This window comes from Lolium perenne, chromosome 1 (assembly GCF_019359855.2).
Source record: "Lolium perenne isolate Kyuss_39 chromosome 1, Kyuss_2.0, whole genome shotgun sequence".
NCBI classification, from domain to species: Eukaryota; Viridiplantae; Streptophyta; class Magnoliopsida; order Poales; family Poaceae; genus Lolium; species Lolium perenne.
In genome coordinates this window covers 188,195,409-188,267,497 of record NC_067244.2, presented here as the reverse complement: position 1 = coordinate 188,267,497, position 72,089 = coordinate 188,195,409, and the positions used below count along the sequence as shown (strand labels likewise).

The 72,089-nt window shown below is 44.7% G+C and overlaps 1 long non-coding RNA gene and 1 pseudogene across 1 annotated transcript; one reads left to right on the top strand and one right to left on the bottom strand.

The window, feature by feature from the left end:
• Positions 1-38,257: 38,257 nt before the first annotated feature.
• On the bottom strand, positions 38,258-39,095 carry LOC127307812 (uncharacterized). The gene is made up of 3 exons (XR_007855878.2): positions 38,962-39,095; positions 38,590-38,861; positions 38,258-38,445 (listed from the first exon to the last, which is right to left on the bottom strand). It is a non-coding gene; the product is annotated as an uncharacterized lncRNA (long non-coding RNA).
• Positions 39,096-41,539: 2,444 nt separating this feature from the next.
• On the top strand, positions 41,540-44,192 carry LOC127307735 (protein FAR1-RELATED SEQUENCE 5-like; annotated as a pseudogene).
• The last annotated feature ends 27,897 nt before the right edge of the window (positions 44,193-72,089 follow it).

Below are 72,089 nucleotides of genomic sequence, written 5' to 3'. Positions count from 1 at the left end.
ATGTCATGAATGCTAAATGACGGTATCGATCGAATTGGCATGACACATGCAGAAAAGGGTCCGCAAAATGCTACAGTTGCAGCACAAGATCTTTGCAATTGGAATAGGTCCACAAAATGCTACACAAAGAAGAGGATTATCAAGAAAATGAAAGAAAACTCCTAGCCCAGACTATGTTTATTTGTTGCTAACAGCAGACCATCTGGATGCTTCTAGCAAACATTGAGCTAAATCATCGAAAATGCATAACTGAACCCGGACACAGATGGTCCTGTTTTCTGATTGGTCGTATGCTATTGTACAATACATCGTATGGCATTTTTGTTTATTGAGCCGACTGCTATGACGCCATTGACTCCATCCTCCGTCGGCCACAATAGCTGGTACAATACCTTTCCACAGAATGGACCGCCACGAGGAGAATCTGATGCAGCCCGATCTTCGGTCTTCGCCACATCATATGCATCGACGCCGACACGTCACACAAAGGTGAATCTTCTCCTTTATACATTCCTATAATTGCCTATGTGAAATGGTATGCTACTTCATCCTCCGTCATATCTTGATGATAGGAACTCGACGACAAGTACGGAGGGAAGAGAGGATGCCATGGAGACCCGAGGATGCAAGGTCGATATCACGGAGGCATGGAAGAGAAGAAGGAAGAGGAAGGGCTGGACGCTCCAGGCCGGCACTGCCGCTGCCCCATGGCCGACACTGCCGCCCCCTCTGGCACTGCCGCTGCACCAAGGCCGGCACTGCCGCCCGGCACACCCCGGCACTGCCGGCCTCCCTACGTCGGCACTACCGCCCTCGTCCACTAGCTCGACGCCGTGCCGGCACTGCCGGCCTCCCCACGCCAGCACTGCCGCCCCAACAAGTCAACAACGAATATGGGCCGTTCATCTGCCCATCTGTGGCCATGTCTGTTTGTACCCAATTACCAGACTACCCCTGCTTAGTGGTTCCCTATAAATAGGCACCCACCCCCACCTTCATTAGGTTAGATATGAATTGGGAGAACTTGGCTTATGCCTCTGATACGTCTCAAACGTATCTATAATTTCTTATGTTCCATGCTAGTTTTATGACAATACTCACATATTTTATATACAATGTATATCATTTTTATGCATTTTCCGGCACTAACCTATTAACAAGATGCCGAAGCGCCAGTTCCTGTTTTCTGCTGTTTTTGGTTTCAGAAATCCTACACAGGAAATATTCTCGGAATTGGACGAATCAAAAGCCCACGGTCTTATTTTTCACGGAGTCTTCCAGAACACCGAAGAGGAGACAAAGAGGGGCCACGAGGCGGCCACACCATAGGTGGGAGCGACCCCACCAGGGCCGCGCCGCCATATGGGGTGGGCCCCTCGGGCGTCCCCCGACTCTGCCCCTTCGCCTATATAATCCTTCCGTCGCGAAAACCCTAGTACCGAGAGCCACGATACAGGAAAAGTTACTGAGACGCCGCCGCCGTCAACCCCATCTCGGGGGGTTCTGAAGATCGCCTCTAGCACCCTGCCGGAGAGGGGAATCATCACCGGAGGGCTCTACATCACCATGCCCTCCTCCGGACTGATGCGTGAGTAGTTCATCCTTGGACTATGGGTCCATAGCAGTAGCTAGATGGTTGTCTTCTCATCTTGTGCTATCATGTTCCGATCTTGTGAGCTGTAATCATGATCAAGATCATCTATTTGTAATGCTACATGTTGTGTTTGTTGGGATCCGATAAATATGGAATACTATGTCAAGTTGATTATCGATCTATCATATATGTGTTGTTTATGATCTTGCATGCTCTCCGTTGCTAGTAGAGGCTCTGGCCAAGTTGATACTTGTAACTCTAAGAGGGGGTATTTATGCTCGATAGTGGGTTCATGCCTCCATTGAATCTGGGACAGTGACAGAAAGTTCTAAGGTTATGGATGTGCTGTTGCCACTAGGGATAAAACATCAATGCTTTGTCTAAGGATATTTGTATTGTTTACATTACGCATAATACTTAATGCAATTGTCTGTTATTTGCAACTTAATACTGGAAGGGGTGCGGATGCTAACCCGAAGGTGGACTTTTTAGGCATAGATGCATGCTGGATAGCGGTCTATGTTCTTTGTCGTAATGCCCTAAGTAAATCTCATAGTAGTCATCATGATATGTATGTGCATTGTTATGCCCTCTCTATTTGTCAATGGCCCAACTGTAATTTGTTCACCCAACATGTTATTTATCTTATTGGAGAGACACCACTGGTGAACTGTGGACCCCGGTCCATTCTTTTACATCTGAAATACAACCTACTGCAATCATTGTTCTCTGTTGTTCTTTGCAAGCAAACATCATTCTCCATACCATACGTTTAATCCTTTGTTTACAGCAAGCCGGTGAGATTGACAACCTCATTGTTAAGTTGGGGCAAAGTATTTTGATTGTGTTGTGCAGGTTCCACGTTGGCGCCGGAATCCCTGGTGTTGCACCGCACTACACTCCTTCACCAACAACCTTCACGTGGCCTTCATCTCCTACTGGTTCGATAAACTTGGTTTCTTACTGAGGGAAAACTTGCTGCTGTACGCATCACACCTTCCTCTTGGGGTTCCCAACGGATGTGTGCTTCACGCGTCATCAAGCTATTTTTCTGGCACCGTTGCCGAGGAGATCAAGACACGCTGCAAGGGGAGTCTCTCACACCCAATCTCTTTACTTTGTTTATTGTCTTGCTTTATTTTATTTTCTGTCTTGTTTGCTTTCTTTATATCAAAAACACAAAAAAATTAGTTACTTGTTTTACTTTACTTAATTCGGTTTGCTTTACTTATTTTTATTATTGTTAAAATGAATACTCCTAAGAACACTAAGTTGTGTGATTTCACTAGCACCAATAATAATGATTTCATATGCACACCTATTGCTCCACCTGCTACTACAGCAGAATTTTATGAAATTAAACCTGCTTTACTAAATCTTGTTATGAGAGAGCAATTTCCTGGTGTTAATACTGATGATGCTGCTGCCCATCTTAATAATTTTGTTGAATTTTGTGAAATGCAAAAGTATAAGGATGTAGATGGGGACATTATAAAACTGAATTTTTTTCCTTTCTCCTTAAGAGGAAGAGCTAAAGATTGGTTGCTATCTTTGGCTAAGAATAGTATTGATTCATGGACTAAATGTAAAGATGCTTTTATTGGAAGATATTATCCTCCTGCTAAAATTATATCTTTGAGAAGTAGCATTATGAATTTTAAGCAATTGGATAATGAACATGTTGCCCAAGCATGGAAAAGAATGAAATCTTTGGTAAAGAATTGCCCTACCCATGGACTAACTACTTGGATGATCATCCAAACCTATTATGCAGGATTAAAATTTTCTTCAAGGAACCTATTGGATTCAACTGCTGGAGGTACTTTTATGTCCATCACTTTGGGTGCTGCAACAAAGCTTCTTGATGATATGATGATCAACTACTCTGAATGGCACACTGAAAGGACTCCTCAAGGTAAGAAGGTAAATTCTGTTGAAGAAACCTCCTCCTTTAGTGATAAGATTGATGTTATTATGTCTATGCTTGTTAATGGTAGATCTCATGTTGATCCTAATAATGTTCCTTTAGCTTCATTGGTTGCTCAAGAAGAGCATGTTGATGTGAACTTCATTAAAAATAGTAATTTCAACAACAATGCTTATAGGAATAATTTTGGTAACAACAACTATAGGCCATATCCTTCTAATAATGGTAATGGTTATGGTAATTCTTATGGTAATTTTTACAAAAATAGTATGAGTGTACCCTCTGGTCTTGAAGTCATGCTTAAAGAATTTATTAGTACACAAGCTGCTTTTAACAAATCTGTTGAGGAAAAGCTTGGTTAAATTGATGTTCTTGCTTCTAAGGTTGATAGTCTTGCTGCTGATGTTGATCTTTTAAAACTGAAAGTTATGCCTAATGAAACTAAAGATATTAAGTCATTTTCTACAGCAAATGCTATCCAAGTTCGAATTAATGACAATATTAGAATGATGGCTGAATTGCATGCTAGGTGGGAAAGAGAAGAAAAACTTGCTAAAGAGAATAATGTAGCTAAAGTTTGGACTATTACTACCACTAGTAATGTTGATGCTTAACATGTTGCTAAACCTCCTACTATCAATGGTAAAATAATTGGTGTTGGCAATGTTTCTACTTCTAATACAAAGCATGCAAAATTGCCTGAAACTGCTGAAACTGTTTGTGATAAAAGTGCTGAAATTTTTCAGAGTATTGGGGACAATGATCCCATTGCTTTAGATCATAATGGTTTTGATTTTGATAATTGTCATATCTCTGAAGTTATTAAGTTCTTGCAAAAACTTGCTAGAACTCCTAATGCTAGTGCTATAAACTTGGCCTTTACAAAACATATTACAAATGCTCTCATTAAAGTTAGAGAAGAGGAATTAAAACTTGAAGCTTCTATTCCTAGGAAGTTAGAAGATGGTTGGGAGCCCATCATTAAAATGAAGGTCAATGATTTTGATTGTAATGCTTTATGTGATCTTGGTACAAGTATTTCTGTTATGCCTAAGAAACTCTATGATATGCTTGACTTGCCACCTTTGAAATATTGTTATTTGGATGTTAATCTTGTTGATAATTCTATAAAGAAACCTTTGGGGAGGATTGACAATGTTCACATTACGGTTAATAATAACCTTGTCCCCGTTAATTTTGTTGTTTTGGATATTGAATGCAATGCATCTTGTCCTATTATTTTGGGAAGACCCTTTCTTCGAACTGTTGGTGCTATTATTGATATGAAAGAAGGAAATATTAAATATCAATTCCCTCTTAAGAAAGGTATGGAACACTTCCCTAGAAAGAGAATGAAGTTGCCTTTTGATTCTATTATTAGAACAAATTATGATGTTGATGTTTCTTCTCTTGATGTTACTTGGTTTACACTTTCTACGCCTAGGTGAAAGGCGTTAAAGAAAAGCGCTTATGGGAGACAACCCATTATTTTATTTCTGCAATTTTTGTTTTATATTTGAGTCAAGGTGCTTGTTACTACTGTAGCAATACCTTTGTATCTTTACTTTATTGCATTGTTGTGCCAAGTAAAGTCTTTGATAGAGGGTTGATACTAGATTTGGATTTCTGCGCAGAAACAGATTTTTAGCTGTCACGAATTTGAGCTATTCTCTCTGTAGGAGAATCTAAAAATTCTGTAAAATTCATGAGTAATCCTCAGATATGTACGCAACTTTCATTCAATTTGAGCTTCTTAATCTGAGCATGTTAAGTGCCTCGAAAAAATTCATCTTTAAGTACTGTTCTGTTTTGACAGATTCTGCCTTTTATTTCACATTGCCTCCTTTGCTGTGTTTGAGTGGATTTCTTTGCTCCATTAAATTTCAGTAGCCTTGGGTAATGTCCAGAAGTGTTGGGATTGATTGTGTCCTTGCTGAACATGTGAATTTTTGATTATGCACTAACCCTCTAATGAGATTGTTTTGAGTTTGGTGTGAAGGAAGTTTTCAAGGATCAAGAGATGAGGATGATATAATATGATCAAGAAGAGTGAAAAGTCTAAGCTTGGGGATGCCCCCGTGGTTCATCCCTGCATATTTCAAGAAGACTCAAGCATCTAAGCTTGGGGATGCCTTGCCCAAGGCATCCCCTTCTTCATCAACCACTTATCAGGTCACCTCTAGTGAAACTATATTTTTATTCCGTCACATCTTATGTGCTTTACTTGGAGCGTCTGTGTGCTTTTATTTTTGTTTATATTTGAATAAATTCGGATCCTGGCATTCCTTGTGTGGGAGAGAGACACACTCCGCTTTTTCATATTGAACACTGGTGTTCTTAGTTTTACTTTTAATGTTCATGGCGAAAGTTGAAAGCCGTTTCATTTATTGCTATTTGGTTAGAAACAGAAAATGCTTCATGTGGTAATTGGTATGTTGTCTTGAATAATTTGATACTTGGCAATTGTTTTGAGCTCTCAAGTAGATCATGTTTAAGCTCTTGCATCATGTGGTTTAAACCTATTGGTGGAGAACTACCGTAGAGCTTGTTGAAATTTGGTTTGCATGATTGGTCTCTCTAAAGTCTAGATATTTTCTGGTAAAAGTGTTTGAGCAACAAGGAAGACAGTGTAGAGTCTTATAATGCTTGCAATTTGTTCTTATGTAAGTTTTGCTGTACCGGTTCATACTTGTGTTTGCTTCAAACAACCTTGCTAGCCAAAGCCTTGTACTGAGAGGGAATGCTTCTCGTGCATCCAAAACCTTGAGCCAAAACTTATGCCATTTGTGTCTGATACGTCTCCGACGTATCGATAATTTCTTATGTTCCATGCCACATTATTGATGTTATCTACATGTTTTATGCACACTTTATGTCATATTCGTGTATTTTCTGGAACTAACCTATTAACAAGATGCCGAAGTGCCAGTTCCTGTTTTCTGCTGTTTTTGGTTTCAGAAATCCTAGTAACGAAATATTCTCGGAATTGGACGAAATCAACGCCCAGGTTCCTATTTTGCCCGGAAGCATCCAGAACACCCGAGAGCCACCAGGGAGGGGGCACAGGCCCACCAAACCCTAGGCCGGCGCGGCCAGGGGGGGCCCGCGCCACCCTATGGTGTGGGCACCCCTTCGACCCTCTGGCGCCGCCTCTTCGCCTATTTAAAGCCTCCGTCGCGAAAACCCTGATAAGTTCGACGAAACCCACAGAAACCTTCCAGAGCCGCCGCCATCGCGAAGCCAAGATCTGGGGGACAGGAGTCTCTGTTCCGGCACGCCGCCGGAATGGGGAAGTGCCCCCGGAAGGCTTCTCCATCGACACCGCTGCCATCTCCACCGCCATCTTCATCACCGCTGCTGCTCCCATGAGGAGGGAGTAGTTCTCCATCGAGGCTCGGGGCTGTACCGGTAGCTATGTGGTTCATCTCTCTCCTATGTACTTCAATACAATAATCTCATGAGCTGCATTACATGATTGAGATTCATATGATGATGCTTGTAATCTAGATGTCGTTATGCTAGTCAAGTGAATTTTACTTATGTGATCTCCGGAGACTCCTTATCCCACGTGTGTAAAGGTGACAGTGTGTGCACCGTGTGGGTCTCTTAGGCTATATTTCACAGAATACTTATTCACTGATGAATGGCATAGTGAGGTGCTTATTTATATCTCTTTATGATTGCAATGTATTCGTATCACAATTTATCTATATGCTACTCTAGCAATGTTATTAAAGTAGTTTTATTCCTCCTACACGGTGTAATGGTGACAGTGTGTGCATCCGTGTTAGTACTTGGTTTATGCTATGATCATGATCTCTTGTAGATTGCGAAGTTAACTATTGCTATGATAGTATTGATGTGATCTATTCCTCCTACATATGCATGAAGGTGACAGTGTGCATGCTATGTTAGTACTTGGTTTAGTCGAATTGGTCTATCTTACACTCTAAGGTTACTTAAATATGAACATTGAATTGTGGAGCTTGTTAACTCCGGCATTGAGGGTTCGTGTAATCCTACGCAATGTGTTCATCATCCAACAAGAGTGTAGAGTATGCATTTATCTATTCTGTTATGTGATCAATGTTGAGAGTGTCCACTAGTGAAAGTGTAATCCCTAGGCCTTGTTCCTAAATACTGCTATCGCTGCTTGTTTACTGTTTTACTGCGTTACTACTGCTGCAATACTACCACCATCAACTACACGCCAGCAAGCTATTTTCTGGCACCGTTGCTACTGCTCATATATATTCATACCACCTGTATTTCACTATCTCTTCGCCGAACTAGTGCACCTATTAGGTGTGTTGGGGACACAAGAGACTTCTTGCTTTGTGGTTGCAGGGTTGCATGAGAGGGATATCTTTGACCTCTTCCTCCCTGAGTTCGATAAACCTTGGGTGATCCACTTAAGGGAAAACTTGTTGCTGTTCTACAAACCTCTGCTCTTGGAGGCCCAACACTGTCTACAGGAAAAGGAGGGGGAGACATCAAGCTATTTTCTGGCGCCGTTGCCGGGGAGGAAAGGTAAAAGGTACTCACACTCCGGACCTCGGCTACCAAGCTATTTTCTGCCGTTGTAAGTACTCGAAGCTATTTCCTTTAGATCCTGCAATTGCATCTTTTTGTTTCTTGTTTACACTAGTTTGGCATAATGGACAAGAATGAGCTTCTTATGCTATTTCCTGATTTAAAACATTGATTGTTTGATGCGAAAATTAAAAAAACCTATGGAATCTTATTTGCATGCTGGTAGTAATATTAGTATGAACGCTTTGAACACCATTGTTGATAATGATATAGAAAGTTCTAAGCTTGGGGAAGCTGGTTTTCATGATCTTTTTAGTCCCCCAAGCATTGAGGAGAAAATTTTCTTTGATGATACTTTGCCTCCCATATATGATGATTATAATGATAGTGGTCTTTTGGTGCCACCTACTATGGAGAGTAAATTTTGTTGTGATTATACTATGCCTCCAACACTTGATGAGAATAATAATGATAGCTACTTTGTTGAATTTGCTCCCACTACAACTAATAAAATTGATTATGCTTATGTGGAGAGTAATAATTTTATGCATGAGACTCATGAGAAGAATGCTTTATGTGATAGTTATATTGTTGAGTTTGCTCATGATGCTACTGAAAGTTATTATGAGAGAGGAAATATGGTTGTAGAAATTTTCATGTTACTAAAACACCTCTCTATGTGCTGAAATTTTTGAAGCTATACTTGTTTTATCTTCCTATGCTTGTTACTTTGCTCTTCATGAACTTGTTTATTTACAAGATTCCTATGCATAGGAAGCATGTTAGACTTAAATGTGTTTTGGATTTGCCTCTTGATGCTCTCTTTTGCTTCAAATACTATTTCTTGCGAGTGCATCATTAAAACTGCTGAGCCCATCTTAATGGCTATAAAGAAAAGAACTTCTTGGGAGATAACCCATGTGTTATTTTGCTACAGTACTTTATTTTATATTTGTGTCTTGGAAGTTGTTTACTACTGTAGCAACCTCTCCTTATCTTAGTTTTGTGTTTTGTTGTGCCAAGTGAAGCCTCTAATCGAAGGTTGATACTAGATTTGGATTTCTGCGCAGAAACAGATTTCTATCTGTCACGAATCTAGGCTGTTTTCTCTGTACAAAAATCAGAAAAATATGCCAATTTACGTGCGTATTCCTCAGATATGTACGCAACTTTCATTAGTTTTGAGTTTTCTGATCTGAGCAACGGAAGTATTTATTAAAAATTCGTCTTTACGGACTGTTCTGTTTTGACAGATTCTGCCTTTTATTTCGCATTGCTTCTTTCGCTATGTTGGGTGGATTTCTTTGTTCCATTACCTTCCAGTAGCTTTGAGAAATGTCCAGAAGTGTTAAGAATGATTGTGTCACCTCTGAACATGTGAGTTTTTGATTATGTACTAACCCCTCTAATGAAGTTTATGAGAAGTTTGGTGTGAAGGAAGTTTTCAAGGGTCAAGAGAGGAGGATGATATACTACGATCAAGAAGAGTGAAAGCTCTAAGCTTGGGGATGCCCCGGTGGTTCACCCCTGCATATATCAAGAAGACTCAAGCGTCTAAGCTTGGGGATGCCCAAGGCATCCCCTTCTTCATCGACAACTTATCAGGTTCCTCCCCTGAAACTATATTTTTATTCCGTCACATCTTATGTGCTTTGCTTGGAGCGTCTGTGTGCTTTTGTTTTTGTTTTTGTTTGAATAAATGCTTTTGTGGGAGAGAGACACGCTCCGCTGGTTCATATGAACACATGTGTTCTTAGCTTTTAATTTTCATGGCGAAGTTTCTTCTTCGATAAATTGTTATATGGTTGGAATTGGAAAATCATACATGTAGTAATTGCTATTAATGTCTTGGGTAATGTGATACTTGGCAATTGTTGTGCTCATATTTAAGCTCTTGCATCATATACTTTGCAGCCATTAATGAAGAAATATATAGAGCATGCTAAAATTTGGTTTGCATATTTGGTCTCTCTAAGGTCTAGATAATTTCTAGTATTGAGTTTGAACAACAAGGAAGACGGTGTAGAGTCTTATAATGTTTTCAATATGTCTTTTATGTGAGTTTTGCTGCACTAGTTCATCCTTGTGTTTGTTTCAAATAGCCTTGCTAGCCTAAACCTTGTATCGAGAGGGAATACCTCTCATGCATCCAAAATACTTGAGCCAACCACTATGCCATTTGTGTCCACCATACCTACCTACTACATGGTATTTTCCGCCATTCCAAAGTAAATTGCTTGAGTGCTACCTTTAAAATTCCATCATTCACCTTTGCAATATATAGCTCATGGGACAAATAGCTTAAAAACTATTGTGGTATTGAATATGTACTTATGCACTTTATCTCTTATTAAGTTGCTTGTTGTGCGATAACCATGTTTCTGGGGACGCCATCAACTATTCTTTGTTGAATATCATGTGAGTTGCTATGCATGTTCGTCTTGTCTGAAGTAAGAGAGATCTACCACCTTATGGTTAAGCATGCATATTGTTAGAGAAGAACATTGGGCCGCTAACTAAAGCCATGATCCATGGTGGAAGTTTCAGTTTTGGACAATATCCTCAATCTCATATGAGAATAATAATTGTTGTTACATGCTTATGCATAAAAGAGGAGTCCATTATCTGTTGTCTATGTTGTCCCGGTATGGATGTCTAAGTTGAGAATAATCAATAGCGAGAAATCCAATGCGAGCTTTCTCCTTAGACCTTTGTACAGGCGGCATAGAGGTACCCCTTTGTGACACTTGGTTAAAACATGTGCATTGCGATGATCCGGTAGTCCAAGCTAATTAGGACAAGGTGCGGGCACTATTAGTATACTATGCATGAGGCTTGCAACTTGTAAGATATAATTTACATGATACATATGCTTTATTACTACCGTTGACAAAATTGTTTCATGTTTTCAAAATCAAAGCTCTAGCACAAATATAGCAATCGATGCTTTCCCCTTTGAAGGACCATTCTTTTACTTTCATTGTTGAGTCAGTTCACCTATTTCTCTCCACCTCAAGAAGCAAACACTTGTGTGAACTGTGCATTGATTCCTACATACTTGCATATTGCACTTATTATATTACTCTATGTTGACAATATCCATGAGATATACATGTTACAAGTTGAAAGCAACCGCTGAAACTTAATCTTCCTTTGTGTTGCTTCAATACCTTTACTTTGATTTATTGCTTTATGAGTTAACTCTTATGCAAGACTTATTGATGCTTGTCTTGAAGTACTATTCATGAAAAGTCTTTGCTATATGATTCACTTGTTTACTCATATCATATACATTTTTTTGATCGCTGCATTCACTACATATGCTTTACAAATAGTATGATCAAGGTTATGATGGCATGTCACTCCAGAAATTATCTTTGTTTATCGTTTACCTGCTCGGGACGAGCAGAAACTAAGCTTGGGGATGCTGATACGTCTCCGACGTATCGATAATTTCTTATGTTCCATGCCACATTATTGATGTTATCTACATGTTTTATGCACACTTTATGTCATATTCGTGCATTTTCTGGAACTAACCTATTAACAAGATGCCGAAGTGCCAGTTCCTGTTTTCTGCTGTTTTTGGTTTCAGAAATCCTAGTAACGAAATGTTCTCGGAATTGGACGAAATCAACGCCCAGGTTCCTATTTTGCCCGGAAGCATCCAGAACACCCGAGAGCCACCAGGGAGGGGGCACAGGCCCACCAAACCCTAGGCCGGCACGGCCAGGGGGGCCCGCACCACCCTATGGTGTGGGCACCCCTTCGACCCTCTGGCGCCGCCTCTTCGCCTATTTAAAGCCTCCGTCGCGAAAACCCTGATAAGTTCGACGAAACCCACAGAAACCTTCCAGAGCCGCCGCCATCGCGAAGCCAAGATCTGGGGGACAGGAGTCTCTGTTCTCCGCACGCCGCCGGAACGGGGAAGTGCCCCCGTAAGGCTTCTCCATCGACACCGCTGCCATCTCCACCGCCATCTTCATCACCGCTTTGCTACCATGAGGAGGGAGTAGTTCTCCATCGAGGCTCGGGGCTGTACCGGTAGCTATGTGGTTCATCTCTCTCCTATGTACTTCAATACAATAATCTCATGAGCTGCATTACATGATTGAGATTCATATGATGATGCTTGTAATCTAGATGTCGTTATGCTAGTCAAGTGAATTTTACTTATGTGATCTCCGGAGACTCCTTGTCCCACGTGTGTAAAGGTGACAGTGTGTGCACCGTGTGGGTCTCTTAGGCTATATTTCACAGAATACTTATTCACTGATGAATGGCATAGTGAGGTGCTTATTTATATCTCTTTATGATTGCAATGTATTCGTATCACAATTTATCTATATGCTACTCTAGCAATGTTATTAAAGTAGTTTTATTCCTCCTACACGGTGTAATGGTGACAGTGTGTGCATCCGTGTTAGTACTTGGTTTATGCTATGATCATGATCTCTTGTAGATTGCGAAGTTAACTATTGCTATGATAGTATTGATGTGATCTATTCCTCCTACATATGCATGAAGGTGACAGTGTGCATGCTATGTTAGTACTTGGTTTAGTCGAATTGGTCTATCTTACACTCTAAGGTTACTTAAATATGAACATTGAATTGTGGAGCTTGTTAACTCCGGCATTGAGGGTTCGTGTAATCCTACGCAATGTGTTCATCATCCAACAAGAGTGTAGAGTATGCATTTATCTATTCTGTTATGTGATCAATGTTGAGAGTGTCCACTAGTGAAAGTGTAATCCCTAGGCCTTGTTCCTAAATACTGCTATCGCTGCTTGTTTACTGTTTTACTGCGTTACTACTGCTGCAATACTACCACCATCAACTACACGCCAGCAAGCTATTTTCTGGCACCGTTGCTACTGCTCATATATATTCATACCACCTGTATTTCACTATCTCTTCGCCGAACTAGTGCACCTATTAGGTGTGTTGGGGACACAAGAGACTTCTTGCTTTGTGGTTGCAGGGTTGCATGAGAGGGATATCTTTGACCTCTTCCTCCCTGAGTTCGATAAACCTTGGGTGATCCACTTAAGGGAAAACTTGCTGCTGTTCTACAAACCTCTGCTCTTGGAGGCCCAACACTGTCTACAGGAAAAGGAGGGGGAAGTAGACATCAGTGTCCACCATAACTACCTACTATGTGGTATTTTTATGCCATTCCAAAGTAAATTGCTTGCATGCTACCTTTAAAAAAATTCATTCCTTGTCTTTGCAATACATAGCTCATGGGAAAGTAGCCTAAAAAACTATTGTAGTAAAGAATATGTCGCTTATGTATCTTAGTTCTTATAAGTTCTTGTTGAGCGGTAACCATGTTATCTGGGGACGCCATCAACCTGTCACACCTTTGTTGAATATCATGTGAGTTGCTATGCATGTTCGTCTTGTCTGAAGTAAGGGAGATTTGCCATGAGTTAAATGGTTTGAGTATGGATATTGTTAGAGAAGAACTTTGGGCCGCCAACCAAAGCCATGTATCATGGTGGAAGTTTCAGCTTGGACATTAATCCTCAAATCTCTTATGAGAATATTATCTGTTGTTGAATGCTTAAAGCATAAAAGAGGAGTCCATTATCTGTTTTCTATGTTGTCCCGGTATGGATGTCCTCAAGTTGAGATCTATCAAAATTGAGAGATCAAATGCGATCTATCTCCTTGGACCTTTGTACAGGTGGCATATAGGTACCCCTTTGTGACACTTGGTTGAAACATATGTAATGCAATGATAATCCATGGAAATCCAAGCTAATTAGGACAAGGAGGGGGCACTATTAGTATTTGATGCATGAGGCTTGCAACTTATAGGAGGTTTTATGCATAACACATATGAATTATTACTACCGTTGACAAAATTGTTTCCATGTTTTCAAAATAAAAAGCTCTAGCACATGAGTAATCCCTGCTTCCCTCTGCGAAGGGCCTTTCTTTTACTTTATGTTGAGTCAGTTTACCTACTTCTTTCTATCTTAGAAGCAAACACTTGTGTCAATTGTGTGCATTGATTCTTACATACTTGCTTATTTGCACTCATCATATTACTTTGTGTTGACAATTATCCATGAGATATACATGTTGAAAGTTGAAAGCAACTGCTGAAACTTAAATCTTCCTTTGTGTTGCTTCAAACCCTTCTATTAAGAATCTATTGCTTTATGAGTTAACTCTTATGCAAGACTTGTTGATGCTTGTCTTGAAAGTACTATTCATGAAAAGTCTTTGCTATATGATTCAGTTGTTTAGTCATTATATATTTGTTAACAAACTATAGACCATTGCTTTGAATCACTTCATTCATCTCATATGCTTTACAATAGTATTGATCAAGATTATGATGGTAGCATGTCACTTCAGAAATTATCCTTTTTATCATTTACCTACTCGAGGGCGAGTAGGAACTAAGCTTGGGGATGCTTGATACGTCTCAAACGTATCGATAATTTCTTATGTTCCATGCTAGTTTTATGACAATACTCACATGTTTTATATACACTGTATATCACTTTTATGCATTTTTATGCATTTTCCACGGAGTCTTCCAGAACACCGAAGAGGAGACGAAGAGGGGCCACGAGGCGGCCACACCATAGGTGGGCACGGCCCCACCCCTGGCCGCGCCGCCATATGCGGCCCCACCCCTGGCCCCTCGGGCGTCCCCCGACTCTGCCCCTTCGCCTATATAATCCTTCCGTCGCGAAAACCCTAGTACCGAGAGCCACGATACGAGAAAAGTTACTGAGACGCCGCCGCCGTCAACCCCATCTCGGGGGTTCTGAAGATCGCCTCCGGCACCCTGCCGGAGAGGGGAATCCTCACCGGAGGGCTCTACATCACCATGCCCGCCTCCGGACTGATGCGTGAGTAGTTCATCCTTAGACTATGGGTCCATAGCAGTAGCTAGATGGTTGTCTTCTCCTCTTGTGCTATAATGTTTAGATCTTGTGAGCTGCCTATTGCTGCTTGTGACGGTAAAGCACACGTCCGTTGGGAACCCCAAGAGGAAGGTATGATGCGTACATCGGCAAGTTTTTCCCTCAGTAAGAAACCAAGGTTATCGAACCAGTAGGAGTCAAGAAGCACGTTGAAGGTTGATGGCGGCGGAGTGTAGTGCGGCGCAACACCAGGGATTCCGGCGCCAACGTGGAACCTGCACAACACAACCAAGATACTTTGCCCCAACTTAACAGTGAGGTTGTCAATCTCACCGGCTTGCTGTAACAAAGGATTAGATGTATAGTGTGGATGATGATGTTTGCGTAAAACAAGAGAACGAGTATTGCAGTAGATTGTATTCGATGTAAAAGAATGGACCGGGGTCCACAGTTCACTAGTGGTGTCTCTCCCATAAGATAAATAGCATGTTGGGTGAACAAATTACAGTTGGGCAATTGACAAATAAAGATGACATGACAATGCACATACATGTTATGATGAGTAGTGTGAAGTTCAATTGGGCATTACGACAAAGTACATAGACCGCTATCCAGCATGCATCTATGCCTAAAAAGTCCACCTTCAGGTTATCATCCGAACCCCCTCCAGTATTAAGTTGCAAACAACAGGCAATTGCATTAAGTATGGTGCGTAATGTAATCAACAAATACATCCTTAGACATAGCATTGATGTTTTATCCCTAGTGGCAACAGCACATCCACAACCTTAGAACTTTCTGTCACACGGTCCTGCATTTAATGGAGGCATGAACCCACTATCGAGCATAAATACTCCCTCTTGGAGTTACAAGTAACGACTTGGCCAGAGCCTCTACTAATAACGGAGAGCATGCAAGATCAAAAACAACACATAGATGATAGATTGATAATCAACATAACATAGCATTCATTATTCATCGGATCCCAACAAACGCAACATGTAGCATTACAGATAGATGATCTTGATTATGTTAGGCAGCTCACAAGATCCAACAATGATAGCATAATTAGGAGAAGACGACCATCTAGCTACTGCTATGGACCCATAGTCCAGGGGTGAACTACTCACACATCACTCTGGAGGCGACCATGGCGGTGAAGAGTCCTCCGGGAGATGATTCCCCTCTCCGGCAGGGTGCCGAAAGCGATCTCCTGAATCCCCCGAGATGGGATTGGCGGCGGCGGCGTCTCTGGAAGGTTTTCCGTATCGTGGCTCTCGGTACTAGAACTATTATCGACGAAGGCTTATGTAGGCGGAAGGGTAGGTCAGGGGGTGCCACGAGGGCCCCACATGCTAGGGCCGCGCGGCCCAAGCCCTGGCCGCGCCGCCCTGTTGTGTGGGCGCCTCGTCGCCCCACTTTGTTTCCCTTTCGGACTTCTGGAAGCTTCGTGGAAAAATAAGATCCTGGGCGTTGATTTCGTCCAATTTCGAGAATATTTCCTTACTAGGATTTCTGAAACCAAAAACAGCAGAAAACAACAACTGGCTCTTCGGCATCTCGTTAATAGGTTAGTGCCGGAAAATGCATAAATATGACATAAAGTATGTATAAAACATGTAGGTATCATCAATAAAGTAGCATGGAACATAAGAAATTATAGATACGTTTGAGACGTATCAAGCAACCCCAAGCTTAGTTCCTACTACTCGTCCCGAGTAGGTCAACGATAACAAAGATAATTTCTGAAGTGACATGCTATCATAATCTTGATCAATACTATTGTAAGCACATGTAATGAATGCAGCGATTCGAAGCAATGGTAAATACAATGAGTAAAGAACTGAATCATATAGCAAAGACTTTTCATGAATAGTACTTTCAAGACAAGCATCAATAAGTCTTGCATAAGAGTTAACTCATAAAGCAATAAATTCAAAGTAAAGGCATTGAAGCAACACAAAGGAAGATTTAAGTTTCAGCGGTTGCTTTCAACTTATAACATGTATATCTCATGGATATTGTCAACATAAAGTAATATAATAAGTGCAATAAGCAAGTATGTAGGAATCAATGCACAGTTAACACAAGTGTTTGCTTCTTGAGATAGAAAGAAGTAGGTAAACTGACTCAACATAAAAGTAGAAGAATGGCCCTTCGCAGAGGGAAGCATGGATTGCTATATTTGTGCTAGAGCTTTTATTTTGAAAACAAGAAACAATTTTGTCAACGGTAGTAATAAAGCATATGCATTATGTAAATTATATCCTACAAGTTGCAAGCCTCATGCATAGATTACCAATAGTGCCTGCACCTTGTCCTAATTAGCTTGGATTTACACGGATTATCATCACAATACATATGTTTTAACCAAGTATCACAAAGGGGTACCTCTATGCCGCCTGTACAAAGGTATAAGGAGAAAGCTCGCATTGGATTTCTCGCTTTTGATTATTCTCAACTTAGACATCCATACCGGGACAACATAGACAACAGATAATGGACTCCTCTTTAATGCATAAGCATTCAACAACAAATAATATTCTCATAAGAGATTGAGGATGGTTGTCCAAAACTGAAACTTCCACCATGGATCATGGCTTTAGTTAGCGGCCCAATGTTCTTCTCTAACAATATGCATACTCAAACCATTCAACTCATGATAAATCACCCTTACTTCAGACAAGACGAACATGCATAGAAACTCACATGATATTCAACAAAGGGTAGTTGATGGCGTCCCCAGGAACATGGTTATCGCACAACAAGCAACTTAATAAGAAATAAGATACATAAGTACATATTCAATACCACAACAGTTTTTAGGCTATTTGTCCCATGAGCTATATATTGCAAAGACAAAGGATAGAAATTTAAAGGTAGCACTCAAGCAATTTACTTTGGAATGGCAGAGAAATACCATGTAGTAGGTAGGTATGGTGGACACAAGTGGCATAGTTGTTGGCTCAAGGATTTGGATGCACGAGAAGTATTCCCTCTCAATACAAGGCTTAGGCTAGCAAGGTTATTTGAAGCAAACACAAGTATGAACCGGTACAGCAAAACTCACATAAAAACATATTGCAAGCATTATAAGACTCTACACTATCTTCCTTGTTGTTCAAACCCTTACTAAAAAATATCTAGACCTTAGAGAGACAAATCATGCAAACCAAATTTTAGCAAGCTCTATGTATTTCTTAACTAATAGGTGCAAAGTATATGATGCAAGAGCTTAAACATGATCCTTATGAGCACAACAATTGCCAAGTATCAAATTATTCAAGACATTCTACCAATTACCACATGTAGCATTTCCCGTTTCCAACCATATAACAGTTAACGAAGCAGTTTCAACCTTCGCCATGAACATTATGAGTAAAGCCTAAGGACATATTTGTCCATATGCAAAAGCAGAGCGTGTCTCTCTCCCACACAATGAATTCTAGGATCCAACTTTATTCAAACAAAACAAAAACAAGAACATACAGACGCTCCAAGTAAAGTACATAAGATGTGACGGAATAAAAATATAGTTTCACTAGAGGAACCTGATAATGTTGTCGATGAAGAAGGGGATGCCTTGGGCATCCCCAAGCTTAGATGCTTGAGTATTCTTGAAATATGCAGGGATGAACCACCGGGGCATCCCCAAGCTTAGAGCTTTCACTCTCCTTGATCATATTGTATCATCCTCCTCTCTTGATCCTTGAAAACTTCCTCCACACCAAACTCAAAACAACTCATTAGAGGGTTAGTGCATAATCAAAATTCACATGTTCAGAGGTGACATAATCATTCTTAACACTTCTGGACATTGCACAAAGCTACTGAAAGTTAATGGAATAAAGAAATCCATCAAGCATAGCAAAACAGGCAATGCGAAATAAAAGGCAGAATTTGTCAAAACAGAACAGTCCGTAAAGAAGAATTTTTTAGGTGCACCAGACTTGCTCAAATGAAAATTCTCAAATTGAATGAAATTTGCGTACATATCTGAGGATCACTCACGTAAATTGGCAGATTTTTCTGAGTTATCTACAGAGACTACTGCTCAAATTTGTGACAGCAAGAAATCTGTTTCTGCGCAGTTATCCAAATCTAGTATGAACCTTACTATCAAAGACTTTACTTGGCACAACTATGCAACAAAATTAAGATAAGGAGAGGTTGCTACAGTAGTAAAAACTTCCAAGACTCAAATATAAAACAAAGGTGCAGAAGTAAAATCATGGGTTGTCTCCCATAAGCGCTTTTCTTTAACGCCTTTCAGCTAGGCGCAGAAAGTGTGTATCAAGTAACATCAAGAGATGAAGCATCAATATCATAATTTGTTCTAATGATAGAATCAAAAGGTAACTTCATTCTCTTTCTAGGGAAGTGTTCCATACCTTTCTTGAGAGGAAATTGATATTTAATATTACCTTCCTTCATATCAATAATAGCACCAACAAATTCAAGAAAAGGTCTTCCCAATATAATGGGACAAGATGCATTGCATTCAATATCCAAGACAACAAAATCAACGGGGACAAGGTTATTGTTAACCGTAATGCGAACATTATCAACCCTCCCCAAAGGTTTCTTTGTAGAGTTATCAGCAAGATTAACATCCAAATAACAATTTTTCAGTGGTGGCAAGTCAAGCATATTATAGATTTTCCTAGGCATAACAGAAATACTTGCACCAAGATCACATAAAGCATTACAATCAAAGTCATTGACCTTCATCTTAATGATAGGCTCCCAACCATCCTCCAACTTCCTAGGAATAGAAGTTTCACGATTTAGTTTCTCTTCTCTAGCTTTTATGAGAGCATTTGTAATATGTTTCGTAAAGGCCTAATTTATAGCACTAGCATTAGGACTTTTAGCAAGTTTTTGTAAGAACTTTATAACTTCAGAGATGTGACAATCATCAAAATCTAAACCATTATGATCTAAAGCAATGGGATCATTGTCCCCAACATTAGAAAAAAATTCAGCAGTTTTATCACAGGCAGTTTCAGCAGTTTTAACAGTTTCAGGCAGTTTTTCACGCTTTGCATTAGAAGTGGAAACATTTCTAACACCAATTATTTTACCATTGATAGTAGGAGGTGTAGCAACATGTGAAGCATTAGCATTACTAGTGGTGGTAATAGTCCAAACTTTAGCTACATTGTTATCTTTAGCATTTTCTTCTTTTTCCCACCTAGCACCCAATTCGGCCATCAATCTTATATTCTCATTAATTATAACTTGGATGGCGTTTGCTGTAGAAAATGACTTAATATCTTTATTTTCATTAGGCATAACTTTCTATTTCAAAAGATCAACATCAGCAGCAAGACTATCGACTTTAGAAGCAAGTATATCAACAATGGTAGCACAATTAGGAGAAGACGACCATCTAGCTACTGCTATGGACCCATAGTCCAGGGGTGAACTACTCACACATCACTCCGGAGGCGACTATGGCGGTGAAGAGTCCTCCGGGAGATGATTCCCCTCTCCGGCAGGGTGCCGGAGGCGATCTCCTGAATCCCCCGAGATGGGATTGGTGGCGGCGTCTCTGGAAGGTTTTCCGTATCGTGGCTCTCGGTACTGGAACTATTATCGACGAAGGCTTATGTAGGCGGAAGGGTAGGTCAGGGGGTGCCACGAGGGCTCCACACGCTAGGGCCGCGCGGCCCAAGCCCTGGCCGCGCCGCTCTGTTGTGTGGGCGCCTCGTCGCCCCACTTCGTTTCCCTTTCGGACTTCTGGAAGCTTCGTGGAAAAATAAGATCCTGGGCGTTGATTTCGTCCAATTCCGAGAATATTTCCTTACTAGGATTTCTGAAACCAAAAACAGCAGAAAACAGGAACTGGCTCTTCGGCATCTCGTTAATAGGTTAGTGCCGGAAAATGCATAAATATGACATAAAGTATGTATAAAACATGTAGGTATCATCAATAAAGTAGCATGGAACATAAGAAATTATAGATAGGTTTGAGACGTATCACCTATCATGATCAAGATCATCTATTTGTAATGCTACATGTTGTGTTTGTTGGGATCCGATGAATATGGAATACTATGTCAAGTTGATTATCGATCTATCATATATGTGTTGTTTATGATCTTGCATGCTCTCCGTTGCTAGTAGAGGCTCTGGCCAAGTTGATACTTGTAACTCCAAGAGGGGATATTTATGCTCGATAGTGGGTTCATGCCTCCATTGAATCTGGGACAGTGAGAGAAAGTTCTAAGGTTATGGATGTGTTGTTGCCACTAGGGATAAAACATCAATGCTTTGTCTAAGGATATTTGTATTGTTTATATTACGCACAGTACTTAATGCAATTGTCTGTTATTTGCAACTTAATACTGGAAGGGGTGCGGATGCTAACCCGAAGGTGGACTTTGTAGGCATAGATGCATGCTGGATAGTGGTCTATGTTCTTTGTCGTAATGCCCTAAGTAAATATCATAGTAGTCATCATGTTGTGTATGTGCATTGTTATGCCCTCTCTATTTGTCAATTGCCCAACTATAATTTGTTCACCCAACATGTTATTTATCTTATTGGAGAGACACCACTAGTGAACTGTGGACCCCGGTCCATTCTTTTACATCTGAAATACAACCTACTGCAATCATTGTTCTCTGTTGTTCTTTGCAAGCAAACATCATTCTCCACACCATACGTTTAATCCTTTGTTTAGAGCAAGCCAGTGAGATTGACAACCTCACTGTTAAGTTGGGGCAAAGTATTTTGATTGTGTTGTGCAGGTTCCACGTTGGCGCCGGAATCCCTGGTGTTGCGCCGCACTACACTCCTTCACCAACAACCTTCACGTGGCCTTCATCTCCTACTAGTTCGATAACCTTGGTTTCTTACTGAGGGAAAACTTGCTGCTGTACGCATCACACCTTCCTCTTGGGGTTCCCAACGGACGTGTGCTTCACTCGTCATCAGCCTCCGCCATCCCTTTGGGATTAGGGAGACCCCCTCCTTATATTACGATCTATTGTATCTCCGTATCGAATTCTTGTGATCTCTTTGGTGACTTCTATCAATTGTTGATCTTTTGCTTGCACTTCTACCTTTGGGTCTTTTGCTTGCACTTCTACCAACCTTGATCTTTTCACCCTTCTAGATTTCCTGGATTCGACTCACCGATTTTTCTCTCGGGACTTCTACCTTGTGTCTTTTCCTTGAGAGCTTCTATCGGGAATGTGGTTCGGGCCTTCGAGAACAAACCGGATTGTATCGGGTTATTTGTGCGTGTGTTCATCGTGTTCTCGTGTTCATCCCTCACCCCCTCGTGTTCTTGGTCGAATTCGTGAGATCGGGCAACCCACACGGGCTCAGCCCCCATCATATGGTGTTAGAGCAAAGGTTGCCACGAATTTGACCATCCAATTTCACCAATTTCGCCCAAAAAAATTCCCAAATTTTTTTTGCCCCAAAAAATAGCTCGAATTTGGATCTCAGGATTTGTTGAGTTTTTTGTGGTTTTGATCCACAGATCTGTTGTCTCTAGTGTTGATCTACATCCCTGCAAATTTCCGTGGTCAAATTCCTTGTATATCTCCGTAAATCGACGGATATTTTATCCAATTTCCGCTCACTTCATGGAGCTGTTCATCGAGTTCGTGCTCGACCGGCACTGCCGGGCAGTGCACAACGGCACTGCCGCTCGACCGGCACTGCCGCCGCTGGCCTTCCTCTGCTCCGCTCGCTGCACGCACCCCTGGTTTGGCCAAGGCGAGCGAGCGGCGGCGGGTGCAGCGAGGAGGTGGTGGCGGGCAGTGTTGAGCAGAAACGGCGGCGATTGGCGTGAATTTGATGGCGGGGTAGCCCAGCGGCAGTGCCGCTCTGCACTGGCCGGCAGTGTCGGTGAGCACGAACTGGACGAATAGCTCGAGGAACGCAGCGGAAATTGAGGCAAAAATTGCTCCGATTCAAGAGAAATTGGAAGAATTAGACCACGAAAATTGGAGGGGATGTAGATCAACCACTATAACATCAGATCTGTGGACCAAAACCACAAAAAACTCAACAAATCCAGAGATCCAAATTTGAGCTATTTTTTGGGCAATTTTTTTATGTGGCAATTTTTAGACGATAATGGTGAAATTAGAGGGTCAATTTCGTGGCAACCTATGCTCTGATACCATATGATGCGGGCTGCTGATGCACGCGTGTGAGGAATCGAGAGAGTGCAGCGGGTGGGCAGCTTGGGCAGAGGCGCTGCTTGTTGTTTCTACGCAGCGCGAGCAGGGTGCGGGCACGCGAGCTGGTTGATGTTGCTGCTGCGTGGATTGGCGAGCTGCGCTGGGCGGGCGACTTGTGCGCGAGCGTGCGGGGCGTGGGCGTGGCCTGGTGGCGCTGGGTGCGTGCTGCTGCGCCGTTGGCGAGCGTGGGCGTGGGCCTGCGGCGGGAGTTGGCGAGCAGGTGGGCCAAGGCGGGCGAGCTTAGGGTAGGCCTTGCGGCGGCTGCTCTGCGGGCCGAGCGGAAGGAGAGGGACGGTGGTCTGCTGTGGGCGGGGTGCGTGCGGCGAGCGGAGCGGAGTAAGGCCAGCGGCGGAAGTGCCGGCCTGCGCACCCCGGCAGTGCCGCCAAGCCTACCCCGCCAGTGCCGGCCACGGCCACGTGTTGTTCAAGTTTCAAAGTTACAGTTTTGAAACCTCTTTTTGCCCCAAATCTTGACAACTTTTTGGCGCCCATTTAACTCCAAACTTTGACAGCTATCTCACAATATTGTGACTCTAATTTTGACATCATTTTCAAAAAAATTGGAAATCAACTTTTGACCGCTCGTTTTGACCCAACTTTTCAGGCATTGACTTAATTTGCTCGGTTTCCGATTTGGAGTGCATCGGTTGTCTATTCCGCTTCCGCACCTACGTCAACACCGTGACGACACCGTTGGCACCCCGGATTCTGGCCAACTTCACCACCATCATCGACACCACTTCAATCATCGCAAGTTCATGTGCTTGACACCGCCTAACATCAATAGGTATAACTTGCCTCCCTTTGTAGCCAAACCTTTCTTCCTTTGCGTACCTATCCAATTGAGAGTGGCTTTCCGAGTGTTGCGAAGCATTGCACAAGTGTCACGAGTCACGACCGTGAGAGGGTATGTGTGTGTGCGTTGTGTTGAGCAAAGCTCCGAAGCAAGCTCGGTGAGAAAGATACACAAAAGAAGAAAAAGTGTGACATAGAGAAAAATAAAGCTTTTAAGCATAGAAAAAAGTGGAAAAATAAAAGAAATACAAAAAGAGTGTGTGTGCCACCGATACAAAGAAGTCGAAAGCTTCTAAGCACAAAGAGAGAAAAGAGAAGAGTGGCATTTGTGCAAATCTAGTTGCTTCTTATATATGCAACCAAGCTACGGTCTCTCTTGTGTTGGCATGACACCGAGCATATAGTCTTCGCTAGGACCATCTTGTTACTTAGCTCACTTCCTTGGTCGCGCTAACCCCATATCCTTCCTCGTGTGTGTTTTCGTGTTTCCTTGACATAGATCACCGCTTTTGACATTTGACTTTGGATCTTACCCACATTTGACAATAGACATTTTCTTTGGTTCTTTTCGTTTGCTATCCACTTCCGCACCTACCACCATATAGAGTTCTTAGCCTTTTGCGCGTGCTTTGAGTGTGTGTGTAGTTAACCCCGGTACAATTTGACTTTGCTCTTGACTTGAACCATTTTTCTGATACTTTCTTGATAGGTGAGATACTTGTGTAGTTTCCTTCCACCACATACATATACACCCTTCCAAGTGAGAGCTATCCAATATGACCCCACAACAACAAGCCGAGATGAAAGCATACTATGCCAAGATAGATGCTCAAGTAGCCAAGATGACCTCCCAAGACAAAGCCGAGTGCAAATCCTACTTCAAACACCTTGAGAGAAAGAGGGACACACCACATGAGTTGAGTGAGGATGCTTTGACTTCCAACACATTAACCTCTACTCCTCTTGTGTTGTCTTCCTCTTTGATAGGTTGCTCGGATATCGACGACGCCATTGCCATGGAGATGAGGGACTCCAATATATGTGAGATGAGCGACTCCACTATATGTGAGATGAGTGACTCCGCTATATGTGAGCTTGAGTGCCTCCACTTCGAAAGCATGAGTGATACACCAAGTGAGATGATAGTGGTAGTTGATAGGTCATGTGAGGCCATTTCAAATTCTAACAACTTACTCTCTACCTCTAGTGTGTTCTCTTATGTCTCATTAGGTCCCATGGATGACGAGACGCCGATCATGGAGAAGATGTACATGGTGCATGAAGATGATGCTATCACACCATGCTTGCTTGAAGATGAACATGGAGGCCACATGGAGCCTACCTCTTCCACAACACCTACCTCATATGAGCGGGACTACAAAGGTAACAACAAAGGTGTTGATGATGCCATGATCCCCCTAGTGGACATGATGATTTGTGAGTGCTTGCATGAGTTGGATGATCCGATCGCTATGACATATGCTTCTTTCACATTCCCATGTGATACTTGTGATACACCTATTGTTGATCATGTGGAATTAGTTGCTTATGATAATATCACCATGCCATGCTATGAGAGTTTAACTTTCTCTCCTATTGCTTGCAATATATCGAACAATTGCTCTTTCCCATGTATTGCTTGCAATGATGATGATAATGCTTGTGTTGTGACAACCTTGATGAACAATTGCTCTTTCCCTAGGTTGGTCGACAACAATGATAAAATGTTGAACATGTTTTGCTCTAGATGCTTGCAATACTCTCCCATTAGTGCAACCAAAATGTGGAACACTTTATCTTTCCAATGCTTGGTTTGCAATGATGTTAATATGCTTGTAAATGAGATTGCCCCCACAGCTCTCTCAAATTTTGGAGACTTTGACTATATCCATGATGAGCATGTTCATGTGTTTACCCCGCATATTCACCATATCTATTATGATGCTTGGCTTAACGCTAATGGTGATGTGCAAAAGAAATGGACCATCATGATGGATTGTGTGTTCATATACCATGCACACACGTTCTTTGCTTTGTCTATTGTGTGTGTAGGTACAAGAATGCCAATGTCAACCTCGATTGAGCACGAGTTGACAAAGAGAGCTCTTGAGAGCATAATAAAAGGAAGTACAAGATCGAACCCGGCTCTAATACCTTTCTCATGCTTTGCATTGGACATGCCGAACGATTTCTCTTTCTTGTGGTCCATTTGCAAGCATGATGATGTGATTCTTTCCGTTGGTGTTGCCTCAAACAAGTTGACCAATTTCTCTTTGATTTGGTTTGTTGGCACACACGATTGTGTAAATGTTGTTTTGGTGAACTTTTTGGATGATATGTTTTGTGTTGCAACAAATATGATGACCAATTTCTCTTTCCAATGGTTTGTGTGCACACATGTTGATGCTATTTTGAACACTCTACCTCATGCGTTTTGGCCAAATTCTCCACTTGTTGTTTCAAGGATGTTGAACAATTTCTCCTTCCGATGCCTTGAGAGCAACAATGAAAATGAGTTTCTACATGAGATGGGCACCATGGTCGTCTCACAATTTGGAGTTTTTGTGTTTCCACATTTGGAAGATGTTCATACGGAGTTCTTACACATTGACCTTGCACATGCATTATTCTTGATAAATTTGTGTTGTGCTGATAACCCACAAGTATAGGGGGTCGCAACAGTCTTCGCGGGAAGTAAAACCCAATTTATTGATTCGACACAAGGGGAGACAAAGAATACTTGAAAGCCTTAACAGCGGAGTTGTCAATTCAGCTGCACCTGGAAACAGATTTGCTCGCAAGAGTTTATCAGTAGTAACAGTTTTATAGCGATGCAGTAGTGAAATAACGAGTAACAAAGACAGCAGTAGTGATTATAGTAAACAGCAGGATTAAAATACTGTAGGCACAGGGATGGATGACGGGCGTTGCATGGATGAGATAAACTCATGTAACAATCAAAGCAGGGCATTTGCAGATAATAATAAAACAGTGTCCAAGTACTAAGCAATCCATAGGCATGTGTTCCGTATATAGTCGTACGTGCTCGCAATGAGAAACTTGCACAACATCTTTTGTCCTACCAGCCGGTGGCAGCCGGGCCTCTAGGGAATCTACTGGATATTAAGGTACTCCTTTTAATAAAGTACCGGAGCAAAGCATTAACATTCTGTGAACACATGTGATCCTCACATCACCGCCTTCCCCTCCGGTTGTCCCAATTTCTGTCACTTCGGGGCCTCGGGTTCCGGACATCGACATGTGTATACAACTTGCAGGTAAGATCATAAAACAATGCATATCATCATGAAACAATAACATGTTCAGATCTGAGATCATGGCACTTGGGCCCTAGTGACAAGCATTAAGCATAACAAGTTGCAACAATATCATCAAAGTACCAATTACGGACACTAGGCACTATACCCTAACAATCTTATGCTATTACATGACCAATCTCATCCAATCCCTACCATCCCCTTCAGCCTACAGCGGGGGAATTACTCACACATGGATGGGGGAAACATTGCTGGTCGATGGAGAGGCGTCGGTGGTGATGATGGCGATGATCTCCTCCAATTCCCCGTCCCGGCGGAGTGCCAGAACGGAGTTTCTGGTCCCGAGACGGAGTTTCGCGATGTGGCGGCGTTCTGGAGGGTTTCTGGCGACTTCGACTCCTCGTCTCGCGTTTTTAGATCGAAACCCTTAAGTAGTCCAGAGGAGGGCGTCGGAGGCTAGACGAGGGGGCCACACAGTAGGGCGGCGCGCCCCCCTCCTGGGCCGCGCCGGCCTAGTGTGTGGGGCCCTCGGGCCTCCACCTGGCTTGCCCTTCTGGCTCCGTCATTCTTCTGGAAAAATAAGACCTTCGACATAAATTCCGGGGATTTTCCTGAAAGTTGGATTTCTGCACAAAAACGAGATACCAGAGCAATTCTGCTGAAAACAGCGTTAGTCCGTGTTAGTTGTATCCAAAATACACAAATTAGAGGCAAAACAATAGCAAAAGTGTTCGGGAAAGTAGATACGTTTTGGACGTATCAACTCCCCCCAAGCTTAGCTTATTGCTTGTCCTCAAGCAATTCAGTTAACAACTGAGTGCGATAAAAGAACTTTCACGAACACATTTGTTCATATGATGTAAATATTCTCATGATATGGGCTAGTACTTAGGCAATTCATAATAAGATACATGCAAATAAGATCATCTAATAGCTATGTCAATCATGGAAAGGTACCAATAAATTAATAATAAGCATCATGAATCATGTCTATCAGCAGGATTGCAATGTTCATAAAAGGGTATGATAAAGTGGTATCTCGCTTGCCCGTATTTGATCAGCAAAACATAAATGCTCAGGCACCTCTGGGGTTCATAGAAAGATTAGAAATAGAGATTGTCAAAGATAAAAGCATCAAAGTTATACCACAGTCAATAATATTTTGGGACAAGCATGTTACACTAAGAATGACAGTGGTGCTCTCAAGAAAGTGCTCAAAGAAAGGATGGTGACACAACATGAAAGTAAAAGATTGACCCTTCGCAGAGGGAAGCAGGGATTAACATGCGCTAGAGCTTTTCATTTTTAAAACAGGAGTAAAATTATTTTGAGAGGTGTTTGTTGTTGTCAACGAATGGTAATGGGTACACCAACTACCTCGCCAACCAGACTTTCAAGAGCGGCTTCCATGAAGGACGTTATTTCTACCAGCAAGGTAGATCATCCCTTTTCTCTTTTGTTTACACATGAACTTTAGTTTTAATTATGAGTGACACTCCCCCCAACCTTTGCTTACACAAGCCATGGCTAACCGAATCCTCGGGTGCCTTCCATCAATCTCATACCATGGAGGAGTGTCTATTTGGAAAATTAAGTTGCTTACTGATGAATCAGAGCAAAACATGTGAAGAGAATTATTAATGAAGTTATTAAATGGGGCTGGGCACCCCGTTGCCAGCTCTTATTATGAAAGTCCGTCAAAAGTAAATGACAAGGTTGAAATATAAACACCACATACTTCCTCATGAGCTATAAAACATTTACACAAATTGAGAAGCATTTTGAAGGTTTAAAGGTAGCGCATGAGAATTTACTTGGAATGGTTTGAAATGCCATGCATAGGTATTTATGGTGGACACTTTGGAACAACTTGGTTTTCAGGGGTTTGGAAGCACGAGCAGCGTTCCCGCTCACTACAAGTGAAGGCTAGCAATAGACTGGGGAGCGACAATCAAGAGTGCAGTCACTGTCATAATCATGCGTGCGGCAAAATAAATTAACGGAGGCATAAAAGTGATACAAGAACTCTGAGGCAAAGTAAATCACCGAGGCTTAATTGACTTTTGTTCAGTCATATGCATGCGTGAGCATGTGCCAAGTTGATTCAAATGAATTATTCAGAGAAGGATACCACAATGTCATACCTATTTATGAATAAAAAAATGCAAGCAAACATCCATGACATGCTACTCATATTAATAAATTGGAGCTAAACATGAGAGATCATGAACTACTAGACTTTCTTAAATGACATATACCTCACATGAACCAACTAGGCATGCTCACATGGATGAGTATATGTACAAAAATGAAAACAAATAGAGTTCATACCAGCCTCTCACCACAGTCGAATTGTCGTAGATCGTCATTATTGCCTTTCACTTGTGTAGCTTGAATAATATGGAATGAAAATCACGCTCCAGCCACTGAAGACCATTGAACTCATAATGAACTTTACAAAACCAAAGAAGAACAGCAAATATTTTTGGTGTTTTCGAATTGGAAACAAGAACAAAAAGAAACAAGCAAACAAAGCAAAATCTTTTTGGATTTTCTTATAGCAAACCAACGATAGCAAATAAAGCAAAGTAAAAGCAAGAAACCAAAATAAGCATAGGGTGAAGAGAAACAACAGAAATATTGTTAGTCTTTTTGTGTTTTAGGAAAGAAACAAAGCAAAAACAAGAAAATGAAAACTAGAAAAGTCACATAAACACAAAGCAGCAGGAATTCGTCAAACTTTAAGAAATTCTTCCACTGCCCAGCTCGAAAAGTGTTCAACTAATGAAAGTTAGATAACAACCTGGGGAACATGCACAAAAATTGGCTTCACAAAATAACGTTCTGGCTGTTTTTGAGAATTTTTTTTGGTAACAGTCCAGAATCTGTTTTCAGGCAGCACTTCCCCAAATATCATCTCCCTCTCATTAGAAAACCACTTAAAGAAACTAAACAAGTATATACAAGTATCCATCAACCATAATATGCAAAGAATGAATGATGCCGGTATACCTCCCCCCAAGCTTAGGCTTTTGGCCTTAGTGGAGTTCAATCCCATGGCGCCCATGAAGTAGCACCTCCGTAGTACGACGAAGATGGATCATATTCCGGGTATGTGCTGGAAGAAGCACCCGGATACGTGACGGTGTAGTCGTAGGAGGGCTCGGCGTCCTCGGAGTCATGTTGCTGGTGGAAGCCTTGTATCTTCATTTTCTCATCCACCTCCTCCTTAGAGCGCGACCATGGTTTCCTGTCAACACTGAACAAATCTGGCTGTGGCAAAGGGACTTCCCTCTCATCCCCGTCAGCAAACAACATTCTATAGACCATATTATCTAAACTAGAGTTAGCTGTAACAAATTGACGACTCTTCATAGCAGCAATATCAAGCCTTATAGGAGTTAATTGCACATCAGTAGGGTCAAGAGGAAGGTCTAGATATGCTAAAATGCGCGATGCAATAATTCCTCCAAAAATAGGCCCCCTGCTAGACAAGCGGCGAGCAACAAGAGCACCAAGATGATAAGATGTATCTTCAGTGAGTGCAGCAATTAAGAAAGCAAGGTGATAGCTAGAAATATTGCTAGTGTTCTCCCTACCAAGAATGCTAGTAGCAAGGTAATAAGAAAAATACTTAATGGCGGGGAGTTGGATGTTTCTTATCTTGCCACGTTGAATGGTGCGGCGATCATCATTGGTGATCTCTCGATAGAGCTCAAGCAAAGCCCTGGGGTTGTCCTCGATCCTCTTCGCTGTACCTACAGAGGCAATATCCAATGCAATACAAAATTCTTCCAACTTCATAGTAACAGGATTACCATAGATCTTGAATGTAACTGTCGGGTGATAGTGCTTGTTGTTGAACTTGAAGCTTTCAACAAAGATTTTAGTGAGCATGTGGTATTGCTCCCTCTCATCTTCCATATAGGCGGTTAAGCCCGCCTTACCAACGAGGGTCAAGAAATCATTCAGCAACCCTGCATTATTCAAAAAGTCATAACATGGGAAAGATGAAGCGTTAGGGACTCCATTGTCCTCTTCGGGTTCGAAGCTTGGCGCGATGACATCCTCATTATAGGATCGCCTGAATCGAGTGGCGGTCCTAGAGGGTCTTCCCGTGCTTGTCGTCTCTCTCTCAAACACTTCTCCAAAGTTATAATTATCCATCTCCCTTTTCTGAATTTTTTCAACAAACATTATAGAATTTGATTTGGTGACATATAATTGAGGGAAACTACCATAGGAACTTGCTAGAGTACTAATCATGCATCAAAACTAGTTTTTACAACTTAGAACAAGCATGCAAGCTCACTAAACATGTTACCTACAGCAGCAAAATATTCAAGATATACTCAACCAAACAAAATTCTACTTGGATAATCGGAGGAGTCACATACCGGAGAGCAAATGTGCCAAATTTCAGACAGAAATCTAGGCTGAGCAAAGAGATCGAGAAATCTTGAGCTCTTGAGCAGAAACACGAGTGAGAGAAAGCTGGTGCTGGTTTTTTCGGGAGAGAGAAGAGAATGGGAGGAAGAGATAAAGTAGTGGGGCAAGGGGGAGCCCACACGCCAGGGTGGCGCGCCCCCCTTCCAGGCCGCGCTGGCCTGTGGGGTGCCACCCTGGGGTGCCCCACTGGTCATCCCCAGGTGCTCCCAGGTGCGTCTTCGAAAAATAGGACCAACGGTATAATTTTTGTGAATTTTTGAAAACTTTGAAAAATGCACATTTCTGGGTATTAAATTTATTATTACTGGGCAGGAAAAGATTTTTGAAATCCCCAATTGACTAAAGAACTTTGCAAAACAAAAGTGCTACAGCAAGTAGAACAAGTGGAGGAAGAAAGAAATGTTGTTTACCTCCTCTATGCATATAAAAAGTATTTGTTAACAAGGTTGATCAAGTCTTGCCACCAAACAAATTTTACATAGCATAAGAAGAAATAAACCTCAAATCAATCATGTTACCTTGAATTGTATTGATATTGATCCAATCATAAGATTTTGATATCCTTCTTTAGGCTCATATATAGGACAATCAATAGTTCCAACTTTGATAGTTCTCACATTAGAAATGGTATTAACTCCACATACTTTATCAATCCTCTTGGGGAAATAAATGGTATGCTCCTTGTCATCGACATTGAAAGTAACTTTTCCTTTATTGCAATCAATAACAGCCCCTGCGGTGTTAAGAAAAGGTCTCCCAAGAATAATAGACATATTATCATCTTCAGGCATTTCCAACACAACAAAATCAGTTAATATCAAGCAGTTATTAGTAACTTGAACAGGAACATCCTCACATATACCAACAGGAATAGCAGTAGATTTATCAGCCATTTACAAAGATATATCAGTAGGTATCAACTTATCTAAATAAAGTCTCTTGTAAAGAGAAAAAGGCATAACACTAACACCGGCTCCCAAATCACATAGAGCAGTTCTAACATAATTATTCTTAATAGAACAAGGAATAGTAGGTATACCTGGGTTGCCCAACTTCTTTGGAACTTTGCCATTGAAAGAGTAATTAGCAAGCATAGTGGAAATCTCCTCATTAGGGATTTTCCTTTTGTTAGAGACAATATCTTTCATATACTTTGAATAAGGAAGCAATTTAATAGCATCAGTCAAAGGGATTTGCAAGAATAAAGGTTTCATCCAATCGCAAAAATTATTATAGTGTTCTTGTTCCTTTGATTTTAGTTTCTTAGCAGGAAAAGGCATTTGCTTTTGTACCCAAGGTTCTCTTTCATTACCATGTTTCTTAGCAATAGAATCTTCTTTAGTATACTTTTTATTTTTAGCATGCTTTTCAGGTTCATCTTCAACTTCTTCTTTATCAGAAGCATCATTCTTATCATTATCATTATCATGTTCATTACCACTTTCAGTTTCAGCATCAGAAATAGAAATACTATTAGGATCATTAGCAGGTTCAGAGGATTCGACAACATTTTTATGTTTCTTTTTCTTTTTCTTAGAAGGAGCACTAGGTTCAATTCGTTGAGAATCTTGTTCAACTCTTTTGGGATGCCCTTCAGGATATAGAGGATCCTGGGTAGAGACACCGCCTCTAGTTGTTACTTCATAAGCATGTTTCTCTTTAGAATTATTTTTTAATAAGTCATTTTGCACTTTGGTGAGTTGATCAATTTGAGTTTGAACCATTTGAAAATGTTTAACAAGCATCTTAACATCATTGGAGGTTCTCTCCACAATATCATGCAAATTGCTAATAGCTTGAGAATTTTCCATTAGATGATTCTCTACTCTCATATTAAAATTTTCTTGCTTAACAATATAATTATCAAACTCATCTAAGCATTGAGCAGGAGGTTTTGAATACGGAATATCTTCCCTAGTAAAGCGTTGAAGAGAGTTTACCTCAATCATGGATGAAGGGAGAATTATCTCACATATATCTTCTATGGGAGGTAAATTCTTCACATCTTCGGATTTAATACCTTTCTCCTTGAGATACTTCTTGGCTTCCCTCATATCTTCATCATTTAATTTAATTAAACCCCTCTTCTTCAATATTAGCGTCGGAGTTGGTTCAGGTGTAGTCCAATCATCATGATTCCGGCCTATTTTAGCCAATAATTCTTCAGCTTCGTCTGGAGTTCTTTTCCTGAAAACACAACCAGCACAACTATCCAAATATGCTCTAGACTCAACGGTTAGTCCACTATAAAATATATCAAGTAAATCATGCTTTTCCAGTTCATGTCCAGGTCGAGCTCTGATAAGAGAGCAAAATCTTGCCCAAGCTTCAGGCAATTTCTCTCCATCTTCCTGGTCAAAGCTATAAATTTTCTGTAAAGCAGCATGTTGAGCACTAGCAGGAAAATATTTCCGAAAGAAAACATCAACCAAATCACCTGGACTAGTAATAGAACCAGGAGGCAAATTTTTATACCAAGTTTTAGCATCATCCTTTAATGAGAAAGGAAAAAAATTTAGCAACAAAATAAGTGCGCATCTTGACATCATCAGAAAATAAGCTACTCATAGAAGAAAGTTCATTCATGTGTTCTACAACACTTTCTTTTTCAGTACCACAAAAGGGTGTTTTCTCAACAATAGCTATATGAGATAGATCAAGAGAAAAATCATAATCTTTATCCTTAATGTTTATAGGATATGTGGCAAATTTAGGATCAGGAGATAGCTTATATCTAACAGTATGTTGTGCGAGAAACTTTTTAATTTTTCTTGCATCAGTAATAGCATTGCATTTATCAATAAAATCATCATTAAGCTCCACATAATTCTCATCAGGATCATCACTAGAATAATCAACAGACTCAGGTGAATTAACAGGTGTAGCAGTATTTTCATTAGGAGTTTCAGTATTTTCAATTTGTCTAGACCTAGCAATTGTAGCATCTAAAAAAGATCCCAATGAACCACTATCGTCAAGTACAGCAGAAACATCATCAATATTATGAGAATTTTCAGATTCAGCAGAAGTACCAGCAAGTGAAGCTTGTGGTGGTGAAACAAGTTGACTTATCACAGATGGTGAATCAAGAGCAGCAGAGGTACTCAGAGTTGTACCTTTTCTTGTAGTGGATGGTAATATGGCGACTTTAGAATCGCGAGATTTACCCATGATGGAGAATTTGCAGCGAACAATATCAATCCAAGTGAACTTCCAAATAAAGCTATGCTCCCCGGCAACGGCGCCAGAATATAGTCTTGATATACCACAAGTATAGGGGATCGCAACAGTCTTCGCGGGAAGTAAAACCCAATTTATTGATTCGACACAAGGGGAGACAAAGAATACTTGAAAGCCTTAACAGCGGAGTTGTCAATTCAGCTGCACCTGGAAACAGACTTGCTCGCAAGAGTTTATCAGTAGTAACAGTTTTATAGCAGTAGCTAGGGGTGGACTAACGAGCTGCTCGGATCGTTAAGGCTCGGCTCATTAAGCTCGTGATCGTTAAGGCTCGAATCGTTAAGCTCGTTAAGAATAACGAGCTGAAATCATTGTTCGGCTCGACTCGTTATGTTCTTGCGAGCGTTCGCGAGCAGCTCGTTAAGGATCGTTTCAATGGAAAACAAACATGTGTGCATTGCCTGGTGAGGAAGAGAGAAAGCATAGGTTTTTAGATCCTAATGTAGGAGTTTCAAGCATGGTTAAAGAACACAGTTTTGCTTGGTCCATTCCTGCCAAATATTTGAGATAACTAAAGTGACTTGCAGTAAAAACTGGTGAAGTCTAGCTTGTTACCGATCTTAACGAGTAGCTCACAAACATAGTCGGCTTGATTGTTTAGCTCATTAACCTTAACGAGCAAAAATTGATGCTCAGCTCGGCTCGTTAACAAAACGAGCCGAGCTCAAACGAGTCGAGCAAACGAGCACTCATTTAACTCGCCGAGCTTCGAGCTTTTTGTCCAGCCCTAGCAGTAGCAGTAGTGAAATAACAACAGCAGAGTAACAAAGACAGCAGTAGTGATTATAGTAAACAGCAGGATTAAAATACTGTAGGCACAGGGATGGATGACGGGCGTTGCATGGATGAGAGAAACTCATGTAACAATCAAAGCAGGGCATTTGCAGATAATAATAAAACAGTGTCCAAGTACTAAGCAATCCATAGGCATGTGTTCCGTATATAGTCGTATGTGCTCGCAATGAGAAACTTGCACAATATCTTTTGTCCTACCAGCCGGTGGCAGCCGGGCCTCTAGGGAATCTACTGGATATTAAGGTACTCCTTTTAATAAAGTACCGGAGCAAAGCATTAACATTCTATGAACACATGTGATCCTCACATCACCGCCTTCCCCTCCGGTTGTCCCAATTTCTGTCACTTCGGGGCCTCGGGTTCCGGACAGCAACATGTGTATACAACTTCCAGGTATGATCATAAAACAATGCATATCATCATGAAACAATAACATGTTCAGATCTGAGATCATGGCACTCGGGCCCTAGTGACAAGCATTAAGCATAACAAGTTGCAACAATATCATCAAAGTACCAATTACGGACACTAGGCACTATACCCTAACAATCTTATACTATTACATGACCAATCTCATCCAATCCCTACCATCCCCTTCAGCCTACAGCGGGGGAATTACTCACACATGGACGGGGGAAACATTGCTAGTCGATGGAGAGGCGTCGGTGGTGATGATGGCGATGATCTCCTCCAATTCCCCGTCCCGGCGGAGTGCCAGAACGGAGTTTCTGGTCCCGAGACGGAGTTTCGCGATGTGGCGGCGTTTTGGAGGGTTTCTGGCGACTTCGACTCCTCGTCTCGCGTTTTTAGATCGAAACCCTTAAGTAGTCCAGAGGAGGGCGTCGGAGGCCAGCCGAGGGGGCCACACAGTAGGGCGGCGCGCCCCCCTCCTGGGCCGCGCCGGCCTAGTGTGTGGGGCCCTCGGGCCTCCACCTGGCTTGCCCTTCTGGCTCCGTCATTCTTCTGGAAAAATAAGACCTTCGACATAAATTCCGGGGATTTTCCTGAAAGTTGGATTTCTGCACAAAAACGAGACACCAGAGCAATTCAGCTGAAAACAGCGTTAGTCCGTGTTAGTTGTATCCAAAACACACAAATTAGAGGCAAAACAATAGCAAAAGTGTTCGGGAAAGTAGATACGTTTTGGACGTATCATGTGCTAACGGTGTTGTGAACATGAAAGGACATGGCATCGATGATGTGCTCCAATATCACACACAAACATCCTTTGCTTGGTCTTTGTTGCGCATCAATGGGTTCAACCCCACACTTCAACTACACAAGATCTCTCCATGAGAGCACACCGACACTTTGATAAGGTGACCTCCTTCTACATAAGGCCCCTTGCTAATCCCATGGAACATTGGCTACGCTTTCATTGTTCTCTTGTTTCTCTTGTGCTATTGATAGGGTTCATGACAAATGATGCCACATTCAAGAGTTGGTTCCTTCTCCCACCTCTAGACATACATGATGAGCTATCGTCGAGGACGACTCTTTTTCAAGTGGGGGAGATGATGCAGCCCGACCTTCGGTCTTCGCCACATCATATGCATTGACGCCGACACGTCACACAAAGGTGAATCTTCTCCTTTATGCATTCCTACAATTGCCTATGTGGAATGGTATGCTACTTCATCCTCCGTCATATCTTGATGATATGAACTTGACGACAAGTACGGAGGAAAGAGAGGATGCCATGGAGACCCGAGGACGCAACGCCGATATCACGGAGGCATGGAAGAGAAGAAGGAAGAGGAAGGGCTGGACGCTCCAGGCCGGCACTGCCACTGCCCCATGGCCGGCACTGCCGCCCCCTCCGGCAGTGCCGCTACACCAAGGCCGGCACTGCCGCCCGGCACACCCCGGCACTATCGGCCTCCCTTCGCCGGCACTACCGCCCTCGACCACTAGCTCGACGCCGCGCCGGCACTGCCGGCCTTCCCACGCCAGCACTGTCGCCCCAACAAGTCAACAACGAATCTGGGCCGTTCATCTGCCCATCTGTGGCCCTGTCTATTTGTACCCAATTACCAGACTACCCCTCCTTAGTGGTTCCCTATAAATAGGCACCCACCCCCACCTTCATTAGGTTAGAGATGAATTGAGAGAACTTGGCTTATGCCTCCACCATCCCTTTAGGATTAGGGAAACCCCCTTCTTAGATTACGATCTATTGTATCTCTGTATCGAATCCTTGTGATCTCTTTGGTGACTTCTATCAATTGTTGATTTTTTGCTTGCACTTCTACCTTTGGGTCTTTTGCTTGCACTTCTACCAACCTTGATCTTTTCACCCTTCTAGATTTCTTGGATTCGACTCGCCGATCTTTCTCTCGGGACTTCTACTTTGTGTCTTTTCCTTGAGAGCTTCTATCGGGAAGGTGGTTCGGGCCTTCGAGAACAAACCGGATTGTATCGGGTTATTTGTGTGTGTTCATCGTGTTCTCGTGTTCATCCCTCACCCCCTCGTGTTCTTGGTCGAATTCGTGAGATCGGGCAACCCACACGGGTTCAGCCCCCATCAGAATCTGTAAATCATCTCTTCCCATACCTGATACCAAAAGCATTTTCCCAAGAAAACAGATTATACAAATCATACATTTCGTTCAGAGAGTCAAAGCTCATCCCAAGCTCAAGCTTAATCACAGTTTCAGACTGGTTTGGAGCGAACTCTGTGACAGACTGTTCAAGCGCCTGGCCAAGGTGTCCACTCTACTGGTGCATTGCCAATCCTGAGCCTGCAAAATCATAGTAACACCATGAACATTACCAAGATTTTTTCATCCAAAACTTTTTCTGAACTGTAATATACTGCGCGCCACATTTCTCATGATATTACTACCGGTTCCTACATGGGGGAATGATGTTAAGCTGATATATACCTTTTTGACCATCCTGGTGCTTTGGGATCGGGCTTCACTACGGAGTACGAACTGAGTTGATTCTTGCCTTACACTCTCTTCTGAATCGCCTGACTGAACTGCTTCATCTCCAACCTCCATAACAACCTTCAAACCAATCGCCGACTCTGCTGGTGCCACAAGCTTAATTTGCAACGACAGCGGAGGCTTCCCCGTCGCCATGCTGCACCACATCTTCCCTGTTGAGATACACTGGATCGAAGTTCTCGCTGGCACCTTCGTACACTGCAGCCCTGCCACATAACCCAAACATGAGCTCCACTAGATGCACAACAATCGCGAGAGAAATCAACTGCCAAATGAGCACCAACACCGGAGCCTACATCAACATACCCGGGTACTGGATCTAGGGGAAATCCATCGCTGGAGGCTGCTGGAACTCCAAATCGCCTCTCATGCGCCTCGACATCCAAATCTCCTGCGGCGGCTGCTGAAACGGTATCCCCTTTGGAGATGGCGTATCTGCCTACCTACCAGTGAACTCTTCAACTAAATGCTCTAATTTTTTACTATCAGTACATGAAAAATGAACGGCTGTGCCACCAGCACATGTCTACTGTTCTTACCCGCCAGCCGCACGATAGGCTCACCTCCGTTAAGACCATATCCACCGGCAGTCCCTAAATAGTCACCGGCAGGGGCACCGGCACTACCGCCGGCACAACATCCTCTATTTAGGGATGCTGCTCCTACACCGGTGCCCCCCATACGCCAGTCCCGATAGATTTTGAAATTTAAAATGATATTTAAAAACCTAAATTCATACGAAATTCATACAAACTTTATACAAAAGTAGCTCGAATTTAAACATAACTAAAATTTAAACTTAATCATGATCTACTGGCCGTCGGTTGGGGCGCTCGACGACCCTGCCTCGTCGTCGTTCTTCGCCATTGCCGCTTGCGTCCGTGCCGCTTCTCCTCCCTTGTTTCGCGCATCAGTTGAGCATGGCGGCCGGCGTCGCAGGGGCTTGCCAGCAGCGCTGTCCCCGCGCTTCCAGCTTTTTCCGAGAAGCTTCGATCTCGGCGCACCTCGCCTGTTGGCGGGCGAACGCCTCGTAGTGGCGATAAGCGTTGAGCTCTGCGAGCTTCTGTCGCTCCGCCTCCATGAGGCGGCGTCCCGCCTCCTCCGTGGCTGCTCGCTGGTGCGGGATGTTGAGGACGTGCTCGAGGTTCGCGTCGTTGACGAACTCGCACTGCTCCTCCTTCAACCGCTGGTATCGTTGCACGTTCAGCGACGTGAGGATCGCCGTTTGCTCCGGGTGGGCGGGGGCCTACGGCGGCTCGCCCGACTGCGATGCCTCCTCCGCCGCCTCTGCTTCCGCGTCTGCGACGTAGACCTCGTGCCACGCCGCGAACCGTGGATCCTCGTCCTCGTCGGAGTTGTACTCCGTGTCGGCCTGCGGCTCCGGCTCCGGCTGCGGTGGTGGTGGAGGTAGCGCGCGGCCGTTGAGGCCAAGCATCGAGTAGGTGGTCTTCAAACGGCGCGGCATTTTGATGTGGAGAGGAGAGAATGGAGCGGCGGTGGTGGAGATGAGAGGAGAGAATGGAGCGGCGATGGTGGACGGCGTACCTACTATATAGCGATGGCAACTATCCACATTTATGACAACTGGACGCCGCGTGGCCAGTCGCTGCCCTCATGGCTGCCTCGGTTTTCGCACGGGAGACCATTAAACGCCGACGACCAACCTTCCCGCGTCGGCTGATGCGAACCGTCGCGTCCTCTCGCTGACAAGGCGCTCCCACCAGCGAAAACCGTCGTTCCGCGAGGCGCCGACGCGCTCGATTCGCGCCCTTGACCAAGGGGCCGGCACGGGGATTCCGGCGATTCTATTGGGATCGAAAAATGGTCGGCGCCGTTTGGAGCGCGCTGGTGCGAGCCCAAAAACGACACCGACTCCCAAATCGCTATTGGAGCTGCAGCCGGGACCGCTGGTGAAGATGGTGTAACAGCTTTCGCTACGCAGACCTGGGTATGCTACGCGTACAACACTGTTCGTGCCCAGTGTTACTGACTGATGGAGATCAGGTGACATGCAAACGGCATGTCACCGTGTACCCAGCGGCCTCAAATCCAACGTCCAACCAAGATCCAACGGAGGGACACACAGCATAATATTCCAACGCAAAAAAGGCAACCAGCGGAGTCAAAGGAGGACCAAAAAGTGGAGGGCGCGGCTCAGCTCCTCTTCTCGCGCGGGAAGAGGGAGGGATTGGCGCGGCGATTCGCCGGCGCCTCCTCTTCTCGCGCGCTTCGCCGGCGGCCCCCGCTCTCCACCGCGCCAACCCGTCGAGCACCGCCGCTGAGGAGCGCCACTCGGCAACCAGCGTCGTCCGCCGCGCCAACCCGTCGAGCGCCGCCGCGGGAACCAGTGACGAGCGCCGGCCGCTGCGGGAACCAAGGGACGAGCGCTCGATGACCCAAGGACGAGCGCCGGCCGCCGCGGTAGCCAAGCAGGGAGGAGTGCCGGCCGCCGCGGTAGCGCGCCTGACGGACGAGCGCCCGACGCTTCACAGGTAAATTCTATTTCCAACTTGTTTTTCTCTGCAGTTGATTAGATGCAGGCATTCCGATGATCAGAATCTGCATTATCTTCAGGTTTCCATGTCTGAAATCTGCAAGGTCCTATGTTCTCTATGTAGGAGTTTGCAAAAATTTCGGTTGTGTCCTGTGCTTTTTTGCATGTATGCAGGGCAGATAAATACATGTTGTATTTTTACTAAAATTATATCCACACATGTCTTGTTCAATATTTGATACATAACATTACTTTTCTGGCATGGCATAGTGGGCTTGCAGTGTATATTCAGATTGCATTTGTAAGATATATATATGTAGTGTTGCTTTTACCTTGTTCCACTAATTTGTATACACTGTTTTTTAATTTGGCAGAATTGAGTGTTGTGCGATGGGATCGATTGGCACCGGGATACCCGAAGTTGGTATGCGGTTCAGAAATTCGGATGAGGCTTGGGAGTTCTGGATGCAATATGGTGGTCACATAGGCTTTGATGTGAGGAAAAGAAATACCATCAAAAGCAGAACTGATGGAACAATCACTTCATGTAGGTTTGTTTGTTCCAATGAAGGTATTCGAAGGAAAAGTCAAATAGATCATGAGCCGAAGCGCATTAGAGCTGAAACAAGAACCAATTGTAAAGTTCGGATGATTGTTTCATTTGATCTGAGTGGCCAAATTTTTTGAAGTCACCGAAGTTGATTTGGAACACAATCACCTCCTTCAATTGCCGCAAACCTGTTACTTGTTGGCATCACAAAGGAAGATTTCAGATGTGCAAGCTTTAGAGATAGAAACAGCCGATGATTCTGGAATTATGCCAAAAGCTTCACATGAGTTTGCATGTCGTCTAGCTGGTGGGAAGTTCAATGTTGGTTACACTTTGACTGACCAGAAGAATCATCTGCGAACCAAGCGGCAGCGGGAGATGGCTTATGGACAGGCCGGTAGTATGTTGAAGTTCTTTCGTGACAAGATATGTGAGAATCCATCATTCCAATATCATTTGCAGTTGGATTGTGAGGAGCATATAGCCAACATATTCTGGGTTGATGCTAAAATGCTACTTGACTATGCACACTTTGGTGATGTTGTCACTTTTGACACTACATTTGGCACGAACAAAAAGTATAGGCCATTTGGTATTTTTCTTGGGCTCAATCAGTTTAGAGAAACAACCATTTTTGGTGCTGCATTGATGTTTGATGAAACACGCGACTCATTTATATGGCTCTTTGAGACATTTCTAGCCGCACACAATGGAAGGCAGCCTAGAACTATCTATACCGATCAAGATGCAGCAATGGGAGGAGCCATAGAGAAGGTCTTCACAGAATCATATCATGGACTGTGTACATTTCATATCATGCAAAATGCTGTCAAACATTTAACTCAAGTGGGAGTGGAGGATGAAGTGGAGGATGAAGTGGAGGATGAAGAAAAAGAGCCTCATATTCTCACAGATTTTGGTGCTTGTATGTATGGATATGAGGACAAGGCGGCATTTGAAGAAGCGTTTGACAATATGAGGCTCAAAGTGCATAAGCAAACTTGGTTAGATATCATCTACAAGGTGAAAGAAAAATGGACAGAATGTTATATGAGAGATGTCTTTAGCTTGGGAGTGAGAAGTACACAATTAAGTGAGAGCTTCAACAATTCGTTGAAAAATCATTTGAAATCAGATTTTCATATTCTTCGGTTCTTGATGCATTTTGAGAGGACGGTGGAAGTAAAAAGAACAAAGGAATTGCAATCTGAATTCAATGCAAGAAAATATATACAAAGAATTAAGATGTTCACTCCTATGTTGGTGGAAGCAAGCAAAGTGTACACTTCGATTATATTTGAAGCTTTCCAAGGTGAGTATGAAAGATCAACGGCTGCATGTTGTAGAGTATTGGATGGAAATAACAGATTTGCCGTTGCTATTGCGAGTTTGCATGGTGATTTAGAGTTTGGGGAGGAGCGCATAGTGATAGGTGATCCTTTGACCAAAACGGTTTCATGTAGTTGTGGAATGTTCAATAGGACGGGGATATTGTGTGGACATGGTCTAAAAGTCCTTGATTTGATGAATATAAAGACATTGCCGACACATTATGTCTTGAAGAGATGGACTAGAGAAGCTCGCAATGGAAGTATACAAGATAAGGAAGGAAGGAAAGTGGTAGAAAATCCAAAACTTGAAGCTCAACTTCGGTACAGGGATTTATCTCATCAATTTCACAATGTGGCGCATAGAGCAGCCAGCTCCCCACAGTGTTGTGTGCTATTGGCCAATGCACTTGCCTCAGTTGCACCTAGCATACATGAAATACTCAATGCCACTAGTACTATGGATGAACCATATAAAGATAAAGAGAATGTTGACCCAAATGTGCAACAAATAGATGAATTGCTTACAGCTGCACAACTGAAGAAAAAGGAGGTTCCGGCAATAAAATTAAGGAGAAAGACAACTTGGCTTGATAAGTTACTCAAGGGGAAGCGTAAACCATTGAAAGCTACCGCACCGACCAAAAAGGGAGAAAATGTATGCTACAATTGGTACATGATATGTTGTTATTCTTCATTTGTAAACTAATTACTATACTTTTCATTGGCAGCCCAAAAAGGAGGATGGTGTGCAACAAAAGAAGAAGGATGGTGTGCCAAAAAAGAAGAAGGATGGTGTGCAACAAAAGAAGAAGGATGATGTACAGCCTCAAGTATTACTGGAGAAATGTACCAACACCAAAGAAGTAAATATGGAGCCTCAAGGGTACAATGCTATCATGAGTTTCACCCAGCTCTTGACGGCTCCGCCTTGTGGTCAGGATGATCTGTTCTAGCGTGCAAGCTCGCTAGAAGTATTTTGGACATAGTTAAGTATAATATTTTGGGCTAACTATATTCGTCTTTTGGGGCCTAAGTGTACAAATCAAATGGCACTAAATGGCTGTGAAGAGCTCACTGAATTCACTTGACAGAGATACTGAAACTTTTGAATTACTTGTGATGAAGTGGGTTGTACTGAATCTAAATAGTGATGAATGGCATGTCTAAATTTCTTATGAATATGAATGGAAACAGTATATTTGACTGTTGTTTGTACTGTTTCTGGACTAAAAGGCTGATGTTTATATTTTGTATTGTTCAAAACTGAATTTCTTGTGAATTTGAGTGCAAACAGTGTTTTTCACTGTTGCTTGCACTGTTTCCGGACTAAAAGGTTGATGTTTGTATTTGTTTTGTTCAAAATTGTTGTTTGTACTGTTGAATGACTGAAAGATTTATATATGTATCATATAAAGTTTAAAACTGTGAAGTTTCAGAGCAATACTGGGAAGTTTCGGAGCAAAACTGTGAAGTTTCAGAGCATCTGGGCTGAAAACTGTGAAGTGGATGTTGTTTTTGCCTTAAACTACTGCTGCTGGGTACACGAAGACATGCCGTTTGCATGTCACCTGATCTCCCTCCGTTACTGACACGAACTGTCCCTACTGCACACATCTCGAGATGATTTGGACGGTCAACAAAACGAGCTCAGTTGAGCTCGGGAGCAGAAACACCCCTCTCCTAAATCATCTCAATTTGCTTTGGTTTCCGGTTTTCGGGCTTTCTCAGGTTTTTTCGGTTCTTGTTTGTTTTTTTTCGTTTTTTTCCTGGTTTTTCTGATTTCGAAATTTGCTTTTGTTCTGATTTAAAAAAGGTTCATATTATAAAATTGTTCAAATTTGATTTTTTTCAAATTTAAAATTTGTTCAAATCTGAATTTCTTTGATTTTAAAATTCTTTGTTTTCAAATTGTTTGGTTTTTTGTATTTGTTCAATTTTGATATTTTTTCCATTTAAAATTTTGTTCGTATTTTGAAATCTAAACAAAACGAAAGAAAAGAATGAAACAGTAGGTTTATTGGGCCACGTTTGGAGCGGCCCAGGAGGAAGAACTTTAAGCGAAGCAACCTTCACTCCCGCTAAATGCGGTGGATAGGCGCTCCCTGAGTTGCGAGGCGTCGAGCCGCAGGCGAAACGCACCATCTCCACTCGTCCGCCAAAGGCCTAGCCTTCTGGTAAGTTCGACGCCAAAAATGGCGCCCAACCACGATCACTAAATTAGTATTTCGGTCCGCCCAGCCCAACTCTTTATAGTATAAAAATAAGCTAGCGGGGTGATACGTCTCAAACGTATCTATAATTTCTTATGTTCCATGCTAGTTTTATGACAATACTCACACGTTTTATATACACTTTATATCATTTATACGCATTTTCCGGCACTAACCTATTAACAAGATACCGAAGCGCCAGTTCCTGTTTTCTGCTGTTTTTGGTTTCAGAAATCCTACACAGGAAATATTCTCGGAATTGGACGAAACAAAAGCCCAGGGTCTTATTTTCCACGGAGCTTTCCAGAAGACCGAAGGAGATACGGAGTGGGGCCACGAGGTGGCGACCTCACCAGGCGGCGCGGCTAGGAAGGGGCCCGCGCCGGCCTATGGTGTGGAGCCCTCATGCCTCTCCCGACTCTGCCCTTCCGCCTATTTATTCCCTCCGTCGCGAAAACCCTATGACGGAGAGCCACGATACGGAAAAAGTTCCAGAGACGCCGCCGCCACCAATCCCATCTCGGGGGATTCAGGAGATCGCCTTCGGCACCCTGCCGGAGAGGGGAATCATCACCCGAAGGACTCTACATCACCATGATCGCCTCCGGACTGATGTGTGAGTAGTTCATCCTTGGACTGTGGGTCCATAACAGTAGCTAGATGGTTGTCTTCTCCTCTTGTGCTATCATGTTAGATATTGTGAGCTGCCTATCATGATCAAGATCATCTATTTTTAATGCTACATGTTGTGTTTGTTGGGATCCGATGAATATGGAATACTATGTCAAGTTGATTATCAATCTATCATATATGTGTTGTTTATGATCCTGCATGCTCTCAGTTGCTAGTAGAGGCTCTGGCCAAGTTGATACTTGTGACTCCAAGAGGGAGTATTTATGCTCGATAGTGGGTTAATGCCTCCATTGAATCTGGGACAGTGACAGAAAGTTCTAAGGTTGTGAATGTGCTGTTGCCACTAGGGATAAAACATCAATGCTTTGTCTAAGGATATTTGTGTTGATTACATTACGCACCATACTTAATGCAATTGTCTGTTGTTTGCAACTTAATACTGGAAGGGGTGCGGATGCTAACCCGAAGGTGGACTTTTTAGGCATAGATGCATGCTGGATAGCGGTCTATGTTATTTGTCGTAATGCCCTAAGTAAATCATATTAGTCATCATGATATGTATGTGCATTGGTATGCTCTCTCTATTTGTCAATTGCCCAACTGTAATTTGTTCACCCAACATGCTATTTCTTATTGGAGAGACACCACTAGTGAACTGTGGTCCCCGGTCCATTCTTTTACATCTGAATACAATCTACTGCAATCATTGTTCTCTACTGTTCTTTGCAAACAAACATCATTTTCCACACCATACGTTTAATCCTTTGTTTACAGCAAGCTGGTGAGATTGACAACCTCACTGTTAAGTTGGGGCAAAGTATTTTGATTGTGTTTGCAGGTTCCACGTTGGCGCCGGAATCCCTGGTGTTGCGCCGCCCTACACTCCGTCACCAACAATCTTCACGTGGACTTCGTCTCCTACTGGTTCGATAACCTCGGTTTCTTACTGAGGGAAACTTGCTGTTGTACGCATCACACCTTCCACTTGGAGTTCTCAACGGGTGTGTGCTTTACATGTCATCAAGCTAAATTTCTAGCGCCGTTGCCGGGGAGATCAAGACACGCTGCAAGGGGAGTCTCCCACATCCAATCTCTTTACTTTGTTTATTGTCTTGCTTTACTTTACTTTATTTACTGCTTTGTTTGCTTTCTTTATATCAAAAATACAAAAAAATTAGTTACATGCTTTACTTTATTTACTGTCTTGTTTGCTTTCTTCATATCAAAAACACAAAAAAATTAGTTACTTGCATTTACTTTATTTTATTTAGTTTGCTTTACTTATTTACTATTGCTAAAAATGAGTAATCCTGAAGTTGAAGTTCGTTCGTTTAAGCAACAAGGGGGAGAATGTTTTAAAGATGCTTGGCATAGAATTATTGATGCTCATCATAGGTGCACTAAGAAACACTCCACTATTATCCTACATAGGAACTTTTATGTTGGTATCTCTAGCTGGAATAGGTATGTTCTTCATACTCTTGCGGGAGGTAATTTCTTAGGCACTCCTGCTTTAGAAGCTAGTTGCATTATTGAGAGTCTAGTTGGAATACCACCTGTTAATGAAGCTAAAATTGAAATTTCTCTTGAAGATGTTATGAAAAAGTTGGAGGCCATAGAGAAAAATCTTCCAAGTGCTGAGACTAAATTGGGAATATTACTTGATAATACTGATAAACTTGATAAATCTCTAAGTGGAATTAATGAGAGAATCGCCGTCTTAGAAACTTGTGCTACTCATGATAATCAAACCCGTAGAATTAGTGAACTTGAAGAAGATATGGGAACCTTGGGTTCAACTTTTTCTTCTCTTAAGTTTAAGGAGAAAGCTTATGTGGGTAAGGAGCAAAAGTTCATGTATGTCTCTAAGGTGCCTAAGCCAAAAAAACTATTATAAGCCTAAAATTGATAAAGCCCCTAGTACCACTATGGGAAATTTAGATAATGGAACATCTAAGATACCTATTGTGATAAGTTGTGAAAATTATGATGTTGATGCTTCATCTCTTGATAATACTTGATTCACACTTTCTGTGCCTAGCTGAAAGGCGTTAAAGAAAAGCGCTTATGGGAGACAACCCATTATTTTACTTCTGCAATTTTTGTTTTATATTTGTTTCTTGGAAGTTGTTACTACTGTAGCAACCTCTCCTTATCTTTATTTTATTGAATTGTTGTGCCAAGTAAAGTATTTAGCCATGGATAGGGGTGCGTGGAAGTTAGCTATCCACGTTCCGGAACCATGACTTGGCTTCGAGATCTTATGGGTTTCAACTCTAGCCTACCCCAACTTGTCTGGGACTGAAAGGCTTGGTTGTTATTGTTGTTGTTGTGCCAAGTAAAATCTTTGATAGTAAGGTTGATACTAGATTTGGATTTCTGCGCAGAAACAGATTTCTTGCTGTCACGAATTTGCGTAGATCTCTCTGTAGGAAACTCAGAAAAATCTGCGAAAAATCATGAGTAATCCTAAGATATGTACGCAACTTCCATTCAATTTGAGCTTCTTCATCTGAGCATGTTAAGTGCCTCTAAAAAATTCGTCTTTACGGACTGTTCTGTTTTGACAGATTCTGCCTTTTATTTCACATTGCCTCTTTTGCTATGTTGAATGGATTTCTTTGTTCCATTAACTTTAAGTAGCTTTGGGTAATGTACAGAAGTGTTAAGAATGATTGTGTTACCTCTGAACATGTGAATTTTTGATTATGCACTAACCCTCTAATGAGATTGTTTTGAGTTTGGTGTGGAGGAAGTTTTCAAGGATCAAGAGAGGAGGATGATACAATATGATCAAGAAGAGTGAAAAGTCTAAGCTTGGGGATGCCCCCATGGTTCATCCCTGCATATTTCAAGAAGACTCAAGCATCTAAGCTTGGGGATGCCTTGGGCATCCCCTTCTTCATCGACAACTTATCAGGTCACCTCTAGTGAAACTATATTTTTATTCCGTCACATCTTATGTGCTTTACTTGGAGCGTCTGTATGTTTTTATTTTTGTTTTTGTTTGAATAAAATCGGATCCTAGCATTCCTTGTGTGGGAGAAAGACACGCTCTGCTTGTTCATATGAACACTCGTGTTCTTAGCTTTACTTTTAACGTTCATGGCGAAGGTTGAAACCGTTTCGTTCATTGCTATTTGGTTGGAAACAGAAAATGCTTCATGTGGTAATTAGTATATGGTCTTGAATAATTTGATACTTGGCAATTGTTTTGAGCTCTCAAATAGATCATGTTTAAGCTCTTGCATCATGTGGTTTGCACCTATTAGTGGAGAATTACTGTAGAGCTTGTTGAAATTTGGTTTGCATGATTGGTCTCTCTAAAAGTCTAGATATTTTCTGGTAAAAGTGTTTGAACAACAAGGAAGACAGTGTAGAGTCTTATAATGCTTGCAATATGTTCTTATGTAAGTTTTGCTGTACCGGTTCATACTTGTGTTTGCTTCAGACAACCTTGCTAGCCAAAGCCTTGTACTGAGAGGGAATTCTTCTCGTGCATCCAAAACCTTGAGCCAAAACCTATGCCATTTGTGTCCACCATACCTACCTACTATGTGGTATTTCTCTGCCATTCCAAAGTAAATTGCTTGCGTGCTTCCTTTAAAACTTCATTCCTTGTCTTTGTCGTGGTATCGTCACGGCATATGCCATAGGGTGGCTAACGAAGGTGGTTCCTAGGAGATCTCACGACGGTATCCGGATGCGGGTATGGGGACGAGCGACACGGCGACGTACCCAGGTTCGAGGCCCTCCGATGGAGGTAACACCTCTACTCCTGCTATGAGTGTATATGATGATCACACAATACAATGTTGCTCCTAGAGCTGTGTCCAGCTGCTCCTGGGAGGCTAAGGAAGACGATAGTCTCTCTCAAAGGGCAGCGCTAAGGGTGGAAGTGGAATGAGAATGATCGATCCCCTGCACGGGAGGGGCTAGTGCGGCTTATATAGGCACCGACACTTTACATAAAAGACCCTATAGTCTACTGGCCGGCTTGGCTGGCTCCGGCTTCCGCTCCTTCCCGAGGTACTGACGTCAGTAGCCGTTGAGGCCTCATGGCCTGTCCCATCCGGCTGCCTGAGTCAGCGGTATGGAGAGGAAGCGTCCCTGTCGCCGTCACGCACTGTAGCCAGTACGGATCGACGTACGCCATGATGGCTTGTCCGGCGCGTGGCACTATTGCTCCACAGTGCCCCGCGCTTTATGGGAGATGAAGTCAGCGTGGACTTGTGAACCCGGACTACCTACCCGGTTCCTTCTAGTGCAAGACTCGCCAGCCTCGAGTCGGTCTGAGGTACAAACCCCCAGTCGGATATGGCTTGTAGAAGCCGGCCCAGCTATAGCATTGGTGGCCGTAGCCAGGCCGACTAGGACCTAGAGCCAGCCGGCTTCCGGACCAGCCGGCCACGGCTCTAGCCGGCTGCTCCTCAGCCGGCCTTTGCCGCGAGCAGGCCGGTGGTCGGCCGGCTGCTCCACGTCCATTGCCCTACCCGGGGTCTTCCCCCCGACATTAGCCCCCGAAGCTGGCAAGGTCCTGCGTTTAGAGGGACCTAGGCAGGTTTTCCTGGCTTTTTGATCTCTTGAATATGCTTGACGGCACTCGGAGGGGCCGACTGAGAATTTCCATTCAGCCGGCTGCGCCCTCATCCGGCTCGTTTCGGCCAGCTGCTCCTAGCCAGACGCTATTTTTACTTCTGCAGCTTTTGCTTTTTCACAAGTTTTGGTGATGTCTCCGCCTTACTAGGAAAGTTTGGGGCCGGATCGAAGTTAATGTCCAGCTCCGGCTTGAGCGCGCCGGAGTCTCCGCCGCCTCGGGTCCTGCGCCCGACTTGACCGGTCTGACGTCAGTCCGCTGCTGCCGCTTCGTCTGGTCACATCAATGTCTCCTCCGGATCCGGTGCGGTCGTGGGGGACGTGGTGTGGCGGTTTCTGGTAACTGCAGCGGTCGTGGGGGAAGTTGCGGCGCAATAAATCCGGGCGACGTGGCCACGATTGCCACTTGGAGGCTAACCGTCCGCTGCGGCCGGCTATAAATGCCGCGGGTGAGGGCACCGAGGCGGCCACTGCCCTCACTTCATCTTCCTCACGCTCCTGCTCCTCGCGTTTTCTCCCGCGCACTCGAGCTCTTGCTGCTCCGGCGAGCATCTTCTCACTGGCGAACTCCGGCGAGCGCATCTCCGCCAATCCGCCACCGCTACTCCGACGAGCCGGCGCCACAAAGCCTCGCGTTTCAACGGTGCATCCTCCGCCGCCGCCGCCGCCGCCGTCGCCGCCGTCGCGAGGTTCTTCTTCGCCCTTCCGTCTTTCTTGGTCTTCTTCCTCCTCCTCTTCATCGATGGCCGGCGCGAGCGGGTCTTGGAGGGGGTCTTACATGAGGGAGGACGACATTGAGCGCTTGGTGCGCCTCCGCCGGATCCCGTCGACGGTGACCACGAGGGCGCCCGGCGCGGAGGTGGAGCCCAGGCCGGAGCCCGGCGAGCGCATTGTCTTCGGCGCGCATTTCGACCGCAGGTTGGGCCTGCCGGCGTCCAACTTCTTCCGCCAGTTCCTCGACTACTTCGGCCTGCAGCCGCACCACCTTCCGGCCAACGCCTGCGTCCTCCTCAGCTGCTACGTGGCTTTCATGGAGGCGTATGCCGGCTTGTGGCTGGACATCGACTTCTGGAGCCGCCTCTTCTTCATCAAGGCGCAAACGACCGACGGCCATCTGCGGACCTGCGGCGCCGCCTCGATCTACTCCCGGCCGGGTACGCCTTTGTAACATCCCAAAAATTTAAAACAAAACCAATGAATTTCCCTAGTTCCAAATTTTGGAACCAACAAAAACTTTTATTAAATTAAGTATGATACCTGGTGATCTTGTTTAATTCTTGTGCTATTGCCATGATTGCTTGTTATTAGTAATTGAAGTGATCTTAAACCCTAAACCTCACCCCTCTTTTCACCATCCTAGTTAAAATAAAATAAAAGGAAATTAAATAAGAAAAAGATATATGTGCCTATGGCTATTTTTATAACTCTTTACCCTAAGCTTTTCTACTTGCTTAGAGGTTTGGAAAACCTTCATACACCTTACCTAGTATCTATCAAACCAATTCCAAGTGGTTTCCAAAGAAATTAAAAAGAAACTAAAAATGCCATAGAGGCATATGAGAGTAAAATAGCAAATATGTGAATTTAAGGATCTTGACCCTAAGACTTGTTGTGAATGGTGGGATCACTCCTATATACCATCTCACCACTCAACAACACCAATTGGGTCAAGCCAAGTCTAATTAAAACTCAAATGCAACATATGCATAGAGACATATGTGACACATAGCCATAATACCCAATTCTTGCCCTATGACTCTAAACCTTGACCACTTGATGTGAAACCATCTCTCAACCTAATATAACACTAAATTGACCCTAACCCATGCCCAAGTAAAGCAAGATCAACAATTTACAAGAATAATGAAATTTGACACATCACCTCTTATGTGTTATGGCCATTTTTGCAAATCTTTGAACAAGACCATTTGAATTGGTTTCAGTGGTCTTAAAATGATTCTAAACTAATAAGAATCCCATTAGAGTCAAGAAATATCAAATCAATTGGAGAGAAATCAAATGGTGAGGATTTCCCAATTTCACTCACATACACATAAGGCCAAAATTGCAAATCTTCACCAAAGGCCACCATAGCTCCATCCTTGGTTTCTAAAATACTTATATAACTCAAACAAACCCAAATGCATCAAAGAAACCAGAATCAATTCAAAATTTAACTCAAAACCATCTCACATATGATGATGGTCATTTGTGTGATTTTTAACATGATCCCCTCTTGACCCCTCTGGCTTTGACTTTTCTTCAACCAAACTTGGTCAACTATGACCATGTCATCCAAGAACATATGAAAGTGAACAACTCTCATGTTGACCACCAGCACTAATGTTGAGCAGGTTGACCAGCAAAGAGGTGCCAAGTGGAGACTTTAAATTAAAGAGAAGATAACCCCAAATTTGAAATCTCACAAACCTTTGCCAAATTGACCACCACCACCACCATTCTTTCTCTTTAATTATATAAATGAGATCCACCAAAAAGAATTCCAAAATTTGACCAAAAGTTTCATGCGGCCATTTTCACAAACACATGGCAGGCATCATTCCTGATTTTGCACACATGCTATTATCCTCTGGTTCTTAGCCTAAACTCCTTTTCATTTGTGATCATCAACATCCTTGTACCTCCTCTGCATCATCCTATGCACTGCAGCCCTGCTAAAATTGGTGCAATGATCAAGAACTTCATCATGCCGAGCCAAAGGACACCACCATGCCACTCATCTCTCTGGCTCTCCCCTCTCTTTCACCATGTCGCCAGCTTCCCTGCACCTCCCTGAGCACGCCTGTACCCTCCCTGGATCGAACCAAGCCCGGCATTGGACGGAACAAACACGCCCAGACAAGCCCAGGACTTGCCAGGCACGCGGTGAGCGCGCCCTGGCATGTCACTGGCCGCGCCAGAGCGCCACGCGACTCGTTGCCCTCGTCCTCCCCTCTGCATGTCTACCTCTACCTAGCGCTTCGCCAACCCCTCCTCTACGCAGTAGACATGCTCGCTGGCTCGCTCGTGCACAGTCGCCCTCGCCATCATCGAAACCCTGCCGCGCCCGTACTGCCAGGACGGCAACGTCGCCAGCACGCTCTCGTCCTCCCCTCGCTGTCCCTTCACGCGCGTCGTCCTCGCCATGATGTCCAGAAGCGCATGCCCCCATCGCCTTGCCTCTTCGCGCCTCAGAACGCCGTCGCCATGATCGACTTCGCCGCACCCCACGGTCACCTCGCGTTCCTATAAATAGAGCCGTTCCTGCGCCTCAAGCTCCACACTAAACTTGCTTCCCTCCTTCTCCTGGATCTCCTCGACTCACTCCCCCTCTCCAATTTGCACCATAGCCCGTCAATTGCTCGCTGGATTCCGCGGCGGTACTGAGGAAGAAGACGACGATTGACGCCTCCCCAAGCGACGCCGCGACCACCAGTACACTCCCCGTCCTCAACAACCTCGCTGTGCATCGACGCCGTTGATCGCCGGAGCTTCAGCACGCCGCCGACCCCCTCCCTCCGTCGCCAGCACGCCCTCCTCTCGCCGGAGAAGAAGACCCCCCTCAACCGCACGATCCACTTCTAATCTAACGGCGCACGTTGCCAGGTACCGTTTCGGGTTTTAATACAAACTGACGCCTGGGCCCCATCTTGTCAGGCGGCCTGCTCGCGCCAGACGCGTAGCTGGGCCAGCCCAACTCCTCTCCCTCTCTCTGGCCCGTCAAGTTTCCCGCGCTGGCCCTTTTATTTAAATTTGGTTAATTCTTTTGGTTTGAAAATCAATACTGGTCTGTCCTATAAATTGAATAGTTCAAATTCTACCAACTCAAATTTAGCAAATCAAAATTTTCTGGAAAGCTTATGATTTGCTCTAACTAACCCCACTGGATTCAACCTCATATCTTGTGTAGAATTTGAATAGCAAAATTAACAAAACAGAGACTTTTCAGTATTCAAATAAATCTTAAAAATCAACCAATTTGAATTTTGAAGTGAATCCAATTGCAATAATTCACATTTAACAAACCCTAATTTACTATGTAAAAATATGATATGGGTTCTGTACATGATCATGGGCTAGAATCAAAATAGTGGCTATGTAGTCAATACTAGCCCATTTAAACTATATCCAAATTTTAGAATTTAAATCTATGAGGTGTAGCACCTCATTTAAATCCTTTCTCAAGTGATATGAAGTAATGTGTTGACCTTTATTTACTTAGGCTCATACTTGCTCACTTGTAGAAATTAAATCATAATAGTATTTCATTTGCAATAGTTATTTAAATCACATGAGATGATGAATCTCATTTAAATCATTTTTCTCAAATGATAAGTGTGAAGTGTTAACCTCGGTCAACATGTGATCACCCCTGGTTATTTGAAAAGATTAAATCTTAAGAAGAATTCAATGAGAGGAAATTATTCCTCCAAACCAAAGAGAAACCCTAACTTCAATGTTCAATAAGAGGAAATTATTTTCCTAATGTTAAATAAAGAAACCCTAGCATAATTTGAGAATAAATGTTAAGTAGTGATGCTAGATCCTTTGTGTGAGCCAATAAGGCTAATTAAGACTACTTAAGTGTTGTTTGGTGATTGTATCCTCGTATTCGTTTATAGACGCTAGTACCGGGGACTATCAAGAGGAAGAGGTCTTCTACCAAGAGGAAGAGCAAGAGAACTTTGATCCCATCACCAACCAAGGCAAGCTATTACCAATGCAAGCTAGACTAATGCAAACCATTTTGGTTGCAAGTTTATATTCTTGCAAAGTGCAAAGCTCTACAAGAGCAAGGCACCCTTATTTTTTTTTTTTTTACCTTATGAACCTATCCCAAGTTTTTACCTTACAAGCTTTAATTGATTTTATTTATCAAAGTTACTTTTTGATTTATGATTCACTTAGTTGAGTTATAGAGTAGTACAAGAGAATCACACTTAGCCTAGCAAGCTCCAAGATACTTAGTACCCCTCATAACTAGTGGCTAGTGCTCAATATTAAAAGTGACTACTCTAGTTGGGAACTTGTGAACTGAAATGACTTTGAAAACCTTGGAATGATGAGTCATTCTATTGAGAGATTTTGAAGGTGAATATGACTGGTGAATGACTTGGTGAATTTTACAAAACTGATGGTTGGGTTCGGATGCGATACCATTCCAATTTTACAAGTACCCCCACAATACCTGAATCTGGGTAAGGCTTAGCTGGAAACTTATGTGTTTTAGTATGGGTTCCCTCTAAACAAGCGTCATAGGGGTTATGCCGAGGCTGCCTCCGTACTGGTGAAATGATGTAAAATGACGTGAAATGAGGTGAATGTTCGGCCCAAGCCCTGTGCAGTTCCCAGGCTGACCGCGTGTCTTCACTGGGAGGCCAAGCTCATGGGGAGAGGTGCCTATACTAAAGTATGTAAATGAAAGGTTAGGATTGGTAGTTCGCGTACTGCGTACGATAAATCAGGGCCAGTTACCCCTGACGAACTATTGCAATTGTTGTGGCACAAGTGTACAACCTCTGCAGAGTTAAACCTATTCGAATAGCCGCGTCCGCGGTCATGGACAGTTGGAAAGGCCATACTGTTCCGTCATCAGAATTTTTCTAAAAATATGAAAGGTGATTTGTGATTTGAATTGAAAGGTGACTTTGAATCACAACTGAGTTGTGGGAATGATACTAATGTTCCCACTTGAGTTAGTTATTTGAAGAGGCTTTGATTATTAAAAGTGCTTATGAAATAAAACTGGCTTTATGCAAATGAAACTAGAGCATAGAACCCCCTTACTATAGTTGATAGTGTTTACCTTAGTATTAGCTTGCGAGTACTTTAAAGTACTCATGGCTGTTTCCCTGGCTATTCAAATGGCCAGACTATGAAGACGAGTACCAGAACCCGGAAGAAGGACAGCAGGACGTGTACGACAACTAGGATCACTCCTGACGTCAACAGTTGCCTGTGGAATAGATGGACTACTACTACGCTACTTTCGCTTCCGCTATGTGTTATGTAATGAATAAATAGATCTTCTATTATTGTAATGAGACTGGATCATGTGATCCTTTATTTGTAAGACGATTATGTGTTGTAATGAATGATGTGTTGTGATATCAATCTATTATGTCTCGCAAAAACAATATTCCTGGGATTGCGAGGAATGGCATAATAGGCATCTGGACTTAAAAATCCGGGTGTTGACAAGTTGGTATCAGAGCCATTGTTGACCTTAGGAGACCCTAGTTAGAATGGACGTCTAAAAATTTTAGTTTCAAAAACAAATAAAGTGACTATTTAAGAAAACTTATTCTCCCTCTTATCCGTGAGATCTTCTTCAAAATAAGAAAGTTATGCTCTATTCTTCTTATACTACTACATAAAATTTTGACACACTTCTCTAACTTACTCATCATAATTCTTCACAGATGGAGTACAAATGGGAGTTTTATCAGCTTGGTCACGGAGGCAACCTGATGTTCGAGAAAGACTTGAAGCAACTAGTGGACTATCTAGGACGCCCGTACCCCGAGTTCTTCGGAACACCCCTCAACAATCACTCCGGAGGACCACCTCGGTGGGAAGTTTCTGCCGATCTACGAAGGAAGCCTGGAACCCCAATATGGGAAACCATATGGTTTTCTGTAACGGGAAACACTTGGAAGGAAGGATTAGTCGGAGCTATGCAGGAAGCAATTTCTCGTCTGTGTGGACAAAATGAGAACAAGATTAAGAACACTCGCTTCATCTACTACCCAAGACATGACCCCACCGGAAGACCGATGACCATGCCCCCGCACACGGAGATGAACCACTATGTAGCACACCTCGACTTCATGCTGTACAAGACCCGCAAGGAGTTGGACAACGCCCTCGCCTTTCGCCAAGCACATTACCTGTGAAAACGAAGAATCCCCCCTGAAGAGTAGTTTCGTTTAAAGCACTTTCGTATGTGTGAGTTGTATCAGGATCCCCTTGTATCGTAGAGCAATGAATGGTTCTTCAAACCAACGGTGTGTTAGCTTTGTAATGTGTGATGCTTGGTATGAATGAAAAAGTGTTGTTGGTTTTTACCCCCGCAACACTACTCAAGTTTTCAATTTTATGAACTTTTTAAACTTAACAAAACAAACCATAGAAATTTCCCTCTTATCTTATCATCTACCCCAATGTTCAGATGGCCCCTCCCAATCGCACCAACGACGCGATGATGCAACTGGTGCAAACCCTGATGGCAGACCGAGAAGCCGAAAGAGCTGAACGCCAAGCCAACATTACCGCACTGCAACAGATAGCTCAGAACAATCAAGGCCACGGAAACCACGATCACCCTGGATCGAAGCTGAAGAACTTTCAGCACACCAACCCTCCGATATTCAACAAGACTGAAGCGCCCCTAGATGCTGATGACTGGCTCCAGACCATGGAGAACAACCTCGAAGTTGCGGGAGTTGAAGCCGCAGAAAAAGTACTGTTTGCCACCCACTATCTGTCAGGACCTGCCAGAGCCTGGTGGACAAGTGCCCGTGCAATGAATGCGGGACAGATGATGACATGGGAAGACTTCAAGCTGAAGTTTAGCAAATACCATGTGCCCCAAGGACTGATCAAGAAGATGAGAGACGAGTTCCGTGAACTCAAGCAAGGAAGAATGTCCGTGGTAGAATACCGCGACAGGTTTCTCACTCTGTCAAGGTACGCCCCGGATGAGACCGACACCAATGAGAAGAGAAAGGAAAGATTTCTGAACGGACTGCACGACGAGATGCAAACTGTGTTAGTGAACATTCCGTTCGCTGACTTAGAAGCCCTTGTGGACTCAGCCATACAGATGGAAGGAAAGCTACATCAGGCCAACGAGAATCGCAAACGCCGGATGATGAACCAGCATGGGTCCAGCAATACCCAGAAGTACCGCAACAACTCATCTGGAGGATTTACTCCAAGATACAACAAGCCCCCTGCGCAGACTTACCGCCCAACCACACCAACAACCACGGAGGACCCCCGAAGCCCGGAGGCAACAACAACAACAACAACAGCCACAACAACAACAACCACCCCAACAATAGCAACAACAATGGAAACAACAACAACACCAATACTGCCCCAAGGACTGGAAGCAACGCTACCCCCGTAATCCCCAAAGACAAGTCCACCGTCAACTGCTACGAATGTGGAGTTGTGGGTCACTTCTCCAATGAGTGCCCCAAAAAGCTTGCCAGGATTGCCGCCAATACCACTACACCTGCTCAGCAACAGCGTCGCTTCGCAGGCAGAAGGAACCAGAACAACAACAACGGCCGTCTCTACCACATGACTGCCACTGAAGCTCAGGAAGCACCCCAGACCATGCCAAGTATGTCTTCCTGCTAATAAAATGCTCAATCTCTCTTAGGAACCTAACTTTTCTTAAAATCTCGGGACGAGATTTGTTTAAGGGGGAAGGGTTTGTAACATCCCAAAAATTTAAAACAAAACCAATGAATTTCCCTAGTTCCAAATTTTGGAACCAACAAAAACTTTTATTAAATTAAGTATGATACCTAGTGATCTTGTTTAATTCTTGTGCTATTGCCATGATTGCTTGTTATTAGTAATTGAAGTGATCTTAAACCCTAAACCTCACCCCTCTTTTCACCATCCTAGTTAAAATAAAATAAAAGGAAATTAAATAAGAAAAAGATATATGTGCCTATGGCTATTTTTATAACTCTTTACCCTAAGCTTTTCTACTTGCTTAGAGGTTTGGAAAACCTTCATACACCTTACCTAGTATCTATCAAACCAATTCCAAGTGGTTTCCAAAGAAATTAAAAAGAAACTAAAAATGCCATAGAGGCATATGAGAGTAAAATAGCAAATATGTGAATTTAAGGATCTTGACCCTAAGACTTGTTGTGAATGGTGGGATCACTCCTATATACCATTTCACCACTCAACAACACCAATTGGGTCAAGCCAAGTCTAATTAAAACTCAAATGCAACATATGCATAGAGACATATGTGACACATAGCCATAATACCCAATTCTTGCCCTATGACTCTAAACCTTGACCACTTGATGTGAAACCATCTCTCAACCTAATATAACACTAAATTGACCCTAACCCATGCCCAAGTAAAGCAAGATCAACAATTTACAAGAATAATGAAATTTGACACATCACCTCTTATGTGTTATGGCCATTTTTGCAAATCTTTGAACAAGACCATTTGAATTGGTTTCAATGGTCTTAAAATGATTCTAAACTAATAAGAATCCCATTAGAGTCAAGAAATATCAAATCAATTGGAGAGAAATCAAATGGTGAGGATTTCCCAATTTCACTCACATACACATAAGGCCAAAATTGCAAATCTTCACCAAAGGCCACCATAGCTCCATCTTTGGTTTCTAATATACTTATATAACTCAAACAAACCCAAATGCATCAAAGAAACCAGAATCAATTCAAAATTTAACTCAAAACCATCTCACATATGATGATGGTCATTTGTGTGATTTTTAACATGATCCCCTCTTTACCCCTCTGGCTTTGACTTTTCTTCAACCAAACTTGGTCAACTATGACCATGTCATCCAAGACCATATGAAAGTGAACAACTCTCATGTTGACCACCAGCACTAATGTTGACCAGGTTGACCAGCAAAGAGGTGCCAAGTGGAGACTTTAAATTAAAGAGAAGATAACCCCAAATTTGAAATCTCACAAACCTTTGCCAAATTGACCACCACCACCACCATTCTTTCTCTTTAATTATATAAATGAGATCCACCAAAAAGAATTCCAAAATTTGACCAAAAGTTTCATGCGGCCATTTTCACAAACACATGGCAGGCATCATTCCTGATTTTGCACGCATGCTATTATCCTCTGGTTCTTAGCCTAAACTCCTTTTCATTTGTGATCATCAACATCCTTGTACCTCCTCTGCATCATCCTATGCACTGCAGCCCTGCTAAAATTGGTGCAATGATCAAGAACTTCATCATGCCGAGCCAAAGGACACCACCATGCCACTCATCTCTCTGGCTCTCCCCTCTCTCTTTCACCATGTCAGCAAGCTTCCCTGCACCTCCCTGAGCACGCCTGTACCCTCCCTGGATCGAACCAAGCCCGGCATTGGACGGAACAAACACGCCCAGACAAGCCCAGGACTTGCCAGGCACGCGGTGAGCGCGCCCTGGCATGTCACTGGCCGCGCCAGAGCGCCACGCGACTCGTCGCCCTCGTCCTCCCCTCTGCATGTCTACCTCTACCTAGCGCTTCGCCAACCCCTCCTCTACGCAGTAGACATGCTCGCTGGCTCGCTCGTGCACAGTCGCCCTCGCCATCATCGAAACCCTGCCGCGCCCGTACTGCCAGGACGGCAACGTCGCCAGCACGCTCTCGTCCTCCCCTCGCTGTCCCTTCACGCGCGCCGTCCTCGCCATGATGTCCAGAAGCGCATGCCCCCATCGCCTTGCCTCTTCGCGCCTCAGAACACCGTCGCCATGATCGACTTCGCCGCACCCCACGGTCACCTCGCGTTCCTATAAATAGAGCCGTTCCTGCGCCTCAAGCTCCACACTAAACTTGCTTCCCTCCTTCTCCTGGATCTCCTCGACTCACTCCCCCTCTCCAATTTGCACCATAGCCCGTCAATTGCTCGCTGGATTCCGCGGCGGTACTGAGGAAGAAGACGACGATTGACGCCTCCCCAAGCGACGCCGCGACCACCAGTACACTCCCCGTCCTCGACAACCTCGCTGTGCATCGACGCCGTTGATCGCCGGAGCTTCAGCACGCCGCCGACCCCCTCCCTCCGTCGCCAGCACGCCCTCCTCTCGCCGGAGAAGAAGACCCCCCTCAACCGCACGATCCACTTCTAATCTAACGGCGCACGTTGCCAGGTACCGTTTCGGGTTTTAATACAGACTGACGCCTGGGCCCCATCTTGTCAGGCGGCCCGCTTGCGCCAGACGCGTAGCTGGGCCAGCCCAACTCCTCTCCCTCTCTCTGGCCCGTCAAGTTTCCCGCGCTGGCCCTTTTATTTAAATTTGGTTAATTCTTTTGGTTTGAAAATCAATACTGGTCTGTCCTATAAATTGAATAGTTCAAATTCTACCAACTCAAATTTAGCAAATCAAAATGTTCTGGAAATCTTATGATTTGCTCTAACTAACCCCACTGGATTCAACCTCATATCTTGTGTAGAATTTGAATAGAAAAATTAACAAAACAGAGACTTTTCAGTATTCAAATAAATCTTAAAAATCAACCAATTTGAATTTTGAAGTGAATCCAATTGCAATAATTCACATTTAACAAACCCTAATTTACTATGTAAAAATATGATATGGGTTCTGTACATGATCATGGGCTAGAATCAAAATAGTGGCTATGTAGTCAATACTAGCCCATTTAAACTATATCCAAATTTTAGAATTTAAATCTATGAGGTGTAGCACCTCATTTAAATCCTTTCTCAAGTGATATGAAGTAATGTGTTGACCTTTATTTACTTAGGCTCATACTTGCTCACTTGTAGAAATTAAATCATAATAGTATTTCATTTGCAATAGTTATTTAAATCACATGAGATGATGAATCTCATTTAAATCATTTTTCTCAAATGATAAGTGTGAAGTGTTGACCTCGGTCAACATGTGATCACCCCTGGTTATTTGAAAAGATTAAATCTTAAGAAGAATTCAATGAGAGGAAATTATTCCTCCAAACCAAAGAGAAACCCTAACTTCAATGTTCAATAAGAGGAAATTATTTTCCTAATGTTAAATAAAGAAACCCTAGCATAATTTGAGAATAAATGTTAAGTAGTGATGCTAGATCCTTTGTGTGAGCCAATAAGGCTAATTAAGACTACTTAAGTGTTGTTTGGTGATTGTATCCTCGTATTCGTTTATAGACGCTAGTACCGGGGACTATCAAGAGGAAGAGGTCTTCTACCAAGAGGAAGAGCAAGAGAACTTTGATCCCATCACCAACCAAGGCAAGCTATTACCAATGCAAGCTAGACTAATGCAAACCATTTTGGTTGCAAGTTTATATTCTTGCAAAGTGCAAAGCTCTACAAGAGCAAGGCACCCTTATATTTTTTTTTACCTTATGAACCTATCCCAAGTTTTTACCTTACAAGCTTTAATTGATTTTATTTATCAAAGTTACTTTTTGATTTATGATTCACTTAGTTGAGTTATAGAGTAGTACAAGAGAATCACACTTAGCCTAGAAAGCTCCAAGATACTTAGTACCCCTCATAACTAGTGGCTAGTGCTCAATATTAAAAGTGACTACTCTAGTTGGGAACTTGTGAACTGAAATGACTTTGAAAACCTTGGAATGATGAGTCATTCTATTGAGAGATTTTGAAGGTGAATATGACTGGTGAATGACTTGGTGAATTTTACAAAACTGATGGTTGGGTTCGGATGCGATACCATTCCAATTTTACAAGTACCCCCACAATACCTGAATCTGGGTAAGGCTTAGCTGGAAACTTATGTGTTTTAGTATGGGTTCCCTCTAAACAAGCGTCATAGGGGTTATGCCGAGGCTGCCTCCGTACTAGTGAAATGATGTAAAATGACGTGAAATGAGGTGAATGTCCGGCCCAAGCCCTGTGCAGTTCCCAGGCTGACCGCGTGTCTTCACTGGGAGGCCAAGCTCATGGGGAGAGGTGCCTATACTAAAGTATGTAAATGAAAGGTTAGGATTGGTAGTTCGCGTACTGCGTACGATAAATCAGGGCCAGTTACCCCTGACGAACTATTGCAATTGTTGTGGCACAAGTGTACAACCTCTGCAGAGTTAAACCTATTCGAATAGCCGCGTCCGCGGTCATGGACAGTTGGAAAGGCCATACTGTTCCGTCATCAGAATTTTTCTAAAAATATGAATGGTGATTTGTGATTTGAATTGAAAGGTGACTTTGAATCACAACTGAGTTGTGGGAATGACACTAATGTTCCCACTTGAGTTAGTTATTTGAAGAGGCTTTGATTATTAAAAGTGCTTATGAAATAAAACTGGCTTTATGCAAATGAAACTAGAGCTTAGAACCCCCTTACTATAGTTGATAGTGTTTACCTTAGTATTAGCTTGCGAGTACTTTAAAGTACTCATGGCTGTGTCCCTAGCTATTCAAATGGCCAGACTATGAAGACGAGTACCAGAACCCGGAAGAAGGACAGCAGGACGTGTACGACAACTAGGATCACTCCTGACGTCAACAGTTGCCTGTGGAATAAATGGACTACTACTACGCTACTTTCGCTTCCGCTATGTGTTATGTAATGAATAAATAGAACTTCTATTATTGTAATGAGACTGGATCATGTGATCCTTTATTTGTAAGACGATTATGTGTTGTAATGAATGATGTGTTGTGATATCAATCTATTATGTCTCACAAAAACAATATTCCTGGGATTGCGAGGAATGGCATAATAGGCATCTGGACTTAAAAATCCGGGTGTTGACAGCCTTTCCCCAAAATTCCGACTGTCGACTCGGTGAAGAACTGGCAGATGTCGTTCTTCTACGTGCGCAACGAGAATCCGGGCTCCTCCAGTCGACCGGATCAACTGGGGCTACAACGCCCGAACGACGGACCCGGACGCGGAGGTGAGCCAGCTCTGGGATTTCCTGGGGGCCGTCGTCGCGGGCGGGCTGACTGCCGATGATCTCCTCTGCACCGTCGCCGAGCGCCGGGTGCTGCCGCTTCAGCTGCGCACCCACAAGATTGGGCACATGTCCGGCCGGTTCGATCCGACCCGGACGTCCAAGTCGGAGCTCTCCAAGGCCCAGGTGGCCCGCCGGGTGAACAACATCACCAAGGCCAACATGCCGGACGCCTGGAACTATGGGCTGGCGCCCAGCAACCGGGATTCGCCGCCTGAGCTGGTAAGTTTCGTTGTTTTGGCCGACTTCCGGCTTGCGGCTGCGTGGCCGGCTTCGCTCTTCGCCGACTTCCGGCTTGCGGCTTACTTATATTTCTTCTGTCTTCTAGCTCTTCGACCGCCAGAACGTCGAGGACGGCGACCTGGCGACAAGGAGGTGGACGCCGGATCACGCCAATCTGGCTGACCAAGCCGGCGACTAGGCTGGCGACGATGATCTGCCGCAGGCGCCTGACCAAGGCGGCCAAGGGGAGCACAATCCGCCTCCTTCGCCAGAGCAGCAGGAGGACGACGAGCCGGCGACGTCCACCACGGGGCCGATCCCCGCAGTGCCTCTGCGCGCGAGGCCGCCTAGCACCACGGCGACTTCGGCGCCCAAGGGGAAGAAGCGGGTAGGCGACCGCTCCACCGCCGCCTTGGAGGCGAAGGTGAAGAAGCAGCGCCGGCTGCAGCCGAAGAAGGTTCCGGAGCAGGCCGGGTGAGTTTTTCTTCTCTTCTTGTTTGATTCCTTTTCATTCCTTTCTCTTTATACTCATCTTTTTCTTATTTGTTCGGCTAGGGCTCCCATCAAGTTCACCCAGGGCGGCGGCTCCCGGCAGGCTCCCTGTGTCGTGTCGCCGCCTCCGCGACAAAGGAGGGAGTCGACGCCGCAGCCTTCGGCGCGCGCGCCCACGCCGCCACCGGTCGTTGTGCTGCCTGCGGGTACTCCGCCTCCCGCAGGGGCGCCTTCTTTCGCTGTGCCTCTGGCTTCAGCGCCTGGCCGCGGCGCACGGGGTGAGCCGGCGCGCCAGTCGACTCTGGACGATATGTTCCCGCGCCGCCCTCGTCTTCTGGACCCAGCGGCTGGAGCCGGCAGGGGCATGCCGCCTGCGACCGGAGCCGGAGCCAGCGGGGCAGCGCCGCCTTTGACTGGGATCGGTGGTGGCGCGCCCAGCGTGGTGGTGCTGGAGGAGAGCCCGGAGGGGGCACCTCAGGCGCCGGAGACGGCTGCCCCGACCGGGCCAACTGCTTCGCCCGGAGCGCCTCCATCTTCGGAGCCGACAAGGGAGGAGCCGGCCAGGCAGGAGCCGGCAAGGGACGAGCCGGCGCGCACGGGGGACACCGGCTCGCGCGCGTTGGTGAGGATGGAGGGCCCGTCGGCGCCGTTGGAGGGCCTTCACGTGGCTAAGGGTGCTCGGCTTCTGCATGTGGCATCCGCCTCCGACTCCAGCCTTGGCTCGGCTGGCACTATGGAGCAGGCGTGGCTCAGCGCGGACTCCTACGAGGTGACCAGCCGGGAGGGGAACCCAGGCGTGGGGTCGGTGAAGATGTTCTTCTCCGGCTTCCACGCCAACCTCAAGGCCAGGGCTGCTGAGACCGCGGCCAACCTCACCAAGCTGGAGGAAGCCAGCAAGGTAAGCACTTCGTCTTTTTTGCAATTTGGTTATTATCCTGGTAGCCCTCCGAGGCGTGGGCCGGCTGCTTGGAGCCGGTCCGGGTTTCGTCTGGTTGACTGATTCTCTTTTTCCTTAGGCGGTTACGGAGCGGCGTACCATCTTGTACAACCGCGCCGTGACCCGCTACCACAAGGCTAAGCTTGAGCGGGCCGACTTGGCTCGCGAGCTGGAGGCCGTCAAGGGTAAGGTTTTCTACGTTTGACTTGATTTCTTCTTCCTTGATCTTGGTTGGCTGACGCTTTTTCTGGCTGTCTTACAGCTGAAGCCGCCAGGGTCCCGCAGCTGGAGGCGGATCTTCGGGCCGCCCGCGCTCAATGCGCCGAGAGAGAGGAGGCGGGCCGGGTTGCTGCCTCCAAGCTCAAGGTGGCTGATGGGGAGCTGGCGCGCCTGCGCCGGCTTGAAGCCAACCACCTCCAGGAGCTTGCTGCCCTCAGGAAGACTGAGGAGGACAAGGTGGAGGGCCTGAGCAAGCGGCTGGAGGAGGTGGAGAAGCAGCGGCTTGCGCTTCACCAAGAGGTGACTGCTAAGTCTGCAGAGCTGTCGGCCACCGCCAAGCGGTGGGTGGAGGAGATTGGCACGCTCGACCGCGGCTTGGTGGGTGAGTGCATTTTTCATTCTTCCTTCCCCTTTGCCGGCTTTCGGCTGTCGGCTGCCGGCTTAGGTTGGCAGCGGGCGGCAGAAACTGATTTTTAGCTATCTTTATCTTTGAACTGGGGGCAGTCGGCTCGTGCCGGCTGCCGCCAGGCTTTTTTCTTTTAGTCTTCGAAATCTCCATCTTCGGGCGAGGGGTAGTCGGCTCGTGCCGGCTGCCGCCAGTCTTACTTTAGGGCTTCGGAATCTCCATCTTCGGGCTGGGGGCAGTCGGCTCTTGCCGGCTGCCGCCAGGCCTACTTTAGGACTTCGAAAATTCGCATTTTTCAGCTTTTTTCGGCTTTGACAGACTTCTGACGTGTTTCTCCTTTGCAGCGGCCTTCCCGGAGGCGCAGGATGCGGCGTTAGCGGCTGTTGGTGCTGCGCGCGATGCTAGGAGGCGGGCGACTGGCGAGGACAGCGCGGAGTACTTCACCATGGAAGATTACATGGCATCCATGGCTGCCCGCGTCGAGCCCATCACCAAGCTCGGCTGGGAGCTCCGGAAGGCGGCTGAGGAACTGATCCGGCTGCTGTGGCCGTTGGAAACGTTGCCGCAGGACCTCTCCAACCTCATCGCCTGGCTAGAGAGGGCACCCGACCGCTTCGTCGACTGGAAGGAGTCTGCCACGCGCGCTGGAGCCGACATGGCGTTGTCCTTCGTGCTCTCCAGGTACAGCGAGGTCGATCTTGGGCAGCTCGAGTACCGGCGGGCCGGTGTGGAGGACTCCCTCCCGGCTGAGACCAAGTCAGCCCGGCTTGCCCGAGCATGCGCCATTGCCGACTTCGTCGACAAGGGCCTCTTCATCCCGGACCCGAATCCGCCGTCTGAGGACGAGGACGAGGAGATGGAAGACGAGGAGGCGGAGGACGTTCCTGAGGATGACCCGGCAGCCGGCTCCGCTGATGTTCCCCCGGCTGGTCCTAATCTAGCCAGTGCTTAGATGTACCTGTCTTTAGGTTTTGCTTTTGAAGAACAATTCGTTAAATCCCCGGAATGCTGGGTGCATATGTATGAATATTATTATCCTTTTATTATGTCACACTTTAATGTGTTTTTTAATCATTTGCGTGCCGATTTGCTTTCTTTCGACTTGTTCGCTTTTTCCCATCCGCCCCACTCTTTGGCTTTGCTCTTGCCGATCGTACGTCCGACTTGCGATCCGTCGCTGGATTAAGAGCGGGCCGCTGGGTGAGGCTGACAGTATTTCAGTCGAATGAGCCGAGTTCGGCAATCCGGCACCTTTATGAAAAGTTATAAGTCGATTCGCTTTCACTCTTTCCCTTTGCCGTCTTTCGCGTGCCGGCTCCCTAGGCCTTACTCCCGCCAGCCGGACAGCCGGGTTGCTGTCTGTAGCTGGGTCGGAAGCCGGCTGTTGGAAACCGGATCACGTTACTGAGCCGGCCGCGTGAGAGGGTATAAGCCAATCGGCGAAACAAAGTAGAGTACGCGAAAAACTTGTCGGAGGCGGCGCTCTTGGCGCGTGCTTTTTCATAGCTTACAAAAGGAGTACAAGGGATACATACATTCCTGCTCTCAGGTGTAAAATGGGCGGAGCAAGTTGACATTCCAGGGACGTTTAGTCTCCTCGTCAGCCTTGTCCGGCCTGTTTTCTCTAGCCTCTTGGGCATCTATGAGATAGTAGGAATCATTGCCTACTGCCTTGCTCACGATGAAGGGACCCTCCCATGGGGATGACAGTTTATGCTGTCCGGCTGTCCGCTGGATCAGCCGGAGCACTAGGTCTCCTTCTCGGAATGCTAAGGGCTGGACCTTCCGGCTGTGATAGCGTCGGAGGCTCTGCTGGTAAATAGCAGATCTGGACGCGGCCAGCAGCCGGGCCTCTTCGACCAAGTCGACTCCATCTTCGCGAGCTTCCTTGGCTTCAGCTTTTGTGTAGAGCTTGATCCTTGGCGCGTCGTGCTCGATATCAGTCGGCAGGACGGCTTCGGCCCCGTATACGAGGAAGAATGGTGTGAAGCCGACTGAGCGATTCGTAGTTGTTCGCAGGCTCCACAGCACATTGGGTAGCTCTTCAATCCAGCAGCCGGCTGCTCGCTCGAGCGGCTCCACCAGCCGGGGCCGGATGCCGGCTAGGACCAGGCCGTTAGCCTTCTCCACTTGCCCGTTAGACTCCGGGTGCGCCACAGAGGCTAGGGCCATCCGGATCCCCATTTCCCCGCAATAGCGAGAGAAGATGCCTTGGGAGAAGTTGCTGCCGTTGTCGGTGATGATGCTGTGGGGGTAGCCGTATCTCACGATGATTTCCTTGAGGAATGTGACGGCTGTGGAGCCGTCCAGCTTCTTGATTGGCTTGGCTTCGATCCACTTGGTGAATTTATCAATCATTACCAAGAGATGTGTCATGCCACCTCGCGCCGTTCTGAACGGGCCCACCATGTCCAAGCCCCATACGGCAAACGGCCATGTGATGGGGATGGTTTTTAAGGCGAAAGCCGGCAGGTGCCTCTTCTTTGCGAAGCGCTGGCAGCCGTTGCACTTCTTCACTAGTTCTTCTGCGTCTCTGAGCGCAGTCGGCCAGTAGAAACCGTGCCGGAAAGCTTCGGCCACTATGGCTCTGGATGAGGCGTGATGTCCGCACTCCCCTTGATGGATTTCCCGTAGGAGTTCAATCCCTTCAGCCGGCTCGACGCACCGCTGGAACACCCCACTTACGCTGCGTTTGTACAGCTGGTGGTTGATGATTGTATAGGCCTTGGCCCTTCTCTCAATCTGCCTGGCCTGGACTCTATCATCAGGCAACACACCGTCGGTGAGGTAGGAGAGGAATTCTTGAGCCCATGAAGGTACGCATCTTATCTCAAATACGCTGACCAACAAGGCCTCCTGCGTGGGAGCTTCCGGATTCGACTGCGTGGTCGCCGGGTTCGGCTTGCTAGCCGGCGGGTTCAGCTTGCTAGCCCCCGAGTTTGGCGATGAAGCCCCCGGGTTGGACTGAGAAGTCCCCGGGTTCGGCATGGTAGCCGGCGGGTTTGGCTTTGAAGCCCCCGACTTGGGCGATGAAGCCCCCGGGTTCGGCTGAGTAGCCCCCGGGTCAGCCGGCACGAATATTGAATCCGAGTCCGGTGACGGTGTGATGGATGGCTTCTTGAGGACCGCCAAGGCGACACCCGGCGTAATGGCTTGCCGGGTTGAGCCAATCTTGGACAAGGCGTCAGCCGCCTCGTTGTTTGCTCGTGGCACATGGTGAAATTCGCAGCCGTCGAAGAAGCCGGATAGCTGCTGGACGTGGAAGCGGTACGAGGCCATGTTGGCGTCGTTCGCGTCCCAGTCGCCAGATGGTTGCTGTATAACCAAGTCGGAGTCGCCGAAGCAAAGTATGCGACGCACGCCGATATCCTTGGCCAGCTTCAACCCATGTATGAGTGCTTCATACTCCGCCACATTGTTGGATGCGGCGAAGTGGATCTGCAGGACGTAGTCCAGCCGGTCTCCCTTGGGAGAGGTGATGACGATGCCGGCTCCCAAGCCGTTGCGCATCTTCAAGCCGTCAAAGTGCAGCTTCCAATGTGTGGAATCCGGCACAGGCGGCAGGTACTGCATCTCGGCCCAGTCGACAAAGAAGTCCGCGAGGATCTGCGACTTGATGGCCGTGCGAGCCTCGTAGAGGATGGTGTGGGCGGCTAGCTCCAGAGCCCACTTGGCAACCCGGCCATTGGCGTCCTTGCTGCCGATGATTTCCGCCAAGGGTGCTGTGGCAACCACCTTGATGGGGTGCTCTTGGAAGTAGTGCTTGAGCTTCTTGGCCGCCATGTACACGCCGTAGGTGACCTTCTGGTAGTGGGGGTAGTTTTGCTTCGACTGGGAGAGCACTTCGCTGAGGTAGTAGACCGGGCGCTGAACCAGCTGCTCCCTGCCGTCTTCTTTGCGCTCCACCACCAGGACGACGCTAACCACTCGATTGGTGGCTGCGATGTACAACAGCATCGGCTCCATTGAAGCCGGCGTTGCGAGGATTAGCGCGGTTGATAGCACGCGCTTCAAGTCACGGAAGGCTTCATCCGCCTGCGGTGACCAGATGAACTTGTCCGACTTCTTCAGCAATTGGTACAAGGGCAGTGCCTTCTCCCCCAGCCGGCTGACGAAGCGGCTCAAGGAGGCCAGGCAGCCAGTGAACTTCTGGACGTCCTTGAGGCACTGCGGCAGTTCCATCTTCTCCAGGGCACTGATCTTCTCCGGGTTGGCTTCGATCCCTCGCTGAGAGACGAGGTAGCCAAGGAGCTGGCCAGACGGCACGCCGAATGTGCACTTGGCTGGGTTGAGCTTCATCCGGAATCTTCTCAGATTGGTGAAGGTTTCTCTCAGGTCATCAAGGAGGGTAGTCGTCTCCTTGGTCTTTACAACGACATCATCCACATATGCGTGAACGTTTCTGCCGATTTGATCCTGCAAGCATTTTTGCATGCACCTTTGGTAGGTGGCACCTGCATTTTTCAGGACGAATGGCATAGTCGTGTAGCAATAAGCCCCATACGGGGTAATGAACGAAGTCTTTATTTGATCATCCAGATTCAAAGGAATCTGGTGGTAGCCTGAATAGGCATCTAGAAAAGACAACAGTTCACAGCCGGCAGTCGAGTCTATGACTTGATCTATGCGCGGCAGGGGGAAGGGGTCCTTCGGGCACGCCTTGTTCAGGCTGGTGTAGTCGATACACATGCGCCAGGAGCCGTTCTTCTTCAAAACCAGGACCGGGTTCGCCAACCAGTCCGGGTGCAGCACTTCCATGATGAAGCCGGCTGCTAGCAGCCGGGCGATTTCTTCACCGATGGCCTTCCTTCTTTCTTCGGCGAAGCGCCTGAGAGGCTGCTTCACCGGCTTGGCTTCAGGCCGGACGTGGAGGTGGTGCTCAGCCAACTCCTTCGGCACACCCGGCATGTCTCTTGGAGTCCATGCGAAGATGTCCCGATTCTCACGGAGGAAGCTGGTGAGCTCGCTTTCTGCAATATCCCAGGTATTGGGGTTACAAAAATAGAGGAAACAGATGTGTGCATTGCATTCATGCATAGAAAATCTGGGGAATTTTTGCACTTTAAAGTAAAACAGTCAGAGTAACTGAAGTTTCACTTGACCTTGGTGGAATTGAAGTAGCTCATCAAGTCAAGCGTTATAAACCTCAATGTGACTTTGCTAAAATTTTGTTTTGGGTAGGGATAATTTGATCTAAGGGATTAGATCAAATGGAATTAAAATCAACACAAGAACTTATTAATCAAGGATCAACTACTTTATCTTATAAAAGATTATAATATGGTAATCCTTGCCCCAACATATAAACATCCATTTAATTGGAAATCAAGTAACAATAATTGGAGTAACTATTCCTAACTTATCTTTTCCATGTCTTTAACTAATCCTTGGTCCTATCATGAACCCATGGTATTCATTTTACTTCATCCTTGGAAACAAGACAAGGAGATACAACCAAGGAATACATATCTTTCCCTATTCCAAATTATTCAGCATCAAACCTAGAGAGGTGAGAGTTCTATTATAATTATTAGAGAAGCATTAACAAACCTTGAGCTAAACCTTGGATATACATCCAAGTATTCAGATCATCATCTTTAAGAGTAACCCTAGAGTATTATTAAAGACATTCCTTAGAGAGAGACAACATTTATGTGGAAC